The sequence below is a fragment of the Euleptes europaea genome, chromosome 18 (genome assembly GCF_029931775.1).
Source record: "Euleptes europaea isolate rEulEur1 chromosome 18, rEulEur1.hap1, whole genome shotgun sequence".
In the NCBI taxonomy this organism is placed as follows: Eukaryota; Metazoa; Chordata; class Lepidosauria; order Squamata; family Sphaerodactylidae; genus Euleptes; species Euleptes europaea.
The window spans coordinates 8,484,125-8,554,469 of NC_079329.1; the positions used below are offsets into that span (position 1 = coordinate 8,484,125).

Here is a 70,345-nt window from a genome sequence, read left to right on the forward strand (position 1 = left end):
AGGTAGAGAAAAGCGGGGTGTAATAACCAACTCTTCTTCTGAGCTGCTTTTCCCACCCACCCTCACCAAGGTCCTACACTGTATTCAAGTTTCTACTAACCAGCTGTTTTCTCCCCAGGGACCTCCCAGAACCAGGATCCATGCTTCCCTGGAGTCTATTTCCGGCAGTACCTCCCAGTGTCGCCCAAGGTAAAAACAACACTCCTCTCGCAGGAGCCGTGGTCAGAACAGCCCGGGTCCGTTGGGATCTTTCTAATTGCCGTTGGCGCTCTGGAGCTCTTGATTGTTCAGCTGACCTGGGAGTTGTTAACAGCCTGGAAAAAAAGAGGGCAGCTGTGATCTATGCAAAACCCAAGTGGTAATTATGCGTTAGGGTTTCAGGCTTTCCGTGCTTGCCAAATTTCAGGAGCAAACCATTGTTCTGACCACTTTTTTTCCCCTAGAAGAGGAGATCTTATCCGCATTTGGACCAGCATTTTGTCCTATAGAATGCTCTAATTGTAGATCTAGGAAGCTGCCAAGTATGACTGTTGATCTGTCTGGCTCACTGCTGCTTTGATAGTGTCTGCCTGGAGTCTCAGGCAGGAAAGAGGGTCTTCCATAATGGCATCACGGTGCTCTGCAGCTAATAACGTGCCTGTTCTCTGGTGCAGGTGAAGTTTGACCTCGTGGTATCGGCTTTCTCCCTCAACGAACTGCCGAGCTATTCACAGAGAGTGGAGACCGTGCAAACCCTCTGGAGAAAGACCGATAGCTTCTTGGTGAGTGGTGCCTCCAGCCGGGATCGACTCAACTTCTTCTTCCGTGTGCGATCCCAGGTGGATTCTGTTTCCATCTGCCCTGCCTTGTAGACACACCCAAGGTCAAAGTTACAATGGCCCCTCAGGCTTTGCCACCCTTTTTTGCAGATTGCAAAGAAGAGCTTCCTTAGTTGTTGTTGATTTTGGGGGTGGGGGGCGTGCAGAGAGGGGTGAATATAACATAAGGCCATCCTGGATCAGACCAAGGTCCATCAAGTCCAGCAGTCTGTTCAGACAGCGGCCAACCAGGTGCCTCTAGGAAGCCACAAACAAGGCGACTGCAGCAGCATTATCCTGCCTGTGTTCCAAAGCATCTCATATAATAGGCATGCTCCTCTGAGACTGGAGAGAATAGGTCTGCATCATGACTAGTATTCATTTTTACTAGTAGCCATGGATCCTCCATAAGAACACAAGAAAAGCCCTGCTGGATCAGACCAAGGCCCGTCAAGTCCAGCAGTCTGTTCACACAGTGGCCAACCAGGTGCCTTTAGGAAGCCCACAAACAAGACAACTGCAGCAGCATTATCCTGCCTGTGTTCCATGGTACCTAATACAATAGGCATGCTCCTCTGGTACTGGAGAGAATATGTATGCATCATGACTGGTATTCATTTTTATTATACCTATTTTATATACCTATATACCTGGGGTCGCGTAAAAATTTCTCAGGCGAAAAGGGGTCGCGAGTGGAAAAAGTTTAAGAAGCCCTGCTATAGACCATAATACCCTTCTGCTGCCTCATCAGTGTGGCAGCCTTCGCTGCTCGCCATGGATGCCCTCCTCTCTTAAAGCCTTCTAAGGTGAAGTGTTCCTCCCGTTCACCAGTGGCAGCAGCGACATTCCCTTCTGTTACTCGCTGTTTGCCCCTCTTCCCCACTTTACATGCCAGAGTGAGGGTTTGGAGGGTTTACACAAGGGCTCAGCTCTTGTGCAAGCAGAAGTGCGGGTGCAAGAAGAAGCAGGCTTCACAGCGGAAGGGGTGTGTCCAATGCATGTGGAACTTGTTCATAGGATCCAAGCCCAAGTCTGATTGGCTTTGCAGTGTGAGATTGTGTGTGAAACCAACTGTGAGCGTGAGCGATACTAACTGCCCTCACTGTGACTTTGCATCATGCAAAATAAAGGTGAAGACTCACAAACACACAGCTGCCACTTCTGGGATCACAAAGGCAGCGCTTTCCATGAAACTTTCCCACTTTTGTTTTAGGGGAGGGGCCGTGGCTCAGTGGTAGAGCCTCTGCTTAGCATGCAGAAGGTCCCAGGTTCAACCCCCGGTATCTCCAGTCAAAGGGACTAGGCAAGTAGGTAAAGTGAAAGACCTCTGCCTGAGACTCTGGAGAGCCGCTGCCAGTCAGAGTAGACAATATTGACTTTGATGAACCAAGGGTCTGATCCAGTATAAAGCAGCTTCATGTGTTCATGTGTCCCAGGTTCAATCCCCGGCATCTCCAGTTAAATAGACTAAGCAAGTAAGTGATGTGAAAGACCCCTGCCTGAGACCCTTAAGAGCCACTGCCAGACTTAGACAATACTGACAGTGGCCATTTATGCCTGGAAGGTTTGGCCTTGGATTTGCTGCTCTCTAGATGCCCATTTTCCCCATCCAAATTCTCAAAACTCTGCATGTGGTCTTATTTTTGAGAATTTGGATGGGGAAAATGTGCTTCCAGAGAGCAGCAAAATCTCCCATGCCTTTGATGGACCAAGGGTCTGATTCGATATAAGGCAGCTGCATGCGTTCATACGATTCATCCCTACTTATATATTCACGCAGTACTTTCTTCCCTCTCCTCCAAAGTCTATGATGACTTCTGGGTTCACTGGGTGGGGGAAATCCAGTGGGAAGGTGGGGCAGGGAGAGGCAGTATAACTCAAAATTGGGCATATGGTGAACTTCAGTGAGATTCCTTCCTTTCGGGCCAGCCTCGCACCAGCTAAAATTTAGTTGGATGGGTCCACCGCTCGTTGGGTGCCTTCACCCAGCTGATCAGCATTGTGTCTCTGTGTACTCGGGGAAGGCAGAAGCCATCTTGGGTGAGAGTTGCTCACCGGGCGCCCAACGCTTCCTTCCCCACATCCTTTTCTCTTTCAGATTCTAATAGAAAATGGAACCAAGGAAGGCCATCAGATGCTCATGGAGGCTCGAGATGTCATATTACAGGTGAGGCGCCTAAACCTGCCGGTATCCTGCTTCAGGCATCCAATTTTCCTTTTATTTCTTGACCTGCAGGGTGTCTTGGAGCCATTCACTTTCAGGACAGTTCACTGGAGGCAAGGGCCAAGTTAAAGAAACACAAAGTGTGTGTGTGGGGGGGGAATTACGCTACTGTTCCCCAAGCCGTGCCTTTTGCCCGAGAGATGTTAAGCTGTAGGGTTTCTGCTAACAACTGTAATCCCTCAAAATTATTTCTCAACACAGGTTCTTAAAAAATAATTGCTTGATCCGCCTCCGCTGATTAAGAACAGGGAGGATTTTCCCCCACGCACCCCTAACATTAGTTGGTTTTCTTTTGCTTTGTGTCCCACTTTCTCTCTGGTGGGGACCCACAGTGACTTAGAAGGTTCTCTCCCCACCCTCGTTTTATCTTTACAACAACCCAGTGTGGTAGGTGAGACTGAGAGCATTTGACAGGCCCATGATCACCTAGCAAGTGCCCGTGCCAGAATAGAGATTCAAAGCTGGGTCTCATAGTCCAGGGTGCTAACTGCCGCACCACACTGGTTGTCACGTTTTGCAGGAGATGTATGGTGCACCATGCCAGGTTTTTGTTGTTTGGGGGTGGGGAATCTTTCTTTTCCGCAGAGCCATTAATTTGCCCTGAAAGAAGGGGGAAAGCTCCTGGCACTGGTGTTTTGCCGGCTTCACCTTGTTTGCCCTGACCCAAACAGCTGTTGTAACATTTATCCTGGGGAGGGGCAATGGCTCAGAGGTAGAGCCTCTGCTTGGCATGCAGAAGGTTCCCAGGTTCAATCCCCGGCATCTCCAGTTAAAGGGACGAGGCGAGAAGGTGATGGGAAAGACCTCTGCCTGAGACTCTGGAGAGCCTTTGCCTGTCTGAGTAGACAATACTGACTTTGATGGACCAAAGGTCTGATTCAGTATAAGGCAGCTTCATGTGTTCGTGTGTTCAACTACTCTCACTGTAAAAATTTTAGGGGAGGGGCTGTGGCTCAGTTGTAGAGCATCTGCTTGGCATGCAGAAGGTCCCAGGTTCAATCTCCAGCATCTCCAGTTAAAGCAGGGGTGGGGAACCTTTTTCCTGCCAAGGGCCATTTGCACATTTATAACATCCTCCAGGGGCCATACCAGGTGTAGATCTCTCGGTGTGGGGGGGAGAGGCTAGGGTTGCCAGGTCTCCAGCCACTACCTGGAGGTTGGCAACCCCAGGGGAGGCCACACAGAGAAGGCCTGCAGGGCACCTTCCTCCCCCCCTCCCAGGTGGGAGGGCAGCCAGCGGTGGGCCCGAGCAAATGAGGCCCCAGGGGGGCGCAGCCCACAGTCAATTGGCAAGGGAGGAAGGAAAACAGAGAAAGAGGAAAAGGGAGGGAGGGAGAAAGAGAGAGAAATGGAGAGAGGGGGGAAAAGAAAGAAAAGGACGGAGGGAGACAAAGAAAGAGACAGAAAAAGAGGGAGAAAGAGGGAGAGAAAGGAGAGTGACAGAAAAAGAGGAAGAAAAGAGAGAAAAGCCTTTCCCTCCCACACACACACACCCGCATGCCGGCCCCGCGCAACTGGGCCCCAGCCTCCCCTCCTCCCCCCCCCACACACACACACCCGGCAGCGCACGGAGCCCCACGCGACTGGGCCCCAGTCTCCATGCCGTCCCCCCCCCCCCCCGAGTCCACAAAAGGCCCCTTCCCGAAGCCCGATCGGCTCCCGCATGCATGCTCTGCTGCCGGGAGCCGCCAGCCTCTTTCCCCCGCTCCCTCTCGCTGCTCAACAGCTGACAGGCCTCTGCGGCCGGGCCCCAGAACTTCCGAGGGCCCGGGCCTGAGGTTCCCCATCCCTGAGTTAAAGGGACCAGGCAAGTCAGTGATGTGAAAGACCCCAGCCTGAGACCCTGGAGAGCCGCTGCCAGTCTGAGTAGGCAATACTGACTTTGACGGACCAAGGGTCTGATTCAGTGGAAGGCAGCTTCGTGCGTTCATGTGAGGTTACTCTGTCCGGAAGTTTTGGCATAGGGTATGCCAGGGACAGAAAGAGTGGGAGTGACATTGGTGCGATGTTGTGGTTACGCTGTTGGACTCGGACTGGGCAGAGCCTGTTACGAATCCCCACTCATCTGCGAGGCGCGCTGGGTGGGCTTCAGGTCTCTCGGCCGAGCCCACCTCACAGGGCGGTCAGGAGGATAAAAGGGAGGAGAGGGTGATGAAATGGAGGAGACAGAAGACCCACCTGAGATCTTTGGAGGAAGCGATCGGGAGAGCTGTCCTCATGACTCTTTACCTTTCCTTTGCTTCTCATCCAGGGCATGGATAAAGTAATTCGTGACCCCCGAGAACCTCACATTTTTGCCCCGGTAAGTGTTAAAACCGCCTCAGAGATGCTCATATTTGGAAAATTATTTTGATTGTGTTTAGGTTTAGTAGTGCTAAAGTTTTCTTTTTCAAGCTGAGAAGCCATTTTGATTGTATAACTGCGTTGAATAAGCATGGCAATGTACCATATTTTTCCGTGTATAAGACGCCCCCATATATAAGACGACACCTACATTTTTTAACCCCAAATTAAGAAATCAGGGGTCGTCTTATACATGGGGGTGTATGGAAAAATACGGGCAGGGAAGAGAGCGCCGGACCCTGGGAAGGCCGGTTGCCAGCCGGCCAGGGCAACCGGGCTCTTCCCGGTCCGCTCTTTTCTCCGCCCATCAGCTGAAGGGCAGGGAAGAGAGCGGGGACCCTGGGAAGGCTGGTCACCAGCCTGCTAGGGCGACCGGGCTTGCTGTCTTCCCCGCCCGTCAGGTGACAAACGGGGAAGAGAGCGACCTTCCGTGTATAAGATGACCCCCAATTCTTTTCTAAATATTTTTAGAAAAAAGGATTGTCTTATACTCGGGGAAATACGGTAATCTGTTTGATTTGTTTCTCATTTTTTGTCCTATTTAGTTGTACTGCTGAAACCCTCATTTCCCTCTTTTCCTTCTGTATGGAAAAAAATAAAACTAATTAAAAAAACCTACTTCGGAGAAAGGGGAGGTGGTGCCAAGCTGGGAGACTCAACTAGAGTGTGGGAGGGTCATGGTTGGAAGACGTGTGTCCACTTAGACTGGTGGGGACGTGGGTGGGTTCAAACCTGTCAACTTGTGAACCCCAGTGCCCGGGAACTCAGAAAGATTCACCGTGATTAAACGCGAATCCCCCCCTCCCCTTCTCTTTCAGTGTCCGCACCATTTGCCTTGTCCCCGCTTATCGGGCGACTGTCCTCTGCCGTGTAACTTCATCCAGGCCTATCACCCCTTTCCTTTCAAATGGGTAAGTGCCCTCCTTTGGCCTGCAATGATTGTTCTTTGATCTTGCCGCCGACTGTTAGGATTATATTCGAGAGCCTGTGTACTGCAGTGGCACAGAGCAGATAACTAAGATAGTTTCCTGGTGGCCTGGAGTGAGCTAATTCTGTCTGTGCTGTCACACTGCCGTTTTAAGTGCCGTCAAGTCACTTCCGACTCATGGCGACCCTATGAATCAATGTCCTCCAGAATGTCCTATCTAACAGCCTTGCTCAGGTCTTGCAAACTGAGGGCCATGGCTTCCTTAGTTTATTGGGTCAATCCGTCTCTTGTTGGGCCTTCGTCTTTTCCTGCTGCTATTTCTAGTTAGTGGGCTCAAATCTAGCTCTTCAGAGCCAGTGTGGTATAGTGGTTAAGAGCAGTGGTTTGGAGTGGTGAACTCTGATCTGGAGAACCGGGTTTGATTTCCCCACTCCTCCACATGAGCGGCGGAGGCTAATCTGGTGAACCGGGTTGGTTTCCCCTCTCCTACACATGAAACCAGTTGGGTGACCTTGGGCTAGTCACAGCTCTCTTAGAGCTCTCTCAGCCTCAACTACCTCACAGGGTGTCTGTTGTGGGATGGGCAGGGGAAGGGAAGGTGATTGTAAGCCAGTTTGATTCTCCATAAAAGGTAGAGAATGTCGGCATATAAAAACCGACTCTCCCTCCTCTTCCCCCTCCTCTTCCTCTTCCCCAACATGGTTACCCTCATGGAGAGAAATAGGCACTGGATGGACTTATGATCTGACTTGTTATATTAGTTTAATATATAGGGAGGTTGCTTGGACAGAAGTGGGGGATATCTTTGAATATAATCGAGTGCTAGTTTTCAGTCTTTCCTTCTGCGAGGGCTCCAGGAAATACTCAGGGGCTGTTCACGTCTGGTAGGGTTTGCCTCCAACTTGAGCCCAGTTTGCAGGGGCAATCACTTGTAACAAAATAAGTGTGTAATTGCCTTTTATCCTGTTCATTCATGTCTGCGATCTTGGCTGCGTTCCCAGCTGTGGATGGAAACTGACTTGGGTCTTCTTGAGCAGTTCTCATTCCCACAGCTTGCTCTGTGGACACAGGTGTTTTACTCAGGATGAGTTCGATGCCTTATAAAAAACCGTTCTCGCTTTTACTGTGGGGCGCAGCGTTCGGTAAAGACCATTAATGTGTGTTCTTTGCCCTGCATTCTTCACACACAAGGAAAAAAGCCCTGCTCTTCTAGCACCACCTCTGCTATCCTGGAGGCATGCAGAGGTGGGGATAGGCTGGCCTGCTGAATTGTGTTTCGCATTCTGTGCACTAATTTGGGCTGTGTGTAGAAGCAAGGCAAATTATGAGGGTTATGGGCTAGGTGAGCACACCTTTCTGTTGAGATCAGGAAGTGGATTAGTAAGTCAGGGTGGAATAGGGCCAGCGTGGTGTAGTGGTTAAGAGCGGTGGTTTGGAGCAATGGGGAACCGGGTTTGATTCCTCTCTCATCCACAAGAGCAGCGGAGTCTAATTTGGTGAACCAGGTTGGTTTCCCCAATCCTACACACTAAGCCAGCTGGGTGAACTTGGGCTAGTCACAGTTCTATTAAGAGCTCTTCAGCCCCACCTACCTCACAGGGTGCCTTTTGTGGGGAGGGGAAGGTAAGGTGATTGTAAGCCTGTTTGAGTCTCCCTTAGGTGGTAGAGAAAGTTGGCATATAAAAGCCAACTCTTCTTCTTCTTCATAGAGAAGTATGGCTAAGGTCCTTTCCCCTCCCCTCTTGTATGTTCTTCCAGAACCCGCAGCAGAAGGAGGAGAGATTCTCCTTCCTGATCCTGCAGAGAGGGTCAGGGGAAGCAAATGAACCCTGGCCTCGCATTACCCAGCCTGTCCTCTGCCGGTCCCACCATGTCCACGTCCACCTCTGCTGCCCTGACGGCACCCTACAGCATGCATGCATTACCACTGGAAAACATGGCAGGTACTGGGTTTCTTTATCCCCTTTGGGCCGCTGGCTCGTGCGTCTGATTTTCAAAGGCGTAATGAGCGATAGCTGCTTCAAGCACGCAGGATGAGAATCTTCACCCCTAACTTCTCCCTACAGGGACCTTTACCGATGCGCAAGGGCGAGTAACTGTGGAGACCGTTTGCCGGTTTTGCACCTCGATGGCGAGCCGGCTTTGGATGAAGAGGTAGACCTTGCGGACGAAGAGCAGAGTTGATGGAGTTCTGTGCAGAACGGACCTCAGCTTCTTGTGGGGCGTCTGCATCCCGCTAGCACGTGCTGGCCGACACTCCTGGCTCGACTGGCGGGGCGGACTACATGGAGCTCATCAGTCTAGTTGAAAAACTCCCAGCTTGGCCTAGCAATGGCATCTAGAGCGCTGAAATTGATCAGGTTCCAGGCCGCACTGCCGAGTTGATAAACTTTTTGATGTGGTATCTCTTCCTTTCAGATGTCCTGTGTATGTGTGTTTATTTTTTTTTCTCTCCCCATATTGTGGTGCATCTGAGCTATTTAGCCTCCCACCTCTGGAGGGAACTACAGTTTGTTTCCACCCTGCCTGTTGATGGGTGGAAAGGACTTGGAGCAGGAGATCTCTGTGATATGTCTGTTGCTGGCCTGTAACATTTCCCATGAGGGATTGAACGTTTGAATCCTCAATCCTACATCTATGTAGTATTTATTTATTCTGCCTTCCCTGCCAAAAGATCAGGGCCACTTCCTTCATCGTTCTCTTAATAAAGTACTACCAATACGTCGCGTTACCGATGTATGGGGCCAAAGGTTAGCCTGGATCCTTTTCCTTGGTTGGTTTTGTGAGCGTTTTATGTGAGCGAGCATTCAAGCCCCCTCCACTTGCAATGTGAAGCGATACAAGTCAGCAATGGGTGCACCTTGCCGTTCTTCAGTTCCTCGTCGTTCTAGGTCATGTCTTTCGCCCTGAGGGGCTGAGAATTCCTCCCGTTGTAAGGAAGACTCACAAACAAGCTTGTTAGTAGAGACTGGGAATGAGGGAAGAAGGCTGAGAGGTAACCACTTCTGAGTCTTGGGCTGTGGATCGTTGAATGCAGATGATTCCTTTGTATTCGATGATCAAGCCGGATAAAGAATCAAGCCGGATAAAAAAAGACTTTTACGGGAGGCACCCAGTTTGAAATTGGGTTAGTGGAGATGAGTCTGGAACCAGATGGAAGGAGGAAGCCAGATTTATTTTGAGAGTGATCTCCTGGACGCCACGCTGGGTTCTGTTCCCGGCTCTGGAAGGACGGCGGTGTGGTTTTCAAGCAGGGCTACCAGGAACTTGGTTTTGGTTTCTATCTTTGGAACTGGGGCAGTGAGCTGAGAAGGAGGTTGGGAAAGCTGGGATTCCTGGGTTGCGTAACTTGCCTTCAGGAGAAGTGTTAGCATGATTAAGTTGGTGGTACAATGCAGGGGCGTCGAGGGGGAGATTATTCTGTTTGTGGAACCCCGGGTGTCCATAAATGAATCCAGAAAGAGTCACATGGGGTAACTGAAAGGACTAAAGTAGGGACTAAAGTAGGGGTGGGGAACGTCAGGCCCAAGGGCCGTTTAAGGCCCACGAAATCATTTGGTCTGGCCCTTCGTGGGTCCTGGCAGATCTCTAGCTCAGAAGGATCTACGGCTGGCGATCCGCCCCCTCCCGCAGACAGGAATAGCCTCTATTCAAGGCAGATGTGAGTTTGTTTTGCCGAGAAAAGGAACCTTCCCCCCCCTTGCAGACAAGTTGTTAGCTATGGAGCTACTAGGACTGCCCAAGAAACTGCGTTAACCCTTTCCCACCTGGGCCATGGAGAAACGTATTCGCTCTGTACTACAAGAGGGTTGGGGGTGGAAGTGGCGACAGTGGAGGGGTTAAAGGGGGCAGGGCCAGAATGTGCGTTGTAGGGGGTGAGTTCTTAGCCAACGTGTCCTCATTTCACCCCTGCAGGCGGAGGTAGCAGGAGCCGGCTGTAGAATCCGGCCCCGACCATGCGGAGCAGGAGCAACTCTGCCGTGCAGCTGCACGGCTACGCCCAGCTGGCGCCACAGACCATCCTGTGCCAGCAGGTGGGCAAGTGCACTACCGGTTGGATGACTGTCTGCTTGCCCGCGCCCGGGGGGGTCATCTGGGGCAGCTGCCTGCTTGGGGCTTGGTCGGCTAATTTTTAAGTTGATAATTTTGTACAGCCTGCAAATGATGTTATAAATATCCAAATGGCCCTTGGCGGAAAAAAGGTTCCCCACCCCTGGACTAAAGAAACAACAACCTTGGAAGAGTTGCTAGTGTTCTGAGATTGCCGTCGCCCACCTTCTCAATATATCTCATGCTGTCCTAGATGGACCTTCGGCACCTAGCAATGCGCCTCCACCCCCTGGATCACTTTGCGAATTGGCCTGAAGCCAAGTAGGGGAGAGAGAACTGCCTAAACGGGAGCAGCCACTCCCTTGGGTTTCTCTGCCACCCACTGGCCCCATTCCCGACTGCCACTCGCTGAAACGGGGCGGGGCCAAGAAGCTGTTTGCAGCAGCATTACAATGCAGCAGCTCCATCCTGCCTGGGTTCCACAGCACCTAATACAGTAGGCTTGCTCCTCTGATCCTGGAGAAAATCATGACTGGTATTCATTTTGCCTAGTAGCATCATGACTGGTATTCATTTTGCCTAGTAGCCATTGATAGCCCTGTCTTCCTTATGAACATAAGGAAAGTCATGCAGGATCAAAACATGGTCCATCAAATCCAGCAGTCTGTTCACACAGTGGCCAACCACGTGCCTCTAGGAAGCCCACAAGCAAGACGACTACAGTAGCATTCTCCTGCCTGGGTTCCACAGCACCTCATATAATAGGCATGCTCCTGTGATCCTGGAGAGAATAGGTATGCATCATAAGAACATAAGGAAAGCCCTGCTGGATCAGACCCAGGCCCATCAAGTCCAGCCGTCTGTTCACACAGGGGCCAACCAGGTGCCTCCAGGAAGCCCACAAACAAGACGACTGCAGCAGCGTTATCCTGCCTGTGCTCCAGAGCACCTAATATAATAGGCCTGCTCCTCTGACTGCCCTCAGTGTGTGAGGTGGGACACCGGACTAGATGGACCCTTACTGGTCTGATCCTGCAGGACCGTTCTGACGTTTTGTTTTCCCAAGGATGGGAAGAAGATTGCCTGGCTCTGTAAACTTGGAGAGGAGCTGCCAGGGCTGGTTTGTTTGCTCTATAAAATGCAATGCCGAGGTTGCGAGAACAGCCGGCCGCCTCCGAGTGAGCGTTCTCAGGCGTGGCTCCCCTGAGCCTGTTGGACCCGTCTTGGGGCTCGACGGCAAAGAAGGCCAGGCTGGGCCTCGGATTTGCCAGGTTCGGCGACGGGAGGGGTGCGTGTGGGCAAATCACGTGTTGACGCCTCGCATTGTGGTTTTGGAAACCTGAAATGCCTTTTGTGTGGCTTTCTACTTGTCACTGTATCAATCGTTAAGGGCCGACTTGTCTCAACCATGTCAATCTGTTTGCCATCTTTAGTTGGAGACTTCCTTGATCACTAGAGAAGACAATTATGGAGCATCGGATGTGCTGCTGTTATTATTCCATGGCTTCTCTGCTATACAGACGTTGTGGTTTGTTGGCTGGCAAATGCAGCCCTTCTACCTCTGTTCAGGGTGCTGTCATTTGCAATCATGAGTGCTGCCTAGAATGTGGTTGAGAGTATTTCGCAGGTCTTGTTAGCTGCTGCCCACTTTGTTTTCAGTGAAGTAACTCAACTTCCACATGCCTCCGATCTCTTTCATAGAAGTCAAACGTCAAAGGTTGGGTCTCTTCAGGAGCCCCGTGAAACCCTTCCTTCTATTCCAAGGGGCAGTAGCAACATGGTTGTCAGTTTTTCCTCTCTATGGGGTGTGGGAGTATAACACTGAGCTAGCTGTCGGCTGCTATGAAAACAACAATAAAGGAAATGGTTACATTTTTTCATCCGCTGGAAAGTAGAAGAGGAGTTGGTTTTTATATGCCAACTTTCTCTACCATTTAAGGGAGACTCAAACCAGCTTACAATCACCTCCCCTTCCCCTCCCCACAACAGACACCCTGTGAGGTAGGTGGGGCTAAGACAGCTCTTAATAGAACTGTAACTTGCCCAAGGCCACCCAGCTGGCTTCACGTGTAGGACTGGGGAAACAAATCCAGTTCACCAGATTAGCCTCCGCTGCTCATGTGGAAGAGTGGGGGAATCGAACCCGGTTCTCCAGATCAGGGCCCACCGCTGCAAACCACCGCTCTTAACCACTACACCACGCTTTTTTGAGCTGCACAAAACATCTCCCAGGGGTTATTTATTCATTCATTCATTTATATTATTTAGACCTCCAAACATAACATTCTGGCCTCTTGGTTGCCCATTATCTATTATTTCTAGGCTGCAGTTACAGAACTCGTGCCACTATTGACGTAGTGGTTGACAGGACTAGAGGTTCTGGCATAGCAGTTGCTTTTTGGACGGGCAATCAGGTGCAAAATGCTAAGTGGTCATTAAGCTAACGTCGTCTGTTGTGTACGCCAAACCTGCGTTCGGATTTAAAATATCTCATGTTGCAAGCTGGGATTATTATTTTTTTGCTGTTGTTTTTCTCTCCCCTGTTAGTCATGCATTCGGTTTCTCCCTCTCCGTCTTAAAAGCCCCTGAACAAAAGAGGGGCTGGTAGAGTCCTTGGATGAGGGCATGAACCCATAGAATCATAGAGTTGGAAAGGGTCACCCAGGTCATCTAGTCCAACCCCCTGCACAACGTAGGAAATTCACAACTACCTCCCCCACACCTCCAGTGACCTAGATTCTTTTCGCGCACACTATTGCCAAGACAAGTTTCCCCCATCCTATAATTACGCATTTGATTTTTCCTACCTAAATGCAGAACTTTACGTTTATTTCTGTTGAAATGCATTTTATTCGTTCCGACAGCAGGCACAACCTTCAAACAGTCTCATTTTAACAGATGTTTTCAGCTGGCAATTTGAGGCGGGGCCCTCCCATGTGGCCGTGTTGGCCATGACTCAAGTCTCTCCTATGGAATGTTTACGGAATGGAATTAATGTATTTACATAATGACAGGAATGGAGTGGGCTGGGCTGGGAGTCCTTTCTTTTCCTCCTTCGGAGTATCGGAACGATTGCTCAAACTCTGAAGAAAGGTGGCCAGGACTAGAGAGCGTGGATGGAAGCGAGGGAGGAACCTGGAGAGCGGAAGGTAGAAAAGAGAGAGGAAGGTGGAATGGAAGAGAGCACAGTCGTGGGGAGGGCTAGACCAATGGAGGGAACGGCGAAGTGGAGGAGGGACAAAATCACGGGAGGAGAAGAAACGATCAGGAGGTGTAACTAGAGGTGATGGAGGTGGAAGGAGGAAGGCATTCGGCCGCAACAGGGATCTTTGGATGCTCCTGATCTTGCCATGTGTGTTACATGAGTGTTCTTCCACCTGATCTTTGCCCCTCCGGTATCTCCAAAGGGGGAAGTGTATCGGTTCAAGTGAAGGTGAAGGGGCCTTCTGGGCTCTTCTTGAGACCATTTACTGAGAGGACGTAGAAGTTTCCTGGCCAGATTTGACCGAGAGGAGCCAGGGTCTCAAGGACCCAAGGGCTGCATCCCCTCCACCCTCCTTTCTATTTGCTGGTGGACCTTTCGCTGCTGAGATGGATCCGTTGCTGGGTGTGAAAATTGGCTGCCTGGTGGGCCTGCTGGTAGTCCCTCTGCTTTGCGGACTCATCCCAGCGCAAGTCCAGTGGTTCCAGATCAACATGGCCAGAGGTGAGTTGGCAGCAGAGTGGGCAGGAAACGGTCCTTCCTTTGGAGGGGTGGCTGTAATGTGCTGCCAAGAGTAGCATAGAGCATTAGCGTAAGTAGGATGGTGTAGTGGTTAAGAGTGGTGGTTTGGAGCGGTGGACTCTAATCTGAAGAACTCCACATTAGCGGCGGGTGCTAATCTGGTGAACTAGATTTGTTTCCCCTCTCCTACACATGAAGCCAGCTGGGTGACCTTGGGCTAGTCACAGCTCTCTTTGAGCTCTCTCAGCCCCACCTACCTCACAGGGTGTCTGTTGTGGGGAGGGAAAGGGAAGGTGATTGTAAGCCGGTTTGATTCTTCCTTAAGTGGAAGAGAAAGTCGGCATATAAAAACCAACTCTTCTTCTTCACTAGAGTTCATCACATGGAGATGAAGAGGTTGAGCTGGCCTTGTTTTTCTTGCAGGCTAAGCAGCTGTAGGTTGCAGTTTGGGTCCTTTATCAGGGACACTCATCTGGCACATGACCCCAGGGAATCACTGTCTCTGTTGGCGTTTTGGTGGGTGCATTTATCGAAATGTCACGGAAAGTTGCCATTTCCCTCCCACTTCCATTCTTGTGAAAGTTAAAGCACTGGGAGCTAACACATGCACTTGCTTTCATTAATGCCCATGTGTGTAAACGCATGTGCATGAAATCATAATAGGTAAAGGTAGGCCCCTGTGCAAGCACTGGGTCATTACTGACCCATGGCGTGATGTCACATCCCGACGCTTACTAGGCAGACTATGTTTACAGGGGTGGTTTGCCAGTGCCTTCCCCAGTCATCTTCACTTTACCCCCAGCAAGCCGGGTACTCATTTTACCGACCTCGGATGGAAGGCTGAGTCAACCTTGAGCCGGCTACCTGAAACCGACTTCTGTCGGGATCGAACTCAGGTCGTGAGCAGAGCTTTTGACTCCAGTACTGCAGCTTACCACTCTGCTCCACGGGGCTCTTATGAAATCATAGTAACTATCATAATAAATTCATTGCACTCACAGACCAGAAAATATCAAGGTACAAATTATATGCTACAAATCTAACAACCGAAAACCTTATGTTTTCAAAAAAGGCTAGCAAATAGATAAAATTCTATATAAAACAATATAAAAATACTATATAAAACAATATAAAACATAGATCTGTAGTTGCCACAATTCTTTATCATTAACAGCAACCCTTCTCTAGCTTGAAATCATGTTTTGCTCAGCCTTTCCCTTCAGCATCAGTCGATGCACATAGTGGCTTGGATCCAACCAACTCTTCTGCTGATGAAAGGAAAGGTTCCTTTGATAAACCAAAAAGCTCTCTGCTTAAGGATCGGGAGGGGCTGTGGCTCAGTGGTAGAAAACCTGCTTTGCAGAAGGTTCCAGATTCAATCCCCGGCACCTCCAGTTAAAGGGACCAGGCAAGTAGATGATGTGAAAGATCCTCTGCCTGAGACCCTGGAGAGTCGCTGCCAGTTTGATAGACCAAGGGTCTGATTCAGTAGAAGGCAGCTTCATGTATTCATTGTGGGGCCTGCATTGATAAGACACGTGGGACAGAGGTAGAAAAGAGCAAGAGCCCAGTAGCACCTTAAAGACTAACATAATTTCTGGTAGGGTATGAGCTTTCGTGAGCCACAGTGCACTTCATACTATTTTTGCTAGTCTTGGAGGTGCTACTGGACTCTTGCTCTTTTCTGCTGCTACAGACAGACTAACATGGCTACCCACCGTGATCTATCTCCAAGGGACAGAGGTGATAGTGAAGAGGGGAATGGGGCAACACAGAACAAAAAGTTGGCTGGACCCAACTGGTAACTGTGATGTCTTGATAACCATTAGCGTAAGCCATTTTTCCCCCTCCTATGTTTGAATCTGCAGAATAAACATTTGCCTATGTTTACTTTGCAGTTTCCTGGCTAGCATTGATTTTAAAGCAAAATCTATAGAACAGGGGTGTGAAACATACAGCCTGGGGGCCAGCTCGGCCCCTTGAGAGCCCTTATCCAGCCAGCTGAAGCCGCCACATACCCTCTTGATCTGGATAGCCAAGGCAGCCAATCTCCCGCTCCCAATCTGGGCTGGCGAGGCATGGCCCGGCTCAATCACGTGACATTTATGTCATATCTGGCCCTCGTAATAAATGAGTTCGACACCCCTGGTATAGAAGTTGGAGAAAAATCTCTGCTTGTGAGTGTAGATAGCGGGGGATACTCAAGCCAAAGTGACCTTTGGTTCAAGAACTGCAAGAAGGAGTCCCTCTTTTCTATTAAACAGTTGTAAGTCCTATTGCCCCAACTCAGCTTCTTTTCCTCCCCTTTCCCTCCAGAAACTCTGCAGTGCTGCTATAATTATTAGGGCTGACTGTATTAATGCGCAACACTGGTGATTATTACCCCATCGATAGGCATGACACAACATAATATAAGGAGCTTACCATCTGAAATTTGATGCAGGCAAGACGGAGGCGGGAATAATTTGGGGGGAAACGTGTCCGTTCCAGTCACGTGTGTAGGCTTCGTTGCATTCGAGAAAGGGGAAGGTGTAACACAAAGGCACCATGACATCCTAGCATGCACGGTGAGAGGTGGGGGCTTGAATGCTGCTCTTTAAGGTCCCCGCCCCTGATGGACATGCCATAATTTAATTTTTTTTAATGTGCTTCCTAATAGATTGGAAAGGTATCCTTGATTACATCAAGACTGTTACGAATCAGTTCAGTCCTCTGAATGTCGAGGCTCTATTGAAACTGGCCCGCCTTACATAGTTAGAATCATAGTCAGAAGGGACCACCAGGGTCATCTAGCCCAACCCTCTGCACGATGCAGGACATTCACAATTACCTCCCCCCTCACACACACCCAGTGACTCCCTACTCCATGCTCAGAAGATGGCCAAGATGCCCTCCCTCTCATGATCTGCCTAAGGTCATAGAATCAGCATTGCTGACAGATGGCCATCTAGCCTCTGCTGGAAAAGCTCCAGGGAAGGAGAGCTCACCACCTCCTGAGGAAGCCTGTTCCACTGAGGAACCGCTCTAACTGTTAGAAAGTTCTTCCTAATGTTTTGACAAAAACTCTTTTGTTATGTGGCTTGCCGAGTGTGAAACGTTTGGGCAACCACCTATAATGTAAACAGTACTTTTTCTCGAAACAGTTTGGTCATCTCAGCTTCATTGGCTTGTATACACACAGCATGATAACACTGAGCGAAAGCAAACATTCACAACTTCATGCGCTTTGCCTTATGCACGGGGATTTCACCCGGGCTGAGGTCAGGGGAGAGGGAAGAATCGGGTTAACAGAGTAATGGGAAGTCCCGGGATTTGCGAGGGCTGGCAGCGAGGTCATCTCTAATGGAGGGGAAAACTCATGCATAACTCCAAGCAACAACCGGGACAGATCGGGGGCAAATATGAGTGAAAGTACCCATTCATAAACGACCCGAGTGACCTGAATGTGTGAATAGCCTTACTGCAAAGGTTGTGTTGTAGGGCGATAGGAAAGCTCTGTCCATGGTACTGAAACTGAGGTCACCATTTCACACGTGAAGGTTATTTCTTGACATTAGTAGTTTAATATGCCTGTATGTTCATTAGCCTTTAGAATGACCCTCCGGCTTCAATTGCTTACCTGTGAATTCGGACCCTTCCTTTCACTTGCCCCTTCTCCTTTTAGGGAAGCATCGGCGCATCCTTAGCTTTATAGGCTGTTTTGCAGCTGGGGTCTTCCTTGGGGCCTGCATTATGCACATGGTGGCTGACGCATTGGGTGACATCAAAGAGGAAATTGAAAAGCGACAGCAGCAGGTGAGTGACGTCACTCTGCCTTAATCTGAATTTTTTTTTCACCCTTCTCAATTTACAGATGAAGCTGGATTAAATTTGGATGGGCTGGGGCTAGAATTTGGAGGAAAAAAAACAGCAACGAATAGTTGCTTTCAAATTACTCTTCACTCTTAAAAACAAATTTCAGCAGCAACATGCAAAACCAACTTCATTTTTCAGAGTCCTGAATTCAGTTTATGGAGCTTTCCAAACTAGTTCAAAATGGAATTAAATTGGTTTTGCTACCTCCACAGGAGCCATTTATCTATTTAGAGGGGTACGCTCTGTTTTCCTTCCCCAGTGGAGAATCAGAGTAGCTTATAACATCACACTCTCATCCTCCAAATTATCCTCACAACAACCTTACAAGGTAGATTAAGCTTGGAGAGTGGCTGACCCAAGGCCACCCAACAAACTTGCATGACAGACCGGGGATCCGAACCTGAGTCTCCCAGATCCTAGCACAACTCCCTAACCACTACACCATTCTCATTGTTGCATATCCCTCTACACCTTTCTGACTGATGCATATGATTCCCTATTCCTCCATATGAGCGGCGGACTCTAATCTGGTGAACTGGGTTGGTGTCTCCACTCTTACGCACGAAGCCAGCTGGGTGACCTTGGGCTAGTCACAGCTCTCTTGAGAGCTGTCTCAACCCCACCCACCTCACCGGGTGTCTGTTGTGGGGAGGGGAAAGGAAGGAGATTGTAAGCCAGTTTGATTCTTTCTTAAGTGGCAGAGAAAGTCAGCATATAAAAACCAACTCTTCTTCTTCTTCTCCTCCTCCTCCTCCTTTCTCTCCTTCCTCTCCTCCTCCTCCTTCTCCTCCCCAAAGTATAACTTCCTGTGGTGTTATTTACAAACAGGATACTCTCGTCCTGAAGCAGAACGTGACTTCTGGAGGTGACGATTCCGAGGTGAGTACCCTGTGCTTTGACATTGCCCCCATCACAAATATATTAATAGAGAAGGTAAGATACCTCTGAAGAAGAGAGCTGTGGCTCATGAAAGCTCAGACCCTGCCAGAAATTTTGTTGGTCATTAAGGTACTACTAGACTCTTGCTCTTTTCTACTAACACAGACTAACACAGCTGCCCATCATGATCTATCTTCATAGAGATGTGTATGGTTTCTTCCCCCCCTCCCAATATGGAGCTGACATCAGCATAGGAAATTCATTTGTGAAAAAGCCAGAAAATGGGGGGGGGGGAACCTGCAGTCCAACAGGGGTTTGTGACTGGCAAAAAGTCCTACGTATCTTCTGTTGTGTGGTACCCTCTGGTGCAGCTGTAGCATTGCCACAGATGTGTCTTTTGCAACTGTCGGAACCTGTGAAAAGCTCTTTAACAGTTGTGGCTCTTCTAGCTTTTATTATCCTTATAAATGAATGAATAAAGGCTTTGAAGTTTTATAAGCATGCACATGGATACCATATCATAAAACAGGTCCTGAAACACAGGTAGCTAAGGCCGCTTGTCGTGGGAATGTTGTCATTTGAGAAAGACCTCTCCAAAGACTGGCAGGTATGCAGAGGCTGTTTTCTGAATCAGAAAGGGAGAAAGTGGTTGGAGGCCGACGTTTTGGTCTTGGAGCCCATGGTCTGGACTAGCGGGTGTGGAACACAGCCGCATCCCTCTGCCTTACCGTATTTCCCCTTTTCTCTTCATCGCCCTCGGCGGCAGGGATACCCGTTTGGAGAGCTCATCATCTCGTTCGGCTTCTTCCTGGTGTTTTTCATGGAGAGTGTGGTGCTGTCCTGCTGCCCTCGGGCCGTCCATTCACACGGTGACCCCGAAGCCCATGATGACCCCAAGGGAGTGCCCGAGTCGCACAGCTCCTTCCGGGCATTCATACTCTTCCTCTCCCTCTCCTTCCACTCCGTCTTCGAGGGCCTGGCCATCGGCGTGCAGAAGGAGCAGACGGGGGCCGTGCAACTCTGCCTGGCCGTGCTGATCCACAAGGCCATCGTGGCCTTCAGCCTGGCCTTGAAGCTGGTGCAGAGCGCCACCAAGGCCCGGTGGAGGCTTCTGTACCTAGTGGTCTTCGCCCTCATGTCCCCCGCTGGCATCGCGATAGGCATCGGGGTGTCGCTTTCGAAAGGCGACGGGACTGGTCTGGCTCAGGCTGTGCTGGAAGGGGTGGCTGCCGGGACGTTCCTTTACGTCACCTTCCTGGAGATCCTGCCCTACGAGCTGCGCTCGCAAGAGAGCCCTCTTGTCAAGTTCTCCTTCATTGGTTTTGGCTTCTTCGTCATGGCTGTCATCGCCATTTGGGCCTGAAAGATCTGTTGAACTGGGGACACTGCAGACACTCAATCGCTAATTCTGGGACAGAAAACTTCCCTTAAGATAGCCCAAGAATCAAAAATTCAAGGGAGAACTAAGACCTCCAAGACAACACAGTAGATTGAGAGACAAAAGATATCATGTTAGCCAATAAGTCCTTCCCTGGGTTGGTTTCCCCGCTCTTACACATGAAGCCAGTGTGGTGTAGTGGTTAAGAGCGGTGGTTTGGAGCTGTGGACTCTGATTTGGAGAACCAGATTTCATTCCCCACTTCTCCAGGTGAGCAGTGGAGGTTAATCAGATGAACTGGACTTGTTTCCCCACTCCTACACATGAAGCCAGCTGGGTGACCTTGGGCAAGTTACAGCTCTTAGAGCTCTCTCACCCCCACCCACTTCACAAGGTGACTGTTGTGGGGAGGGGAAAGTGATTGTAAGCCGGTTTGAGTCTTCCTTAAGTGGTAGAGGAAGTCGGCATATAAAAACCAACTCTTCTTCTGGGTGACCTTGGGCTAGTCATAGTTCTCTTAGATCTCTCTCAGCCCCACCTACCTCACAGAGTGTCTGTTGTGGGGAGGGGAAGGGAAAATGCTCGTAAGCCAGTTTGATTCTTCCGTAAATGGTAAAGAAAGTCAGCATGTATAAAAAAACCCAACCAACTTCATGGAAGTCTACAACAGCTAATTTAATCCATCAGTACCACACCGTTGTCAACAGACTGGATCAAGAGACCTACAGGAGCAATCATGTGCCCTAAGAAGTCCTTGTGCGAGTGCATGTACAACAGGGAGAGTTCTGTTTGAAAGGAACTCTTTGTCCAGTATGGGATTGGCTAATAGTCGAAAGAATAAAGACAATTTGCAGCTGCTTCGTGTGTGGACGAAAACTGGAGACCCGGCATGGTGTTTTATCTGGCTTTGAGCGGGCAAAGGAGGTAGAGCTGGTGTGGAATGGGGGAATTTAGGAAAAATCCAGCAGAAAAAGCTAGTAAGACCCAATCCATTCTGTTTTAAGACCTGGAATAGACCGGAATAGAGTTCTAAAATAGGTCAGGCTAGCCCTGTTTTGAGATGTTGCTATTGTAATATTAGATTTTAATATAATTTTGTGAGAATCCAGAATAGAAGGAATCTTGGTACAAGCTTGAATATACTTCCTGGAAAGAAATTGGTTCCATAGCACTAATTGCAAGTAGAGTTATGTACAATCATTACTTGCTTGCTGCAAACATTTTATGGCATAAGTAATTCTCTTCTTTACTGCTGGGCACTAATGAAACAATACCCAATGTGCCGATTCTTATCTTGGGTGACTTGGTTCCTAAAAATTGGTCTATCCTCATCAAATCAAAGAATTTAAAAAGCATCCAGTTTAACTTACTTTTAAAACAAGGACAACAATAAGAGACTGGATACTGGTGTACGGTTTTCCAAATCTGCATCAGCATTAAAATGTAATCTATCTTGCCCTCTTTTGGCAGAATTGTGAATTGCATCTTCACATTCTTGTGCCAAGGCTGGACCTGAAGGCCAGAGAGCAGCTGACTAAAAACAAAACAAAAAATCACAAATGTCCTTAGATCAGAAACATCTCCCCCCTTCTCTTTATCCCTCCCCTGTCCCTAGTTTGTCTTGCCATTTCTACAATAAAAAGATGGGCATGCATTGTGCTGTTACAGTCACAAAGTGCTTAGCTGGTAAGTACTAAGATTTCAGTGGCGATTTCAGTCTGTGTGCTTTTCTTATTGAGTCATAACCCTCCGGTGTGGAATAGCAGCAAAAGGAACCTGTGTGTAAATATTTGCCAATGTTGCTTTGTCTTTACTGAATATATTGCATGTAGATAGTTTACAATAAAAACGGACAACACCAGGCTAAAGATTCTAAAGATTCAGAAATCTCATACCTTGCCAGAAATTTTGTTAGTCTTTAAAATGCTACTGGACTCTTGCTCTTTTCTACAGTACTTATGAAGTTTTGGAGGGACATAATTAGGGAAATTAAATGAATGTTAGGAATAACCCTAGTGTGCGACTCATGGTAACCCTATGAATCAATCTGAAGAAGTGAGCTGTGACGCATGAAAGCTCATACCCTGCCAGAAATTTTGTTAGTCTTGCAGGTGCTACTGGACTCTTGCTCTTTTCTACTGCTACAGACTAACATGGCTACCCATCATGATCTATCCCTATGAATCAATGTCCTCCAAAATGTCCTGTCGTCAACAGCCTTGCTCAGGTCTTGCAAACTGAGGGTCGTGGCTTCCTTTACAGAGTCAATCCATCTCCTATTCAGTCTTCCTCTTTTCCTGCTGGCTTTGACTTTTCCCAGCATTATTGTCTTTTCCAGCGACTCTTGTCTTCTCATAATGTAACCAAAGTACAATAGCCTCAATTTAGTCATTTTAGCTTCTAGGGACAGTTCAGGCTTCATTTGATCTAGAACTCACTGATTTGTCTTTTTGGCAGTCCACAGTATCCATAACACTGTCCTCCTAGTATATAATCCTAAATTTTTATTATTGGGAATTTTGCCTAGAGATGTACCTGTAAAATCTGGAAGTATGGTTCCTGATTTATGAATAGCCACCAAAATGCTGCTGGCTAAAAACTGGGGAAAGGCAATAGTAAATATAAATGTGAAGGCTAGGATAAGTAAAGCATGGGAGTTAGCTGAGTTATCTATATTTGCTGAACTGATTAAGCTGAGAGATAGGAGAGCTAAATGTTCTTACTTCTCTGATTCTTGGAAGCCTTTTTCTGATTTTTGGAATAAATCCCTAGTTATTCAATTAGATGTTTTGAACTGGATTGTTTGTGAAGTAGCAAGTGCTTAGGAAAAGAAAATAATCTTATATGATAAATCTTAGGTATGCAAGGTATCTTAAAGGTTGGTAGGCAAAATGATTTAATTTAGCTGTGACACAGTTTAGATATAGGTATTTATGACCTGTGAATTTATTGTTTACAGGTTGCTTTATCTCACTAACTCTAGGAAAAATATAAGAGATGTATTTTATTTATAATCTGCCTGACTCATTAAGATCTAGCTTGTACAATTGTGTGTTCTATCATGCATTGTATTGTGGGTATGAAAAACTAATTAAAACATTTAAAAGACTAAGGGTGCTTTCACACACGCTGAATAATGCACTTTCAATCCACTTTCAATGCATTTTGCAACTGGATTTTACTGTCTGAAACGGCAAAACCCACTTGCAAATGATCACTGCATTGAAAGTGGATTAAAAGTGCCTTATTCAGCTCATGTGAAAGAGCCTTAAGGGAAATAGATTCAGACAGAATGTCTTCAGAGTAAAAAGAGATGAAGAACTGAGCGAGATTGTTCTTTATCCTAACTAGTTGCTCCCTGGTGTTCAGCTGAGGGCTCACTAAAATAACGTAGCATTTTGGAAGGAAGATGCAACCCAGCAAGCCAGCTCTAGAGATCAAGATGGAGAAGATCTCCACAGCCACCATGTATTTCCCCTTGGCGCTCAAATAGGTTGGGACAAAGGACACCCAAACGGTGCAGAACAACAACATGCTGAAGGTGATCAGCTTGGCTTCGTTGAAACTGTCAGGCAGCCTTCTGGCCAGGTATGCCAGAACGAAGCTCATGGTAGCCAGAAGGCCCAGATAGCCCAGGACAGCATAGAACATGATATTTGAGCCTTCGTTGCATTGCATGGGGATCTGACTGGTCTGGGAGTACATGTCACATTCTAGAAAAGGGGGAGAGGTGGCTAGCCACGCAGTGCAGATGGACATTTGAACGACAGTTTGAACTCATGAAATATATGCAAGGACAAAAAGCCCCATGTTTGTGTGATAACACCTTAGCCAATTCTGTTCCTCATTTCAAGCAGTGGTGGTAGGGTTGCCAACCTCCAGGTACTAGCTGGAGATCTGCTGCTATTGCAATTGATCTCCAGCCAATAGAGATCAGTTCACCTGGAGAAAATGGCCGCTTTGGCAATTGGACTCTAGGGCATTGATGTCCCTCCCCAAACCCCACCCTCCTAAGTCTGCCTCAAAAACCTCCCGCTGGTGGTGAAGAGGGACTTGGCAATCCTATCTGTTGCTGCCAAACTAGATATAGCCTAACCTGTGCATAGACCAGGCCTATGTATCCCATACTCTCCCATGATAATATGGAACAAGCAGGAAAACACAAACACATGAAGCTGCCTTATATTGAATCCATCGAAGTCAGTATTGTCAGACTGGCAGCGGCTCTCCTGGGCCTCAGGTCTTTAATATCAACCACTTGCCTAGTCTCTTTAACTGGAGATGCCGGGGATTGAACCTGGGACCCTTCTGCATGCCAAGCAGACGCTCTACCACTGAGCCACAGCCCCTCTCCATGGCTCTCCAGGGTCTCAGGCAGAGGTCTTTCCCATCCCTTCATTGCCCAGTCCCTTTAACTGGGGATGCTGGGGATTGAACCTGGGACCTTCTGCATGCCAAGCAGATGCTCTACCACTGAGCCACAGCCCGTCCCAGCAAGCTAATCCTAGAGACCCCCCCCAACATTCCTGCTTGGCCACAAAATGATAAGCCAAGTCCAATTCTTCTCCTAGAGAAGGTGGGTAAGTCAGCAGCACCCAGAAAAGGCTTTTGTGGGAAGTTATGGGAAGCTTCTTTTGTAGCCTTTCCATGGCCATTACCCACTGGCTGATCAATAGGGTTGCGTGTGATAACACCTTAGCCAATTCTGTTCCTCATTTCAAGCAGTGGTGGTAGGGTTGCCAACCTCCAGGTACTAGCTGGAGATCTCCTGCTATTACAACTGATCTCCAGGAGATAGGGATCAGTTCCCCTGGAGAAAATGGCCGCTTTGGCCATTGGACTCTGTGGCATTGAAGCCCCTCCCCTCCCCAAACCCCGCCCTCTTCTTGCTCAGCCCCCGAAACCTCTCACTGGTGGCGAAGAGGGACCTGGCAACCCTACTGATCAATTACTGCCCCAGTCAATAAGAGCCCATGCCTCATTTAAATCATATAAGAAGCTGGTAAACAGCATTCCTAGTCCCAATGACCATGAATGAAACTCTGTGAGTATCTAGGGTTGCCTGGACACTCTTTGTCACCGGCGGGAGGTTTTTGGGGTGGAGCCTGAGGAGGGCGTGGTTTGGGAAGGGGCGGGACTTCACTGCCATAGAGTCCAATTGTCAACACGTCCATTTTCTCCTGGTGAACTGACAACCTTGTTAGAAATGCTCAACTGCAGCAATTCTATGTTACTGTGTAGACACCCCGTGTTTTGATTTTATGCCAATAAAGGAGATTGTGTTGTTGTTCCTGGTGAACTGATCTCTATCAGCTGGAGATCCGTTGAAATAGCAGGAGATCTCCAGCTAGTACCTGGAGGTTTAGAAAATGAACAGCGCGCAAGGCTCTCTTAGAAAATACATACATGAAATACAAACTCATAAACTACCGGTATATCTCAATTTTTATCTAATTTTCAACCAAAGTGTTCTATATTCACACACAACAACCCTAGTCTAACCTAAATAACTGTTCATGAAAATTACAAAGAACAAAACAATATAGTTGATAATGTCTCAACTTTACATCAACTCATTGTCCCAAAGGGTTTCTGAAGTCAATTTCTGTTGTGCTGCATACAGCAGCAATCAGTCAAAGCGACTAGATGGTGCAAATAAAGTCCGGAGATCATGTATCTTAGTCTGTTTGCCACTCTGAAGATCTTCCCCAGACTTTGGTTGAAAACTTGATAAAAATTGAGATATAGTTTATGAGTTTGTATTTCATGTATGTATTTTCTAAGACAGCCTTGCGCGCTGTTCATTTTCTAAGTCTGAGCTATTTCAGCGTAGGTACTTGTCAGTACCTGGAGGTTGGCAACCCTATGAGTACCACATAGTGTTTGCGACAAGGTGTCTTACATTTGCATGCATTTGTGGTGGAATATGTCTTCAGCATTTGTGTGAGATTTGTGGTGATTTGTGTGTGAGAGAAAGAGGCAGAAATATCCATCTACCTGTATTGTTCCTATAACAATCACAACTGCATATGCGCTCCCACTAATGCAGCATTCGTAAAGCCAGGCCTAGACCCAGCATAACAATCCCACCATTTAGGGTTGCCAGGTCCCTCTTCGCCACCAGCAAGAGGTTTTTAGGGCGTAGCCTGAGGTGGGTGGGGTTTGGAGAGGGGAGGGACTTCAAAGCCACACAGTCCAACTGCCAAAGCAGCCATTTCCTCCAGGTGAACTGATCTCTATTGGCTGGAGATCAGTTGTAATAGCAGGAGATCTCCACCTAGTACCTGGAGGTTGGCAACCCTACCACCACTGGTTGAAATGAGGAGCAGACATTGGCTAAAGTGTTATCACACAAACATGGTTTTTTTTTGGCCTTGCAGAGATTTCTCTGCAAGAGTTTGGGAAAGTTGACGACCAGCCCTGTAATTATAAAAATTATTGTAATTTCACTCAATTTCTTGTAGAAGGCTCCAAGTGGCAGTAGCCACCTGGAAAACAATTTGTAACTGAAACTCCTTAATACACCAGGATAACTAGATACAATCCATAAAGGCTCCTGTGAGAAGACATCTCAGAGCTGAGGTGGGCAGAGCTTTGCCAATCTCGGTTCTGATCTTCTGATCGAAAACACTCCAGATTGGGACTTGAGTCCCTGTGAAGCCTCCTTGATCTTCATGAGCCTTGTGGATGGTTGCGTGTGGTCTCTTTTGAGACAGATGTTGCCAGTAGCAGTGCTGGGGTCCTTGTTGGTGACAATGCAGGTGTGCAGGTGGTGTTTCACTCCAGAGGCGCAAGCACTTAAGCCTCTGTTGTTGCTGGTTTTCTTTTTAGAGCTCCCTCCCTTGTTCGGTTCGCCTTTGTATTCGTCCTCGGACCCCTTCCCAGGAATGGATAAACTGCAGTCTGATAGAACTGCCGATGATATTATCCTCGGGGGATTTGTATCCATTATGTTCATTGAAATGCCTTCACCCACCTTTGCAGAACATCCACCTTCTTTCCAAATTAATGGGTAAGAGGATTTTAAACAGGTTTGCGTGGCTGGGCCACCAGCCATTCGCAATGCATTATAAAGAAAATCCACATCATTTTTTTTTTACAATTTTGCACTACTGTTGTGGTAAAAATGGATATAGACTGAGTTAATGTAGGGCAGGACTAATTTGTGAAATTGCAGAGTTCACACAACAAACTCTCTGTAGGTCTCTATGAAGGAAAATGTTTCTGAAAGTTGCTAAATTTATTCTCGTGAGCTAAGTGACTACTTCATAGAACTCCAGCACTGAATTTTAGTTCAGGCTCTCCACTCCATCTTTGCCACAGAAGCCATTTTGTATGTGAGAGATGGGGAAAGAATTTGTGCTTTTGTATCATGGAGTACCTATCGAGTGATACCTATGACATGAGACTTGCAGACTAAAACAATGATTACACCTATCGGACTGTACATCATAATCAGTCCCTTACCTTGGCAAAAAATAAGATGACTGCAATAACTCATTTCTACTACAAGAAGGGTAACCATTTTGTCCCGGCTGCCTTACAGATTTTCCAAGCTACAGTGATCCCGCAACTCTTGTATGGAATCCCAGTATGGATCCAAGGTTGGCGTCACAAACTCAGTTTGTTATTTTTCTCTGTGCGCTGAGCTAGGACTGCACATGATGGAATATGGTGCATGGATCACTACTATTAAATACTGGTTACGCTTTTATTTTAGATGCCCTCCAAGTAGTTTATTGGCAGCTTTACATACTGACCCAACTGTTTCTAGATGGTCTCGGCTAACTTTAAATAGGATTGGATCACTTGGGATCGATCTTGACTCCTTGTCCAATTCCAGTGAATTTTATATTTTTAGGACAATCCAAAAAAGGATATGGGACATTGATTCCCAAATAATAAAAGCCGGTGCAGAAGGTATCTGCTCCCCACGTTTTTTAGGCCTTACTTATCAAATAAATTCTATGGCCCAGTATTTTCCTAACTTAACTATTCCCTCTCACCGTAGAGCATTTTTGTTGGCCAGATTTAATATATTTCCTTCAGCTGTTGTTAGCGGTAGATACAAGGGAATTCCATGTGAAGCAAGATGTTGTAGGTGTCAATGCAAAGAACCTGACACAATACATCATATTCTCTTGTACTGGCCACTTTTCACACAGCTTCGATGCAGCTTAATTAATTCTCTTCCACAATTTACTACTGTGGTGACTACTGGAAACATAGCCCATTTAATGGATGATAAAAGCCCCGAAGTTACCAATCAGGTAGCCGAGTTCCTGGCCAAGGTCCTAAAGGAGGAAGAAGGAAGGAGGGGAGCCCACATTTAATTGTTTATTATGAAATTACTGATGAACTGTGTATTCCTACGTTTTTAGATTTATATCTAGCTGCTTTTGCCCTGTTTGTTCTGTTATTGTAAATGCCAATAAAGGTACTGTTTACTGATTACACCTATCATTTTGTGATCATAAATACTATCTGTAAAAGAAACTCTAACCTCTTCAGTGATTTTGTGCCCTCTGCACCTTTAAGAACATAAGAAAGGCCCTGCTTGATCAGACCAAGGTCCATCAAGTCCAGCAGTCTGTTCACACAGTGGCCAGCCAGGTGCCTCTATGAAGCCCACAATAATATTTATTGGTACAGTCAATCAGACCAGTAAAAACTATACAACAATATAAAAGAGATTATTTTAAAAAAATGAGACATATTTATATAAATTTTAAGAATACATAAAAGTGGATGGAGTAGAAAAAAGTGAAATAAGTACCAATAACATCTTTCTAGCAGGAGTCTACGGAGCTTCATAGAGACAGCACAGAATTTGGCAACCTGAGTTGTAACCTGAGGGTTCTCGCCGTTTAACAATTTAGTGACCCTATCTACTGAGTCCCAGCCTGGGAATCTTACCAACAATGGATAAATCATTTCAGCACGAGCATTTTCATGACGAGGGCAGAATAGTAAGATGTTTTCCGTGGTATCAACTTGCCCACTGCCACACAGACAAAATCTTTGAGCCCTGGGGATTTTTTTATAACGACCCTCTAGTAAGGCTGAGGGCAATGTTGAGCATCTGGCAAGCCCACAAAGAAGACGACTGCAGCAGCACCATCCTGCCTATCTTCTAAAGCACCTAATGTAATAAGCACCTAATGTAATAATTATCTGATCCTGGAGATCAGATGAGCATGTCTCTGTATGTCTCCGTATAAGAACAAACGCCACCCTTCCTGTTTTAGTAATCACTGTTCCCATTATCTTTTTTTAAAAAAAACTTACTGCAGCCCACGACTTAAAAACTATCAACATGCACTCGCTTTTGTGTTTGCCATTGATGAGATTAACAAGAATTCCAAGATACTGCCTAATACTACACTGCAGTCAGAGATCTATGACAACCTTTTTGAAGAAAGTATAACCAGTAGGAACACTCTTGATCTACTCTTCACTCAACCCGGGAAAGTCCCCAATTACAATTGTGTGAGGAAAGAGAAAGTGTTGGTCACCGTTGGTGGACTCACTTCCCAAAACTCCATCCAGATGTCCAACGTATTAAATACCTTCAAGATTCCACAGGTAGGTTTGTTATGGTTCTTCAGAATGTACCTGTAGAGTGCTGGTCTTCAAACAAGCCATTTAATAATGTTTCTCCATCTGGTTAGAAATTATCTCTGATACAAATCTCAACTATAGAAGCTCACTTATGTTGGATAACATTTCTTAAAAACATATTAAGCCTGAATACACTTGTCTAAAAGTGTTTGGTGTTTCCTCCTAGCTCGGTTATGGATCCTTTGATCCACTGTTGAGTGACCGAATTCAGTTCCCATCCTTCTATCGAATGGTGCCAAATGAAAATGTTCAATATATTGGGATTGTCCGCCTCCTGAAGCATTTCAGATGGACTTGGATTGGCCTTCTTGTGGTAGATAATGACAGTGGAGAAACGTTTCTGAGGACCCTCATTCCTCTGCTCACCCAGAACAACATTTGCATTGCATTCCTGGAAAAGACTCCAGTACTGGCTTTATCCAAGGATTCGGAACCCTTTAAGAAAGCATTTAAACCAATAGTTACTGCTTTCTGCTTAACCAAGGCCAAAGTGATTCTTGACTATGGAGATAGCAACTTTATTATGATTTTACAACAGCTTGTAGAAAATAACCATGGGTATCAAATGTATTGTGGAGAAAAAGTTTGGATCAAAACACTTCAGTGGGTTTTTAGTAATGTTGTTTTTGACCAGAAGGCCTCCTTAAAATCCTTGAATGGCACCTTGTCCTTCATGCTCCGCACAAATGTGGTGCCAGGGTTCCAAGACTTTCTTCGGAAAATAAATCCCTACAAGCCCGTGTTTTCTTTCCTCTATGTATTCTGGCAGTTGATATTTAAGTGTAACTTGCAGAGTCACCATCAGTACAGAGAAGAATGCACTGGGGAGGAGAAACTGGACAGCCTCCCTGGATATGTATTTGAAATGGGGATGTCTGGCCAGAGCTACAGTATCTACAATGCTGTCAATGCCGTCGCACGAGCTCTCCATGTCATACATTCCTTGAGATCCAGTCAGAAGGCAATGGGGAATGGGGGCGCAGTGGAGCTCCGGAATATCCACCCGTGGCAGGTAGGATCTTCCACTAACATCAGCCTAAAATATTGCTTAGCATGTAAACAGAACGAGTCCACTGGCTGGCTTCAGATTTCCTCTTCATGTCCACTAAGGAAAACATCTGTAAGAAAGCATCTTCAGTTTAACCCAAGAGTAATATTTCTGTGTTTGCTCCTCAGAAACCTCCCCAACAGGCTTGATTAAAGTGTTCTTTAAACTAATCTTCTACATGCAGTGGCATCGTTTACAAATATAAACACACTTGAAGCTGCCTTATGCTGACTCAGACCCTTGGTCCATCGAAGTCAGTATTGTCTACTCAGAGTGGCAGTGGCTCTTCAGGGTCTCAGGCGGAGGTCTTTCCCATCACCTACCTGCCTAGTCCCTTTAACTGGAGATGCCAGGGATTGAACCTGGGACCTTCTGCATGCCAAGCAGAGGCTCTACCACTGAGCCACAGCCTCTCTCCATGGCTCTCCAGGGTCTCAGGTGGAGGTCTTTCACATCACCTACTTGCCTAGTCCCTTTAACTGGAGATGCCGGGGATTGAACCTGGGACCATCTGCAGATGCTCTACCACTGAGCCACAGCCTCTCTCAGGGTCTCAGGTGGAGGTCTTTCACATCACCTACTTGCCTAGTCCCTTTAACTGGAGATGCCGGGGATTGAACCTGGGACCTTCTGCGTGCCAAGCAGATGCTCTACCACTGAGCTATGGCCCTTCCCCAATACGTTTGTGTGTTTGAAAGGGGGATTGCTAATGGCCTAGGCTGGGGAGGGAGGGGTAGAATTTCAATAAAAAATAAATAATAAATAACTTCTGAACCTGCAGAAGCATCTCTGTACTCCTGATAGTCTTCCAGTGCTTTGAAAGAAATTAGGCTCTTGGACCCTGGGTTAGATCTAACCAGCTTTTCTGCTCGTGAAAAAAGGGAGGAGCGTTCCGTTTTGACAACCTGTAAACCTGATGCTGGGGAACTGCGTTAAAAAAAGTCATGTTGGACGCAGACTGTAAGAAGACGAAAAATTGGGTGTGAATGAGTCAAAAAGCCAGTTGGCTAGCTACGATTCAGTCAGACATCATTATGGTGAAATTGTGGAGAAATGTCATGGAATGTTGGGTTTAATTCCCTCCCCAATACAGTATTTCAGGTTTCAGCCGAGCAGAAGTTACACAAAGTTACACAGACTCATCAAACAAAAAACATTTGGAGGCACTGCAATTCTGTTGGGAAGAGAGAAAAATTCAACCTACATAAATTTTCAAAAAATTATAATCCAGTTTTCAATGCTTTGTCGCCTCCTTCGTGTATCAGCCGCACAACTCAGAATTCCCTGTCTTTGGCAATTAAAAGCCAATGCAGATATTAATCAGAGCATTAGATACTTGGGGTGGGGGATTCTTAACGTCAGGATCAAGACATGACGGTGAGTTATGATGGTCTGCCAGATGGAAATCGACAGCAAAGAGGAAACGGAAACTGTTTTCAGAGCTAAAGCTTTGTTAACTATATATAAATTAAGAAAACCACAACAGGATCTTGGTGACTCCAAGGAAAGTCATGGTTCCAACCCTAATTGAAACCTATACAACACTTCCATTTGTGCTATTTACAGAACAAAACAAATTAAACATAAGTATGCAGAGAGCCAGCGTGGTGTAGTGGTTAAGAGTGGTGGTTTGGAGCAGTGGACTCTGATCTGGAGAACCGGGTTTGATTCCCCACTCCTACAAATGAGCAGCAGACTCTAATCTGGCGAACTGGGTTGGTTTCCCCACTCCTACACATGAAGCCAGCAGGGTGACTTTAGGCTAGTCACAGCCCTCTTAGAGCTCTCTCAACCCCGCCCACCTCACAGGGTGTCTGTTGTGGGGAGAGGAAGGCAAGGTAGTTGTAAGCCAGTTTGATTCTTCCTTAAGTGGTAGAGAAAGTCGGCATATAAAAAATAACTCTTCTCTCTCTTCTAGTTCCCGTCAGCCTAGCTAGGTTTCTTTTTCTATGCAGTTATTATTTGAGTAATATTCTAGGAGGCATTATGAAATGGTCTAATCTGTTCGTTATGGTGGTAAGAATGTTGTTATCTTATGGTGTCGCCGTAACATAGGAAAAAGAAGCATCATATTATACCTGCTATGTATTATTATTATTGACCTGCTCTCCCTGCACTGTTTTCTACTCGTGTATTTTCTGCGCTGCTTAATGTTTCATGGGCCTTGTTTAAGATTTCTGTACCATGAGTTCTATTACCCTGCCTGTTAGATGCCTCATCCTATCGATGGCATTGATGTGCCATTTACATTGGGCAGACCACCTTGAGTGTCAGTGAGAAAGGTGGACCATAAATAAAGCAAATAAAATAATCAGAAGCTGGAGACTTATGGTGAAAGGTCATCTCAGCAAACACAAGAAGGGAGAGATTGTTCATTCCCTTACTGGCCATAGCCTGTAATCATTTTTTCCCCTCCAACCTAGCTTCACTCCTTTTTGAAAAACGTTCGTTTCAACAATAGCGCTGGGGAAGAAATATTTTTCGATGAGAATGGGGAGTTGGCAGCTGGTTGCGATATCATCAGTTGGGTCACCTTTCCAAATCGGTCCTTCCAGAGAGTTCAGGTTGGACGAGTGGACCTCCAGGCTCCTGAAGGTGAAGAGTTCTCCATTGACGAGGACGTGATTGTGTGGAAGCAAAGGCTACACCAGGTGGGAATAGTCATTTTCCTGATCAGCAGTACTATGAAGCATCTTGACTCCTCGATCAGGGTATACACATCAGAGGCCTGCCTTTTGGTCAGTGCCTGGAGAACACCTCTGCACGTTCTCCCTGTTGTCCTTCAGACTGAAGTCCTTTCAGCTGTTTAGACTTTGTGCCTCACAAATTAATTTGTTAATTTATTTTATTTTCTTATGTGTGAGGGAAGTAACTAAATCTCCCACGGTGCTTTCTAAAACTGAGGATGTGTGAGAGCTAATGTAGTGTAGTGGTTAAGAGCGGTGGTTTAGAGCGGTGGACTCTGATCTGGAGAAACGGGTTTGATTCCCCACTCCTCCACATGAGTGGTGGAGGCTAATCTGGTGAACCAGGTTGATTTCCCCACTCCTCCACACGAAGCCAGCTGGGTGACCTTGGGCTAGTCACAGCTCTCTTCAAGCTCTCTCAGCCCCACCTACCTCACAGAGTGTCTGTTGTGGGGAGGGGAAGGAGGGGAAACTCTCTTCTTCTTCTTCCTCTTCTTCCTCCTCCTCCTCCTCCATATCCAAACTTATTGGCAGCCATTATCTTTTCTCAAAGGAACAGCAAATCATGCAATTATTGTTTTTTAAGTTTGGCCAGCAACCAGAATGCTTGATGAATAATTTTACTCTCTGTTTTGGATCTGAAGTGAAGCAGTAGACAATAACAACTAAGACAGAATGGGGGAGAGACCTCTGCCTCCATAGGACTGTGTGACAGTGCACATGCATGAAAGCCAGTCATGTCGTATACTGGTCATTCATTGGTGTTGGTCATTCATTATTCATTTATTCATTCATTTTATTTGTACCCCACCCACCCTGGCACAGCCAGGCTCAAGGTGGCTTCCAACAACAATAAATTCAATGTAATATTAATATTAAAATACATAACTTAAAACTGTAAACCTATTCTAAAAACACAGATGGCACCTCAGACTACATCACTTGCTCATATAGATAAGCTGTCCTCAACAGATGAGGTTGGCCTAGGGGAGGGGCTGTGGCTCAGTTTGTAGAGCATCCGCTTGGCATGCAGAAGGTCCCAGGTTCAATCCCTGGCATCTCCAGTTAAAGGGACCAGGCAAGTAGATGATGTGAAAGGCCTGAGGCCCTGGAGAGCCGCTGCCGGTCTGAGTAGATAATACTGACTTTGATGGACCAAGGGACTGATTCAGTATAAGGCAGCTTCATGTGTTCATGTGATGACAATCTCGTCACAGGAAGGCCAACAGCCAACGACAGGCCCACAGACCCAAGGGAGGAAGGGGCAAGGGGTGCGGGTGGGAAAAGGGACTAAAGGAAACTGGTGATCAGGACATGATCCAAACCAGCTGGAATATGAGCATCACTGCTGGCAGTGGGGGTGAGAACTTGGATGGGAGATAGGGTTGCCAACCTCCAGGTACTAGCTGGAGATCTCCTGCCATTACAATGGATCTCCATCCGATAGACATCAGTTCACCTGGAGAAAATGGCCACTTTGGCAATTGGACTCTATGGCATTGAAGCCCCTCCCCTCCCCAAACCCCGCCCTCCTCAGGCTCTGCCCCAAAACTCTCCAGGTATTTCCCAACCTAGAGCTGGCAACTCTAATGGGGGGCCACCAAGGAAAAGCAGGGTTGCTATACAGAGACAGGCATTGTCAAGCCATCTCTGGTCATCTCTTGCCTGGAAACCCCTACTGGGTCACCATAAGTCTGCTGTGATCTGAGAGCTCCTTCCACTACCACCACTGTCTGCCCAGGATCCCTAGAAAAGAAATCTTTCCATCATCTGACACTTGATTTCTCTTGATCCTAGAACCTTCTCCATGTAAAGTGTGGGCTCTCCCATTCAAATACTTTAATTTACTTTAATGATTCTAATCGAATGACCAATAAGTCTTAAGCAGGACCACACTAAAGCACAACGGCCAAAATATTTAATATATTCCTTTTATCCTTTAGAGCAGGCAGCCAAACTATATAAAACTTTTGCATCTCCGATTTATTTGTTATTTTTAAAATGTCAAGAAGGGTGAGTGCCTTCTTTCCATTCTCAAAGGACTCAACCAGCCTCTGTCTATCAGCCTCAAATAATGGGCAATGAAAAAACAAGTGACTTATTGTACCTAAACTGCCAGACCCAGAAGGGCAGATCCTATTGGAAGATGCAACTTTATTAAATCTGCCCTTCAGCTCAAGGGACAGGAGATAAAATTCAGCATTAAGACTCAGTAAAAATAAAACAACCTTTTCCTACCTTTAACTCCCTTCCTTCTGCCTGCAATAGACTCCACCCCATTCCACATGCGTTGACAGCTGCCAGCCCGGGTACAGCAAAACCGTTCGGGAAGGGGAACAGATTTGCTGCTATGATTGTTCTCCGTGCCCGGAAAGCATGATATCAGCCCGGAAGGGTAAGATACATCATCTGACCTGTGCTGGTTATGACGGCATGTCAGCTGTCAAATTTATTTTGTTTGTTTGCTTACATTCTTTGACTGACATTTTAAAATTATTTCATTTAATAATCTACTTATGAGAAATGTGAATTAAATATATGCAGATAGTGAAAGCACAAAACAAGAGATGGCAGGGCACTTTAAAACAAGCCTGGTCTTTTAAATAGGTCCCATTACTCCAGAACAGTTAAGGAAAGCAAAATCCAAGTCCACCCATTCCTTTGCTGGCACCTTCATGTTGTACCCAAGGAACTGAGAGCTGGTGCGGTATAGTGGTTAAGACCAGTGGTTTGGAGTGGTGGAGTCTGATCTGGAGAACCGGGTTTGATTCCCGACTCCTCCACATGAGCGGCAGACGCTAATCTCGTGAATTGGCTAGCTGGGTGACCTTGGGCTACTCAGAGCTCTTTCAGCCCCACCTACCTCACAGGGTGTCTGTTGTGGAGAGGGGAAGGGAAGGTGATTGTAAGCCGGTTTGATTCTTCCTTAAGTGGTAGAGAAAGTCAGCATATAAAAACCAACTCTTCTTCTTCTCTTTGTATTTTTATTTCATATGTGTTGTTTTCTCTTGCAAGCCATCATATTTAGAGAAGACATGATTGGTTGCTGCAATGAGGACGAAAGAGTCAGGTTTGGATCAGTAGAACCACGGTGTTGTTGTTTTTCCAGACGCAGATCACTGCAACAGCTGCCCAGAAGATCAGCATCCAAACATGAACCAGGACCGATGTGTCCCCAAAGCCACGACCTACCTATCTTACAGAGAACCCTTGGGAATGCTTTTGGCTTCTTTGGCCGCATTCTTCTCTATAATCACCGGTGTGGTGATGTGGAGCTTCATCCAGAACCATAATACTCCCATTGTCAGAGCCAACAACTGGACCATCACCTGTATTTTGCTCTGTTCGCTGCTGCTTTGTTTTCTCTGCTCCTTGCTATTTATCGGCCAGCCAGGGAAGGTGACCTGCCTCGTCCGGCAAGTAATGTTTGGCATCATCTTCTCCGTCGCTGTTTCTTCTGTCTTGGCCAAAACCATCACTGTGGTTCTGGCTTTCATGGCCACAAAGCCAGGAAACAGGATGAGGAAATGGTTAGGGAAGAAATTGTCGGTCTTGGTCATCATTCTGTGTTTACTTATTCAAACTGGCATCTGTTCTTTGTGGTTGACTACCTCTCCCCCCTTCCCAGAGTTTGATATGCACTCCCAGAGTCATCAGATCATCATACAATGCAACGAAGGGTCTGAGATCATGTTTTATCTTGTGCTGGGCTACATGGGCCTTCTGGCCATCATCAGCTTCACCGTGGCGTTCCTTGCCAGAAAGTTGCCGGATACTTTTAATGAGGCCAAGCTGATCACCTTCAGCATGTTGCTGTTCTGCAGTGTTTGGGTGTCCTTTATACCGACCTACCTGAGCACCAAGGGGAAATACATGGTGGCCGTGGAGGTCTTCTCCATCTTGACCTCCAGTGCTGGACTGTTGGGTTTCATCTTCCTTCCGAAATTTTATGTAATTATACTGCAACCTGAGCTGAACACCCGGGAACAGATAGTCAGGAGAACGAATTGTGACACTTAAAACTTGATGGGTTTTTTTCTCTTGCATTAAGCCCATCTTCCAAAAGGTGTCATTTATTAGTATTTCCTTTAAGGTTCATTTACAATTTTCTTTTTGTAGTTGCAGAAGTAGACAATTATAAAGTAGAAAATTATAAAAGTTGCTGCAGACCTATTGCACAGAGGTCATCTGGGCTAAAAACTGGCCAGTGTGAAGGGTTATCAAAACCTGGGGGGAGAAAAGGGCAGATGAGGTCATGGGAAAAGAGGGCTAGCTAGGGTGCTTGAACAGGAGGAGGAATTGTAGCCAGGTCCCAACGCCTTTGAAATTCCTCTTCTGAACGCAACAGACTGAGTGTTGAGTCAGTAAGAACTTTGTATTTTAAAATATATTTTCACTTGTTTTAGAACCAAACAATAAGTTTTTGAAAAATAAAAAACTGATTAAAGCCACATAATCTAATATAAAATATAAGATATGATTTAGGTTGTCATCAATAAACTTCCTATACCATATATACCTTTTTCTTGTTCAACAAATATTTATTAAGTGCATTTTTGCTGAAACCATTTGGCAACCCAAGTTTATTCCATAATTAGAGGTGGCAAGAATGAGTGTAGAAAGCTACATCATCAATTAGGGCTGTTCATATCGATAAACCCAAACCAAAACTAAACCCGAAATTAGTTGTTTCGGCAGTTTTTGGATTAATTTTTGGCCAAGTTCCAACACATGGCAATCTGCCCAAAGCCTAATAGGCCATTCCCAAAAAGCCAAATACATATTCAGCATTTTCGGGTTTCGGTTATTCAAATTTTCTCAGTTCCATGGTTTTGTGCCTTCTCCCGTTTGACTATCTTTGACTGGCTTTGTGAGGAGCCCATAGTGGGGCCATTTTGAGGTAGGGTTGTGTTATTGGAGCCAACTTGGTCCAAGCAACCTTCCAGGTACAACACCCAACAGAGGTCTAGTCTGCATAGCAGAAGAGTAATTTAAAAGAAAGGGCTCAACCAGTCACATCCGGAGGGATATACCCTCCAACTAAAAGCACCATTTTTAATAGCTGCTGACCAGACTTCTGAAAAAGACTCCCTCATCTGTGCAGATGAGCAATCTCCTTCAGAACAGCAGCCTTGGTCGAGACTTCGGATGGCTCCTATTTCACCCCACCCACACATCCCATGAAAACCTGCTTTCAAATTGAAGGTCACCCTGAGTAGTGGCTTCGTTTCCCCACACTGTGACCTTCTCTTGAAATCAGATCTTTTATGACTATATTAAAGGACTGTTCACAGGAAGTCATTTGCCACCAAACGAAATGTCTTCCATTCCTTGTTTTTCTTGCATTTATGCTGTTTTTCTCAGTTTGGAAGCTAATTTGCATGGACGTCACGCAAAGCAACTCAGATACAAATGGAGTGCCCAGACTCTGAGGCGCCAGCCTGCTAATCGGCTCTTCCTACCAGTCCTCAACAACACTGACCTTCTGAACCTGAAAACTGATTGACAGCTCAGCTGGAAAAGGGAGGTGATGCCCATAAAATTGGACCCCCTTTTCCAAACTTCACCAAACTTCAGTGTCCATCTAAGGAGAGTTCCTTGCAGCTATGCTGCAAATTTAGAGACTCTACCTCAAAAAACACCCTGTCTGAAGCCTCGAAAATAAAATCCATAGCCTATAATGAAACTGATTTTTTGGAGGGGGAAACCAGAAAATAAAGCCTAATACCCATTTACCGGTATGGGTATTCAGCTTATTTTGGGTTTACCGAAAAAAACTTGGCCCAATGAACCTGAAATTTACCGCAATAATTTTTTTTTTTTGCCCAGCCCTATCATCGATAGAATTATTAGGCAAGTACTCTGAGGCATATGAACACATGAAGGTGCCTTATACTGAAGCAGACCCTCGGTCCATCAAAGTCAGTATTGTCTACTCAGACGGCAGCCTCTCCAGGGTCTCAGGCAGGGGTCTTTCACTTCACCTACCTGCCTTTTCCCTTTAACTGGAGATGCCAGGGATTGAACCTGGGACCTTCTGCATGCCAAGCAGGTGCTCTACCACTGAGCCACAGACCCTCTCATAGGTACCTATGGACAAAAGACCATTCCTAAGCACATCATGGGCTGGAGTAGTGGATGTATTAAACTTGTGACCTTTTAGCAGAATGACAGAGGACACTCATGAATTTTGTTCACCCACTATCATTTGTGATTGTTCTTTAAAACAAAATGATTTTTTTTTAAATCAAAGAGCAGAAGGATCTCATTCATGCCTTCAAAACAGAAGTCCATCCATGTTGGATTGCCAGTCCAAAAACTGAATAGTTGCTGACAACACAGAGAATAATAGGTGTATCAGGTTGATATCAAGTAGCTGGGTGATTTCTCTTCAGTTGGGTCCAATCTTGGTCTCTTTCTTATATACTTCTGCAGCTCACCCCCTTCTTCCATGAGATGGCATTTTAGCAGAATTTGGTTGAAACCAGTCAATCTGCCAACCTGAAAGTCTGACAGTTGTTGCAGACCCATAAGAAACTAACTTCTGCTGCTCCGTTTTTTTACACAGGGGTTTGTTACGAGGGCCAGATATGACATAAATGTCACTTGGTTGGGCTGGGCCATGTGTATCATTAAATTTAATGCCAGGCACCAGAGATACAAAAGAGCCCCGTGGCGCAGAGTGGTAAGGTACAGTACTGCAGTCCAAGCTCTGCTCACAACCTGAGCTCAATCCCAACGGAAGTTGGTTTCAGGTTTTCAAGGTCGACTCAGCATTCCATCCTTCCGAGGTCAGTAAATGAGTATCCAGCGTGCTGGGGGTAAAGGGAAGATGACTGGGGAAGACACTGGCAAACCACCCCGTAAACAAAGTCTGTCTGGTAAATGTTGTCACGGCCCTGGGTGACCATGAAGGATAATATGCTCATTGAATTCCATATCAGACTCTTAGATGTATAAATGAAGCAGAATAATGCTGTAATGGTTATACAATACTTATTCTCAGAAGGAGGGGTTTTCAGTACTCATAGGCATACAGCTGCAAGGTTATGGGCTGTGTATAGTTGCCTGCCATGTGGATATGAAGAGACATCAGTACTGATAATCAGAAGTAAAGGGATTCTCTTTCTCATATGAGTTATTTTGCTGTCTTGGAGCAAGGTCATTAACTAAGGGTCTTTTTCCCTAGACTAAAGGGTCTTTCTCCTCTAGGAGTGAGAGGTCCTCTCAAGGTCAGATAAGCAGAGGGAATGTTTAAATATCCTGTGAACATGCTGACTGTGAACTGTATGATGTAATGGTGTGTTAGGTTAGCTTCCTTGCAGCTGCTAACCTAGAGGATTAAACTATTCTCCTTATGATATCCTTGCCAAAGATGCAGTGCTAATGCATTGTCAAGGACAAACCCTATATTCTACAGGTGCAGAAGACAGGCACTTCAAGGCCACTGGTGCTTTATCCTATACTCCACAGGTGTAGGAGCAGCAACACCACTGTCATGTGTGCAGTACATGCAGAATCTATATGCCATACTTGATTACTGGATTCTTTCTCTGCCAGCACAAAACATTTCTTTGGAGGTTTTGATTTCTCATATGAGAAATTCCCCTTTTCTTTTCCTTCTTTCTTGGAGAAATGATTTCCTTGTTTAAAGAAAGGACAATGTCGTTTAATATGTCCATGCTTCCCACACTGATGGCATATGATTTCAGTTGTCTTATTTAACTTTACAGCACTCATTGCATTCTCACAATCCCTCAGTTCACACCCCCTGTCTGAGTTCTTAAACTCCTTATATCTATTATCCTCTTCCAGCATACTTATTGCTTGACTCAAGGTTAAGTCTTTCTTAGTTTCAACTTCGTTTTTAAAATTTTCATACTCTGGGCACAGACTTATCAACAACAGTATTATCAAATCCTCATCAAGAAAGTCTTTTCCAGCTGAGCGGAGCTGCTGCACTAAATTCAGAAAATTGTCCAAACGTGCACGCAAGCTCTGATCATTTCTCATTCTGATGGAGAATAACTTTCTTTGCAAAAACATTCTACTTTTCAGAGAGGTATCTATATAAAGTTTCTGAACTTCTTCCCAGATTTCTTTAGCTTTGTCAAAATGAATCACCCTCAAAATGTCCCTGTCTTCCAAACCTTTGAACAGGACTCCTTTTGCTTTGTCATTATGCTCGTCCCATTTGCGTTGCTTTTCTCCCTCGGCATCTGCTGGTCTTGGATCGTTTATCGCACTCCAGTTTCCCAGCTCCATGAGGTGAGTCTGCATACGGGCTTTCCAGATTAAGTAGTTCTGTTCATTCAGTCTTTCTATCACAGCAGCATGCTGATTATTGTAAGCGGCCATCTTGCCTCTCGTGAGCCCTTTCCTTTACTCAGAGATCAGTCCACAACCATCCTCTGCTACCATGAAGGAAATGGAGTTTTTCTTAAGAATGATCCTGAGTCTGATTAAGGACCAAACAAAGTGAGTTTATTCAGAAATCACAAACTTGGTAAACGACTGAGAGACAGGCTTATTTCTAACTAGGGTCCATAACTAACAGTGCAACATGTGGCCTGTTGCTCCTCTCTTTCACGGTAACTAGAAGGAAGAGGAGGGTTGCAATATGGGAACAAACAAGAACACATGAAGAGAAGGGAGAAGGATCACAACCTTTCTATCTATCTAACTCTTACACTTGCTGCCCCTTGCTGATCTTCCTTTCTTTAATCAATCTTTGTGCACTAGACATTGTATTTCCAACATGTTTAACACCCATGCTAAGTTTCCTCAGACAGGAACCATCCAGTCTCACGCCCTTTATCAAATCATCTACTCTTGTAGCCTGCTTACACTCAAAGCCGGGCTCTGCCAGGATCCCTACAATGTCCCTCACTGAAAATTCGGGCCCTGTTTGAACGGAGCTGACAGAGCAACAGATGTTTTTCTTCCACTCTTCCTTCCAATCTGGAACCTGTTAGCTCCTCTGCACACACACACCAAGCAGGAATAAAGAGTATTGATGATTGAGAGAAAGGGGCAGGACCTTTGCCCATCAGTCACACCCTCCCAACCCATCATGGGTCAAAAAGTGTGTTGTCCAGGAATGACCCTCACTCATCCCTGATGCCTTAGGGAGCTCACCAATTCATCCTTCCTGCCTTGGAGCCTGCCTTGTTGCTGACCAACTAGTTGTGGCCTAACCTGTGCATAGACCAGGCCTTTGTATCATATACTCTCCCATGATCATATGGAGCAAGCAGGAAAACAGAGAATCCTCCAGCAAGCCAGTCCTAGAGACCCCCCAAAATTCCTTCCAACTCTATGATTCCTGCTTGGCCACAAAGTGATAAGCAAGTCCCATGCTGCTCCTAGAGAGGGTAGGTAACTCAGCAGGACACAGAAACGGCCTGTCTGGGAAGCCTTCTTGGTAGCTTTTCCATGGCCATTACCCACTGGCTAATCAATTACTGCTCCAGTCAATAAGAGCCCATGTCTCATTGGAATCACAGAGGAAGCTGGGAAACATCATTCCCAGGCCCAATGACCATAAATGAAACACAGTGAGTACCGCAGAGAGTTTGGGACAAAGTGTCTCGCATTTGCATGGATAGGGTTGCCGGGTCCCTATTCACCACTGTCGGGAGGTTTTTGGGGCGGAATCTGAGGAGGGCGGGGTTGGGAAGGGGAAGGACTTCAATGCCATAGAGTCCAATTGCCAGAGTGGTCATTTTTTCCAGGGGAACTGAACTCTAATGGCTGTAGATCAGTTTTAATAGCAGGAGCTCTCCAGCTAGTACCCGGAGGTTGGCAACTAGGGTTGCCAGGACCCTCTTTGCCACCAGTGGGAGATTTTTGGGGCGGAGCCTGAGGAGGTCAGGGTTTGGGAAGGGGAGGGACTTCAATGCCATAGAGTTCAATTGTCAAAGCGGCCATTTTTCTCCCGGTGATCTGATCTCTATCGGCTGGAGATCAGTTGAATTAGCAGGATCTCCTGCTACTACCTGGCAGTTGGCAACCCTATTGGCAACCCTATGCATGCATGTGTGGTAGAATGTGTCTTTTGCCTTTGCTGATTTGTGTGAGAGAGAGAAAGAAGTAAAATAGACAGAATTTTCCATAAAAATGTATTGTTTCTATAACGATCACAACTGCATATGCGCTCCCACTAATGCATCATTTATAAAGTCAGGCCCAGACCCAGCATAAGAATCCCACCACTGCTTGAAATGTGGAGCAGACATTGGCTAAGGTCTCATCACACAAGCATGGATTTTTTTGGCCTTGCAGAGATTTCATGAGTTTGGAAAAGTTGACGACCAGCCCTGTAATTATAAAAATTACTGTAATTTCACTCCGTTTCTTGTCGAAGCCTCCCAGTGGCAGTAGCCAACTGGAAAACAATTTGTAACTGAAACTCCTTAATATACGTGGATAACATGATACAATCTATAAAGGCTCCCGTGAAAGGACATCCCACAGCTGAGGTGGGCAGAGCTTTGCCACTCTCGGTTCTGATTGAAAACACTCCAGATAGGGACTTGAGTCACTGTGAAGCCTCCTTGATCTTCATGAGCCTTGTGGATGGTTGCGTGTGGTCTCTTTTGAGACAGATGTTGCCAGTAACAGTGCTGGGGTCCGTGTTGGTGACAATGCAGGTGTGCAGGTGGAGGGGAGCTGCCGAGGGGCAAGCACTGAAGCCGCTGTTGTTGCTGGTTTTCTTTCTAGTACTCCCTCCCTTGTTTGGTTCGCCTTTGTATTCGTCCTCGGACACCTTCCCAGGAATGGATAAACTGCACTCCGATAGAACTGCCGATAATATTATCCTCGGGGGATTTGCATCCATTATATTCCTTGAAATGCCTTCACCTACTTTTGCAGAACATCCACCATCTTTCAATATAAGCGGGTAAGAAGATTTTAAACAGGTTTGCATGGCTGCACATGCAACCATTCGCAATGCATTATAAAGAAAATCCACAGAATATTTTTTTTAACAATTTTGCATTACTGTTGTGGTAAAAATGGACATGCAATGAGTGAAAGTAGGGCAGGACTGAAAGTTGCTATATTTATTATCTTGGGCAAAGTGACTATTTCATTGAACAACACTGAATTTCAGTTCAAGTTCTCTGCTCCATCTTTTCCAGAGATGCCATTTTATTTGTGAGTAATGTGCAGGGGAAAGAATTTCTGCTTTGGTATCATGGAGTTCCTATGAAGTGATACCTATGGCATAAGACTTGCAAACTAAAACTATTATTACTCCTATCATTTTGTGATCATAAATAATATCTTTAAAAGAAATTCCAACCTCTTCAGTGATTTTGTGCTCTCTGCAGCTCTACAATGTTTCCATACAAAACAAACACCATCCTTCTTCCTGTTTTAGTAATCCCATTATCTTCTTTAAAAAATCTTATTGCAGCCCACAACTTAAAAACTATCAACATGTACTCGCTTTTCTGTTTGCCATTGATGAGATTAACAAGAATTCCAAGATAATACCTAATACTACACTGCAGTCAGAGATCTATGACAACCATTTTGAAGAAATTATAACCAGTAGGAACACTCTTGATCTACTCTTCACTCAACCCGGGAAAGTCCCCAATTACAATTGCGTGAGGAAAGAGAAGGTGTTGGTCACCATTGGTGGACTCACTTCCCAAAACTCCATCCAGATGTCCAACATATTAAATACCTTCAAGATTCCACAGGTAGGTTTGTTATGGATATTTCGAATGTAAATGAGGAGTGCCTTTCTTCAAACAATCCATTTAATAATGTTTCTCCATCTGGTTAGAAATTGCCTCTGATACGAATCTCGACTACAGAAGCTCACTTATGTTGGATAACATTTATTAAAAACATATTTTAGCCTGAAAACAAATGAATATTTTTTCACTTGTCTAAAAGTGTTTGGTGTTTCCTCCTAGCTCGGTTATGGGTCCTTTGACCCACTGTTGAGTGACCGAATTCAGTTCCCATCCTTCTATCGAATGGTGCCAAATGAAAATGTTCAATATATTGGGATTGTCCGCCTCCTGAAGCATTTCAGATGGACTTGGATTGGCCTTCTTGTGGTAGATAATGACAGTGGAGAAACGTTTCTGAGGACCCTCATTCCTCTGCTCACCCAGAACAACATTTGTATTGCATTCCTGGAAAAGACTCCGGTACTAGCTTTATCCATGGCTTTGAAACCCATGCAGAAAACATTTAAACCAATACTTACTGCTTTCTGCTTAACCAAGGCCAAAGTGGTTCTTGACTATGGAGATAGCAACTTTATGATGCTTTTACAACGGATTGTAGAAAATAACCATCAGTATCAAATGTATTGTGGAGAAAAAGTTTGGATCAGAACACTTCAGTGGGATTTTAGTGATGTTGCTTTTGACCAGAAGGCCCCCTTAAAATCCTTGAATGGCACCTTGTCCTTCATGCTCCACACGAATGTGGTGCCAGGGTTCCAAGACTTTCTTCGGAAAATAAATCCCTACAAGCCCATGTTTTCCTTCCTCTATGGATTCTGGCAGTTGATATTTAAGTGTGACTTGCCGAGTCACCATCTGTACAGAGAAAAATGCACTGGGGAGGAGAAACTGGTCAGCCTCCCTGGATATGTATTTGAAATGGGGATGTCTGGCCAGAGCTACAGTATCTACAATGCTGTCTATGCGGTCGCACATGCTCTCCATGTCTCCTTGAGATCCAATCAAAAGGCAATGGGGAATGGGGGCACAGTAGAGCTCCAGAATGTCCACCCGTGGCAGGTAGGATCTTCTACTAGCATCAGCCTAAAATATTGTCTAGCATGTAAACAGTAGGAGTCCACTGGCTGACTTCAGATTTAAGACAATGGTGACAATGTCATGGGGGGGGGCATCAGGATTTTAGAGATACTTAGCTGGGGCATGGCCAAAAAAAGGTTAAGAACCACAGGTCTAATCTGTTCGTTATGGTGGTAAGAATGTTGTTATCTTATGGTATAGCCGAAACATAGGGGAAAGAAGCTTCCTACTATACCTGCTATGATTCAGCTGAGCTGAGCTGGGGACTACAGGCAGGAGTGAGTTTAAACTTTGCCTTTTTAAAAACGCTGGTAAGCCTAACTAAACTGAGAATTTAATTGAGGTTTGCTGGGAGAGGGTTGTGAGTGTTGTGCCAGGGGGAGTGATTAAGGTTGATTGCTGCCTGAAAGCTTGATTGTTCCCTTGTTAAGTGGGGTTGTTGTGATTGGAGAGGTGTCTGAGAGGTGGGGGCTGTGTGCATTTAAATTTCAAGGCTCCTGCTCGCCAGAGGCTCTTGCCCTGTGGCTCTTAGCCTGTGGATCGTGACTGGGATCTGTAGGTGAGTTTAAAATATTTTTATCTTAGCAGAGTAACTCTCTCCATCCGGTTGGAGTACTGAGCAACTTGAATATCTATGTGAATTAGCAGCAGATAGCTGCAGGGCAAGGAACTTCGGCACTCAGTTCTTATTTGGTATAGGAAGAGTGCAAGAGAGTAAAGGGCAGGGTTACAACATCAAAGAATAATATAATAATAAATTAATTAATAAAATACCAATTATGAAGGTAGAAAGCCAGCAGGGGTCGGGGGGCTATCCAGTGTGCTGCATGGAGTGTCACATGTATGATTATCTGCCTGCTGGACAGAAGTCGTGGGTGTGCGCTCGGTGCAGGGAGCTCCTGGCTCTCAGGAAGCGAGTTCACTTCCTCGAGGTCAAGGGAGCTCAATTGGAGGAGCTGAGGCAGGCAGAGAGAGAGGTGACTAAGGACTCTGGGGATGAAATAGTCACATCCCAGTCCCAAGGTGACGGCAACCTGCCAGTCACGGATGATGGAGCCCTTGGGGAAGGAGGCCATCTCACTGAGGTAGGGGACCTCTTTTTTGGTGGATGAACAGATATCCTCTTGTACCAAGGATATGCCTCAGAGGGGAGGGGGGCTTCTTGTAGTGGGGGATTCAATCCTTAGGAATGTAGATAGCTGGGTTTCTGGTGGAATCATGGACCACATGGTGACTTGCCTGCCTAGTGCGAAGGTTGCTGACATTACCCATCATATAGGTAGTCTGGTAGGCAGTGCTGGGGAGGAGCCAGTGGTTGTGGTGCATGTTGGCACCAACGACTTGGGGAAATGTAGTCCGGAGGTCTTGGAATCCAAATTTAGGTTGCTAGGCAGGAGACTAAAAGCCAGGACCTTCAAGGTAGCTTTCTCAGAAATGCTACCTGTTCCACGTGCAGGAGCAGCTAGGCAGGCACAGTTGGTGAGTCTCAATGCGTGGATGAGATGGTGGTGCAGGGATTTGTAAGGAACTGGGCAACATTTTGGGACAAGCCGGGCCTATACAAAAGGGATGGGCTCCACTTGAACCAGGAATGGACCAGACTGCTGGCGCGTAATATAAAAAAGGTGGAAGCAGCTTTTAAACTGAACCTGGGGGGAAAGCTGACAGGAGCTGAGAAGCATCCAGGCAAACTCAGTTTACATGGACAAAGGGAAAATTGCTTCAGATTACCCACATGGGAATTACTTGGACATGAAAGGGAATGGGGGAAAAATGATGGATAGCCACTTAAAGATGCCCAAAGACACATGCCAGGCAAGTCGAAAGAGAGAAACATTGTGGAGGGGTTTCTATGCTAATGCTAGAAGCCTCCAAGCAAAAATGGGGGAATTAGAGTGCATGGTTTTAAGGGAAAACATAGATATAGTGAGCATTACAGAAACCTGGTGGAGGGGAGTAGGGCTGTCAAAAAAAAAATTCGGTACAGTTCGGATTCGGCCGAATTTGGCCCTTGTGGGTTCGGTACGTGCCGAAGTCCGAACTCCCCCACTTCGGATCCGTTCAATTCGGCGGGAATTCAAAGTTCGGAAACAAATTCGGCCGAATAAAGCCATTAAAAACACAACCGCGCCTTTCCGCGGCTCTGGGGGGGCATTTTTGGGCTTAGAGGTCCCAAACTTTTGGCAGAGCTTCAAAGGACGTTTATTGAAAGACTCCCCAAGTTTTGTAAAGATTGGGTCAGGGGGGGCTGAGATATGGGCCCTGAAAGGGGTCCCCCACCCTTAATGTTGTGCATCTCTCAGCAGAGCTTGCCGCCCACGCACAAAGCTCCCAGCCCGACAACAGCGGAGAAATTAGCAAAACAACTGCAAACACAACCTTGTTAAACAACACCTTTGCAACACACAACTGAAACCTCCCCCCTCAAACCAGGGAGCGAGAGACTCGAGGGGGAACACACACCCCAGGCAGAACCGACGAAAGCCCCCTTTGGCTTCCCCCCCACCCACAGAAACTGCTCCCTCCCCACACACACACAGACTCTGCTTTCCCCCACACACACACACATACACAGGAGAAAAATTATAGATTAAAGCCCCCAAAGGGGTCTTACTGTGGCTGTCTTCTGTTCCATCAAGAGGGGCTGTAATCCAAAGATGATTCCAATTAGGCACGGAACGTTTTGCTCTGGAGAGGAGATGCACACAGGATAGGATCGGCTGCCCCATTCATCCCAATAGGGGAAAGGGGAAAGGGGAAAGCCCATATCTCGGGACCCCCTGACCCAATGTTCACAAAACTTGGGGGGTTCCTTAAGAAGCTTAATCTAAAGTTCCAGTGAAAGTTTTGTGTCTGCACCCCCAAAAATGCGCCCCCTGCAGCCATGGAAAGAGAAAAGGGGGGGAGGCGATATTTCTGCCCCCACTGAACCCATCTTTACAAAACTTGGGTAGTATCTTAAGAATAATTCACTGAAGCTATGCTAAAAGTTTGGGGGCTATTTCCCCAAAAAAGCGCCCCCTGCAGCCACATAAATGGAAAAGGGGGGAGGGAAAAGAGGGAGAGCCCATATCTCGAGACCCCCTGACCCAATGTTTACAAAACTTGGGGGGTATCTAAAGAACACTGGTCTGAAACTCCGCTCAAAGTTTGGGATTTGTACCCCCAAAAATGCGTCCCCTGCAGCCATGGAAAGAAAAAAGGGGGGAGCCCATATCTCGGGACCCCCTGACCCAATGTTTACAAAACTTGGGGGGTACCTTAAGAAGCTTCATCTGAAGTTCCAGTGAAAGTTTTGTGTGTGCACCCCAAAAAATGCGCCCCCTGCAGCCACAGAAAGGAGCGAATGTGCACAAGCACCCCCCCACACACACACGAGGATTTCGCTCTCTCACTCTCTCTCCCTGGCCGGGCCGCACATCAGCTGATTCCTCCAGTACTCAATCCTGACGATTGGCCAGAAGAAGACCCAGCTTGCCCACCGATTGGCCGGGGGAGGAGAATGCTGCTTACTGACGGTTATGCTGCTTACTGACGGCCGAATTGGCCGAATTTATTTGCGAACTCCCGAACTCGCTGAATTCGGCCCCCCCTGTTGCCCGCCAGTTTTGAGTTCGGATCCGTCCGAACAGAAAAGCACCGAATCAGGGGAAATTCGGTTGATTTTCAGTTCGGACCGAACCGAATTGACAGCCCTAGAGGGGAGAGAACCAATGGGATACAGTCCTCCCTGGTTACAAACTGAATAGAAATGACAGGGAAGGGCGTATTGGAGAGGGTGTTGCTATGTATATCAAGGAGGCATAGTGTCTAATAAGCTAGAGACCATAAAAAGGGCAGACTCGTCCACAGAATCCTTATGGGTGACGATTCTGGGCCCCAAAGGAGACTTAGTACGGGGGATGTTCTATAGGCCCCCTGACCAAATGGCTCAGGGTGATCTTGAGATGGAGAATGAAATTAGGGAAGCATGTAAAGGTAATGAAGTAGTAATAATGGGAGACTTCAACTTCCCTCATATTGATTGGATAAATGTATGCTCCAGACAAGCCAAAGAGATAAATTTTTTAGACATCCTTAATGACTGTGCCCTTGAACAGTTGGTCATAGACCCAACCAGAGGGGAGGCGATCCTGGATTTAATACTCTGTGGTGCTGCCAGTGATTTAGTGCGGGATGTAGATGTAGTTGAGCCAGTTGGCAATAGTGATCCCAATGGCATCAAATTTAATTTATATGCAAGTGGGAAAGTGACTGGGAAATCTCACACAATTTCCTTTGACTTTAAAAGAGGGAACTTCTCTAAAATGAGAAAACTGGTAAAGAGGAAGTTGAAAGGAACAGTTAGGAGGGTTAAATCTCTTGAAAAGGCTTGGGGGTTACTCAAGTCCACATTACTAGAGGCTCAGCTAGCTTGTATACCGCAGGTCAGGAAAGGTAGTAATAAGTCCAGGAGGTCACCACCATGGCTAACGGGTAAGGTGAAGGAAGCAATTAGAGAAAAAAGTCTTCCTTCAGAGACTGGAAGGTTTGCCCAAACGAGGCGAACAGAAGCAAACACAAACTTGCACAAAAGAAATGCAAGCAGATAATTAGAGATGCAAAAAAAGATTTTGAGGGGCATATTGCTAAACACATCAAAACAAACAATAAGAAATTCTTTAGGTATATTAGGAGTAGGAAACCAGCTAGGGAAGTGGTTGGACCATTGGATGACAATGGGAGTAAAGGAACTCTAAGGGAGGATAAAGCGATTGCTGAAAAACTAAATGAATTCTTCTCATCTGTCTTCACTGTTGAAGATACAGGGCAGATTCCTTCTCCTGAACAGAGATTTTGGAGAGGGGAAAATGAGGAACTCAGGCAAATAGTGGTAACAAGGCAGGAAGTCCTAGAACGTCTAGACAAACTGCAAACTAACAAGTCACAGGGACCAGACGGTATTCATCCTAGAGTTCTTCAAGAACTCAAATGGGAAATTGCTGAACTTCTAATAAAAATATGTAATATGTCCCTTCGATCAGCCTCTGTAGCAGAGGACTGGAGAATGGCCAATGTAACACCCATGTATAACAAAAGGTTCCAGGGGGGACCCAGGAAATTACAGGCCAGTTAGCTTAATGTCTGTTCCGGGTAAATTAGTGGAAAGCATTATTAAAGATAGAATTGTCAAGCACATAGAAGGGCAAGGTCTGCTGGGCAAAACCCAACATGGCTTCTGTAAGGGTAGGTCCTGTCTCACTAACTTATTAGAGTTTTTTGAAAGCGTCAATAAGCATGTGGACAGGAATGAGCCTGTAGATATTGTGTATTTGGATTTACAAAAAGCTTTTGACAAAGTCCCCCACCAAAGACTGCTAAGCAAACTTCATAGTCATGGGATAAGAGGACAAGTCCTCTTATGGATTGAGAGCTGGCTGAAAAATAGGAAGCAGAGAGTAGGAATCAATGGTCAGTTCTCACAATGGCGGGATGTGAGCAGTGGGATGCCTCAGGGATCTGTGTTGGGACCATTGCTTTTCAACCTGTTTGTCAATGACCTGGAGTTGGGGTTAAACAGTGAAGTAGCCAAGTTTGCAGATGACACCAAATTATTTAGGGTGGTTAAAACAAAATTGGACTGTGAAGAGCTCCAGCAGGATCTCTGCATACTGGAAGAATGGGCATTAAAATGGCAAATGAGATTCAATGTGAGTAAGTGTAAAGTGATGCATATTGGGACAAAAAATCCCAACTTCACATATACACTGATGGGATCTGTGGTGGCAGCGACAAACCAAGAAAGGGATCTTTGGGTGGTAGTGGATAGCTCAATAAAGATGTCAACCCAGTGTGCGGCTGCTGTAAAAAAGGAAAATTCCATGCTGGCCATAATTAGACGAAGAATAGAGAATAAAACTGCTGATATCATACTGCCCTTTTACAAATCTATGGTGAGACCACACTTGGAATACTGTGTACAGTTCTGGTCACCACACCTAAAAAAGGATATTACAGAGCTTGAGAAGGTGCAGAAAAGAGCAACCAAAATGATTAGGGGACTAGAGCAACTGTTCTATGGGGAGCGGTTAAGACGCTTAGGGCTGTTTAACTCGGAAAGAAGGCGGCTGAGGGGAGACATGATAGAGGTCTATAAAATTATGCATGGTTTGGAGAGAGTGGACAGGGAGAAGTTTTTCTCCCTCTCCCATAATACTAGAACACGGGGTCATCTGCTAAAGCTGGAGGGTGAGAGATTCAAAACAGATAAAAGGAAGTATTTTTTCACACAACACATAGTTAAATTGTGGAACTCCCTGCCTCAGGATGTGGTGATGGCTGCCAGCTTGGAGGGCTTTAAAAGGGGAGTGGACATATTCATGGAGGAGAGGGGTATTCATGGCTGTTAGTTAGAATGGATATTAGTCATGCTGCATACCTATTCTCTCTAGTATCAGAGTAGCATGCCTATTATTTTGGGTGCGGTGGAACACAGGCAGGATGGTGCTGCTGCACTCGTCTTGTTAGTGGCTTCCTAGAGGCACCTGGTTGGCCACTGTGTGAACAGACTGCTGGACTTGATGGGCCTTGGTCTGATCCAGCAGGGCCTTTCTTATGTTCATATGTTCTTATGTATTATTATTATTATTGACCTGCTCTAACTGCACTGTTTTCTACTAGTGTATTTTCTGCATTGCTTAACATATCATGTGCCTAGTTTAAGACTGCTGTACCATGAGTTCTATTACCTTGCCTGTTAGATTACTCATCCTATTGATGGCATCGATTTACCACTTACATTGGGCAGTCCACTTTGAGTCTCCGTGAGAAAGGTGGACCATACATAAAGTAAAGAAATAAAATAATTAGAAGCTGGAGATTTATGGTAAAATGTCATTTCAATAAACTCAAGAAAGGGGAGATTTTTCATTCAATTACCGGCCATATCCTATAATCATTTCCCCCCCTCCAACCTAGCTTCACTCCTTTTTGAAAAACGTTCGGTTCAACAATAGCGCTGGGGAAGAAATATTTTTCGATGAGAATGGGGAGTTGGCAGCTGGTTGCGATATCATCAATTGGGTCACCTTTCCAAATCGGTCCTTCCAGAGAGTCCAGGTTGGACGAGTGGCCCTCTGGGCTCCGGACGGTGAAGAGTTCTCCATTGACAAGGACGTGATTGTGTGGAAGCAAAGGCTACACCAGGTGGGAATCGTCGTTGCTTTCCTGATAAGCAGTTGTATGAAGCATCTTGACTCCTCGAGCAGGGTATACATATCAGAGGTCTGCCCTTTGGTCAGTGCCTGGAGAACACCTCTGTACGTTCTCCCTGTTGTTTTTCAGACTGAAGTCCTTTCTGCTGTTTAGACTTTGTGCCTCACAAATTCATTGGTAATTTATTTTATTATGTGTGAAAAACAGATGTGAGGGAGGTAACTAAATCTCCCATGGTGCTTTGTAAAACTGAGGACATGTGAAAGCCCAACAATGAAAAAGCAAGTGACTTATTGTACCTTAACTGCCAGACCCACAAGGGCAGATCTTTTTGGAAGATGGAACTTTACCAAATCTGCCCTTCAACTCAGGTGACGAGAATTCAGCATTGAGACTCAGTAAAAATAAAACATTTTTTTCTGCCTTTAACTCCCTTCCTTCTGGCTGCATTAGACTCCGCCCCATTCCACATGCGTTGCCAGCTGCCAGCCCGGGTACAGCAAAACCATTCGGGAAGGGGAACAGATTTGCTGCTATGATTGTTCTCCGTGCCCGGAAAGCATGATATCAGTCCAGAAGGGTAAGATACATCATCTGACGTACGCTGGTTATGACGGCATGTCAGTTGTCAAATGTATTTTGTTTGCTCGCTTACATTCTTTGTAGTTTGCCCTTCTCACTGGGACTGAAGGCTGACTACTCAGAGCAGGTCAGTACAAATCAGTAGGATGGACTATTCAGTAGGCAATGCAATAAGATTAGGACTGTAGAAATCAGGAACCAACAAGAAACCTGAAAACAGAACTGAAGCCAAGCATAAATATTAACACGACACTTTAAATGATGCCAAATTACATAGCAGGATCCTACTTACAACTGCGATACACAGCAGTATAAACCACAGACCCTAATAGTTTATCCAAGTAACTTTGTGAACCATTTTGTTGAAGGGCAACCCTATTGCCTGCCTACAGATTCCTCATGAATGGTTCAGTTTTGCATAGTTTGTGGGAAGCCAGGAGAGTGGTTGTCCTTGACGAGAGCCGGGGCTTTTTCAGCCTTGGCTCAAGCCTAGTGGAATACTTTGCCTGGTACCATCAGGGCCATGAGGGAGCTTACAGAGTTCAGCAGGGCCTGCCAAACAGAGCTTTTCCGCCAGGCCATGGGTACCATCATTACTGGCCTCCCTCCCCTTCCCATAAGTATATTGTACGGTTTTGGAGGGGTGGCTGCCTGCCCTAAAATCAGCACAAGGGTCACTGCATGCCATCTTTGATTTTGATTTTTGATTTAATGATTTTATGCCTAAGGTTGCCAGGTCCCTCTTCGCCACTGGTGGGAAGTTTGTGGGGTGGGGTCTAAGGAGGGCAGGGTCTGGGGGGAGGCTGGAGCCTTCCAAGTCCCACCGTGTACAAGCTCCGAGCGCGCACACAGCGGGGCTGGGACTCGGAGGAAGGCTACAGCCTTCCTTTCCATGTTACAAGCCCTATGGGGCTTGTAGCATGTGTGGGGGAGGCTGGAGCCTTCCAAGCCCTGCTGTGCACTGCACACGCTTGGAGCGCGCGCGCGCAGCAGGGCTGGGAGGAACGCTGCATCCTTCCTTTCCATGCTACAAGCCCAATCAGGCTTGCAGCATGGAACAGGAGGCTGGAGCCTTCTCGGGAGCATGCAGGGGATTGTTCCCCCCTTTCTGCTCCTCCTGCCCGCCATCAGCTGGTCAATGGGCAGCCCGGTTGATTGGCGGGCAATTGCCCGCCACAACCGGGCAGTTGGAAACCCTATTTATGCCTTAGAGTTTTATATAACTGTTCTATGGATGTTTTATAGATGTTATGAATGTTTGCATAGTTTAAAAGGTTGTTACCATCCCTGAGCCGGCTGCAGCCAGAGAGAGCGGGTTAGAAATGTGACAAATGAATAAATAAATGATTTTTTATTTCATATGTGTTGTTCTCTCTTGCAATCCATCATGCCATATTTAGAGAATACATGATTGGTTGCTGCAATGAGGATGAATGAGTCAGGTTTGGATCAGGAGAACCTCAGTGTCGTCTTTGTTTCCAGACGCAGATCACTGCAACAGCTGCCCAGAAGATCAGCATCCAAACACGAACCAGGATCGATGTGTCCCCAAAACCATGACCTACCTGTCTTACAGAGAACCCTTGGGAATGCTTTTGGCTTCTTTGGCCGCATTCTTCTCTATAGTCACCGGTGTGGTGATGTGGAGCTTCATCCAGAACCATAATACTCCCATTGTCAGAGCCAACAACTGGACCATCACCTGTATTTTGCTCTGTTCGCTGCTGCTTTGTTTTCTCTGCTCCTTGCTATTTATCGGCAAGCCAGGGAAGGTGACCTGCCTCGTCCGGCAAGTAATGTTTGGCATCATCTTCTCCGTCGCTGTTTCTTCTGTCTTGGCCAAAACCATCACTGTGGTTCTGGCTTTCATGGCCACAAAGCCAGGAAACAGGATGAGGAAATGGTTAGGGAAGAAATTGTCAGTCTTGGTCATCATTCTGTGTTTACTTATTCAAACTGGCATCTGTTCTTTGTGGTTGACTACCTCTCCCCCCTTCCCAGAGTTTGATATGCACTCCCAGAGTCATCAGATCATCATACAATGCAACGAAGGGTCTGAGATCATGTTTTATCTTGTGCTGGGCTATATGGGCCTTCTGGCCATCATCAGCTTCACCGTGGCGTTCCTTGCCAGAAAGTTGCCGGATACTTTTAACGAGGCCAAGCTGATCACCTTCAGCATGTTGCTGTTCTGCAGTGTTTGGGTGTCCTTTGTCCCAACCTACCTGAGCACCAAGGGGAAATACATGGTGGCCGTGGAGGTCTTCTCCATCTTGACCTCCAGTGCTGGATTGTTGGGCCTCATCTTCCTTCCGAAATTCTACATAATTACCCTGCAACCTGAGCTGAACACTCGGGTACAGTTAGCCAGGAGAAAGAATTGTGACGCTTAATACCTGAAGTTTTTTTTTCCTCTTGCATTAAGTCCGTCTTCCAAAAGGTGTAATTTATTAGTATTTCCTTCAAGGTACATTTGCAGTTTTCCTTTTGTGGTTGCAAAAAAGTAGACATTATACAAAGGCTGATCTTTAACAGAAATTGCAGACGATTTACCTTTTTGCTCCTGCATGACCGACTGTTCCAGCCAAAATCTCGTCTCCAAAATTATTAAAGTTGCTGCAGACCTATTGCACAGAGGACATCTGGGCTAAAGACTGGCCAGTGTGAAGGGTTATCAAAACCTGGGGGAAGAAAGGGGCAGATGAGGACGTGGGAAAAGAGGGGTAGGGAGCTTGAACAGGAGGGGGAATTGTAGCCAGGTCCCAATGCCTTTGAAATTCCTATTCTAAACGCAACCGACTGTTGAGTCAGTAAGAACTTTGTATTTTAAAATATACTTTTCACTTGTTTTAGAAGCAAACGGTAAGTTTTTGAAAAATAAAAACCCACATAATCTAATAAAAAATATGAGATTAGGTTGTCGTCAATAAACGTCCTACACCATATATACCTTTTTCTTGTTCAACAAATATTTATCAAGTGCATTTTTGCTGAAACCATCTGGCAACTCTAGTTTCGTCCATAATTAGGGATGACAAGAATGAGTGTAGGATGCTACATCATCGAATTAGGGCTGTGCAGATCGATAAACCTGAACCAAAAATAAACCCAAATTAGCCATTTTGGCAACATTCCGGTTAATGTTTGGCAGAATACCAACACATGGGAATCTGCACGAAGCCGAATAGGCGATTCCCGAAAACCCGAATAGATATTCGGCATTTTCGGGTTTCAGCTATTCCCTTTGCTCAGCTGCACGGATGAGAAAGTTAGCATATAAAAATCAACTCCTACTACTACTCCTCCTCCTCGTTGTGACGAGAATTTTATATTAAACATTAGTTTGGGCTAAGAAGAACCAGTTTTATTAACCTATAGCTTATATTAGCTGAGAGCCTAGAAGCCATATGAAGACTTCACTTTTAGTTGACCCTAGTTCCAATTAGGATCCTGACCCTAAAGGGCATAGGAGATTACATTACTTGGAGTTAATCACCCAAAACACATCGGATGCCCTAAACTATGTTCGTGATAACAAGGCCATTTGAGCAGGCAACAAATTGTTTGCTTACGTAGGAGTGGGGATTGTTTTCCATACACTGGTTGACGGATGGAACAAGATTTATCAGAGACTCTCCTTGATTGTTTCCAGCTCACATCCCCCCTCCTTAGCTTCATTCAAAAGCTGGTCACTACTGTCTGCTCCTTTTACTCCCCCTCCCCTTTTTGCCATCAAGTCACAGCTGACTTAGGGCGACCCCTGGTTGTGTTTTCAAGGCAAGAGACATTCAGAGGTGGTTTGCCCTTGGCTGCCTCTGCTTCACAGCCCTGGTATTAGGGTTGCCAGGTCCTTCTTCGTCACCTGTGGGAGGTTTTTGGGGCCGAGATTGAGGAGGGTGGGGTTTGGGAAGGGGAGGGACTTCAATGCCATACAGTCCAATGGGCAAAACAGCCATTTCCTCAAGGTGAACTGATCTCTATCAGCTAAAGATCAGTTGTAATAGCAGGAGATCTCCAGCTAGTACCTGGAGGTTGGCAACCCTACCTGGTATTCCTTGGAGTTCTTCCATCCAGATACTCACCAGGGTCGAGGCTAAGTGTGTGTGATTGGACCAAGGCCACTCAGCAAGTTTCCATGGCAGAGTGGGGATTTGAACCTGAGTTTCCCAGATCCTAGTCCGACACCTTAACCTCTACACCACACTGGCTCTGGTAAATGTGGCCAGATTCTGGACATGTGTCATTAATTGTATCACATTAATTTTTTACACAGGTTTCCACATACCTTCTTTGGCCCTCCTCCCACTTCCTGACAAGTGTGGGTTTAGTTAGTCAAGATGGGTTTAATTTTGTGATGTCCAGCACTCCTGATTTTGTCTTAGGGAATGTAGAACTCAGTGATACAGGGGAGATACCAACCCTTTTGTTCACATTAGGTTCACTAATTCGCAAGCGTTACTTTCCTTAGTAGGTGCATGGTGGAATTTCCAAATAAATTGGAAGGCAAGAGATATGAAATTTGGAGTAAGAATCGCCCTCTCTAAACATGCACAAACACATTACATTGTTGATTGACACAGAATCTGATCATTTATTTGTCTTGTCTATCATTAAGTGCTGACATTTCTTTTCCTTTCTTATTGCTGCCGTATGGGATCTCTTGCTGGGAGCTATGCTGTACAAGTATGCCTCTGCTAATAGATCCCCAAAGGACTCATTAGTTTTACAACCAAGTTCATTGCATCTCTTTGATTCATTGATTCCTCTAGAGCTTAATCAGAGCTTCTGGTTCCCCCCACAAGGAGAACACTTGATTGATCACTTTGGCCCTCATTACTGTAACGTAAAGATAAATTTAATTGGGAAATGATTAGCGGGTGAGGAATCGTTCTGCAACCAACCTCAACAGACTCCCATCTCATTAACTGTTACACATCGATCCCTCCTCGCAACTAATTGTAAAAACTTTCATTTTTTTTCGAAAGTGTTGCTATTGATAATGAACACATAATGAGAAGAGTAGTTAAACTTTTTAAGCACAGTTTTATCTTAAGTCATGTATTATGATTACTCATTTGTATGTTCATGGCTAATAAAGAACAAGGGCCATCTGACATTAATGGCTGTCCTATTGTCAGAATGAGCCAAAGGACACAAGATGCTACTATTAGTTTGGTGGCAACGATGTCACAGTAAAGCCAGACTGCCTTGGACAGCTGGTGTAGCGGTTAAGAGCAGTGGTTTGGAGCTGTGGACTCTGATCTGGAGAACCGGGTTTGATTCCCCGCTCCTCCACATGAGTGGCGGAGGCTAATCTGGTGAACTGGATATGTTTTCCCACTCTTACCCAAGAAGCCAGCTGGGTGACCTTGGGCTAGTCACACTCTCTCAGCCTCACCTACCTCACAGGGTGTCTGTTGTGGGGAGGGGAAGGGAAGGTGATTGTAAGCCAGTTTGATTCTCCTTTAAGTGGTAGAGAAAGTTGGCATCTAAAAACCGACTCTTCTTCTTCTACAAGGACATTGAGAGCCACAGGAAACTCTGAAAACATCTACATTTTAAGTCTGAGCCCATGAACAACTTTTGCTAAATCAGAACTATATCTGGGTGGCCTACATGTCATGAACTATTGAAGGATGCCTTGTTGAGTGCAAATCAGCTCCACAGTTAGAGCCTGTTAGTGAAAAGCCACGCGTAGCCGTGCTGCTTGTATGTGGGATTTATATACAAGACTGTACGTACGCCAGGAATGCAGAAAAAAAATAAAATTCAGTAGTGTGGCTAGAATTCAACAAGTGATAACATTCTCCCCACTTCCTCTCTTCCCTTCGTTCAGTCCTCACCCCACCTCCAGCTACAGAATGTAATTGTTCCATTGCAATATGACTACTGGAACAACTCTTTACACACCCTTAAGACTACAAAAGCTATGATGCAGTGCGCTGCTGCATGAAAAGCACATCCACAGAAACAGTGACCAACTGACATGACTGAAGAAACAGCAATACAAATGCAATTGGCCAAAATTCTAATAAGCAAATAATTTTTAAAAAGGTTCTGAGTAAGGAAATAGATTGTAAAAATGGAATTCAGCTTTTGCACATGTCAGCATGATGTAGTGTTTAAGAGCGGCAAACTCTAATCTGGACAATCGGGTTCAATTCCCCACTCCTCCACATGAAGCCTGCTGGGTGACCTTGAGACACACACGCAGTTGTCTCAGTCAGAACTCTCCCAGAAGGAGGAGGAGGAGGTGGTGGTGGTGGTGGTGGTCACCCAGCTGGGTTCATGTGAAGGAGTGGGGTAACAAACCCAGTTCACCAGATTAGCCTCCGCCGCTCATGTGAAGGAGTGGGGAATCGAACCCGGTTCTCCAGATCAGAGTCCACCGCTCCAAACCACCGCTCTTAACCACCACACCACACTGGCTCCCTACAGGGTCACAATAAGTCAGCTGTGACTTGACAGCACGCACACACGTACACGGTCATCAGCCTATCGGGAAGATTGTTCGGGAGGTAGCAGCAACGTGAATTCTTTCTCTCAGGAATCTGTTGAGTTATTTTCCCCAACCGTTCATTTAACAAACCCCATTACAGTTATTAATGGCTCTGTCATATGACTTTAGAAGGGAAAACAACCACCTTGTCTCTTTGGAATTCCTGATCCAGTGGACGTTTAAAAGCTCTTTTCCTGTCCATGCTTAATAACCTGATGTTAGCAGACAATGAATTGTCAGGAGAAAAATCTTTTCCACAGGTAGGAATAAATATATTGATATCCGCACCAGAAGGGTTGTCAGTGCTTGGATTTTCACATGAGTGTTGGAGAAACTCCCATTTTTATTTAGTGGACAGTTGTGGCCCAATTAATAGTTATCAGATAGATTAATAAAATCTCAGTTTATCATAAGCTAGCTAAGGATGTGTTTGGTTGCTTGCTTGCTTGCAAAATGAGGAGATAATTTGTTAGTTTATTTTTGAAGTGAGCTTATCTTGAAATTAGGCTTTTTGTTTCTGCTTTTGGAGGGGACTTTGACAAGGTTCAAGTTTATTGGTATGGTCTATTTGACCAGCCAGAAATAAGTATATCAGATTATCCAACTTGATAAAACTGTAAAAACTATTACAATTTACAAAAATTGATAAAATCTGGTATTAATAGAATATACAAAATTAGTGCCTGACACAAAAGTGGCTTACCAGTTTAAAATTACTAAAAATGTAGAAGTTTAAAAGAATTTAACAGTGTTTTTCCACCCTATTTTTGCGTATTTTAATTGCAATGGGGCAGAATTTGGCAGTGGGGAGCGAAAGATGGGGAATCTCCCCCATCAGAAGCTTCTTAGACAGGAACTCAGCCGACTTATCTGGGAATCCTCTGATCAGGGGATCAGTAAGTCTAATATGAGCCCCCTATGCTGGCCATTGGCCGTAACAAATAAACAACAAAACAACAATACAAGCTCCATGATAAAATGGACATCTGAACAATACATGTTCGAGGGGACTTTGACATATTTTGCTTGGAGGGGAAGTGCAGATAGTAGCTGACAATGGGCAAAAACGCATGGTCGCTTTATCCTCCTTTAATCCCTGTTTCACCCATGATTCAGCCAGGATCAAACACATGCTTTTCCCCTAATACATGTTGAGGTTGTTTGTATTGTTGTACTAAGTAACACTGAACACATGAAGCTGCCTTATACTGAATCAGACCATTGGTCTATCAAAGTCAGTATTGTCTACTCAGACCGGCAGCAGCTCTCCAGGGTCTCAGGCACAGGTCTTTCACTGTCCCTACCGCCTAGTCCTTTTAACTGGAGGTGCTGAGGACTGGACCTGGGGTGTTCTGTATGCCAAGCAGATTATCTACCACTGGTTCTTCCTTCTCCTCCTCCTCCACCACCACCACTCCCCAGAAAATGGCCTAATAGGTGAGAGACAATGTACGATGAGGCATTCTTTGCCTAACACTGAAGTGAAATGGATTCAGGAACACAACACAACTGCAGGATTGTGTTCTAAGAGAGGTTTGGATTGGGGGCAGTGAGGCCTGAAGGTATGTTGGAATGAGTGTGTGTATGTGTGTGTGTTAAGTGCCATCAAGTCGAGTACTGCCTATTTACTAGGTTTTTTTTTTACTTATTATGGATAGCATTCTTGAAATATTAATAATCTGTACAGATTAGCAATGGATGGCATTTCAGATTCAACATCTATCCAGATCTCACACGAACATACATTTTTAGACATCTAAAGGCAGGGAGGAAGGCAATGGCAAAACACCCCGTAAACCCACCAGGAAGGGTTATAAAGCCAGCGTGGTGTCGTGGTTAAGAGTGGTGGTTTGGAGCAGTGGAGTCTGATCTGGAGAACTGGGTTTGATTCTCCACTCCTCTACATGATTCCCCACTCCTCCACATGGTGGAGGCTAATCTGGTGAACCGGGTTGGTTTCCCCACTCCAACACATGAAGCCAGCTGAGTGACCTTGGGCTAGTAACAGCTCTCTCAGCCCCACCTACCTCACAGGTTGTCTGTTGTGGGGAGGGGAAGGGAAGGTGATAGTAAACCTGTTTGATTCTCCCTTGAGTTGTAGAGAAAGTCAGCATATAAAAACCAACTCTTCTTCTAAATATAAATAAATAGTCTGCTTAATAAATGTCATGATGTGACATAACCCTATGGGTCAGTAATAACCCAGTGGTGCAAAGGGGAGTATCTTTACCTGAATAGGGGGGAGAGACTCTGACAAATGAGAACAGATTCGAGATTGGTTGCCATGTTCATCCAGACAGCTACGCGGTCATGCAAATTATACAATTCCTCAATATTAAGGTTGCAGTAATATGCTTATTTACAAGTGGGTAAGTCCCACTTAACCCTGACCTGGATGGCTCAGGCTAGCCTGATCTCGTCAGAAGCTAAGCAGGGTCAGCCCGGGTTAGTATTTGGATGGGAGACCACCAAGGAATACCAGGGTTGCTGTGCAGGGGAAGGCACTGGCAAACCACCTCTGTTAGTCTCTTGCCGTGAAAACCCCAAAAGGGGTCACCATAAGTCGGCTGTGACTTGATGGCACTTTACACACACACACAAGTCCCACTTAACACAATGGAGTTTACTCATAACAGAATCAAGCGATAAGAATATGCTCTGGACAAGCGTTAAAAGAACGAACTAATCTTCACCCCTTTGCTTACAGCCTCGATTCTCTCTCCAGGGACCCATCGGGATGATAAAATGAAGGACAACCTATCCTGCGTGACTGAGATCATATTCTTAGGGTTCTCGGACTTCCAGGCTATGCAAGCCCCGCTTTTTTTGTTAATACTGATATTCTACTTGATTGCATTGATTGGGAACAGCCTGATTTTGATCCTCACCTCTACTGATCCGACCCTTCACACACCGATGTATTTCTTCCTCCGGACTTTGTCCATTTTAGAACTAGGCTACACCTTTACCATTATCCCGAAGACACTGGAGCATTTATTGTCGGAGCGTCAAACGATATCCTTCGTGGGTTGTGGGATCCAGATGCACTTTTTCATTCTTTTTGGCATCACCGAGTGTTGCCTTCTCTCGGTCATGGCGTACGACCGCTACATCGCCATATGCAAGCCCCTGCAATACTCTTGCATCATGGACCCCAGGGAATGTATTCAACTAGCCGCCATCTCATGGGCCATTGGTATCTTCGTGGCTTTTGGGCAGTCCGTTTCGATCTTCACCCTTCCTTTCTGCGGGCCTAACAGAATCAGTCACTTCTTCTGTGACATTCTGCCTGTCCTGAGATTAGCCACTGCAGACACCTTCAAGAATGAGGTAGCGGTCGCCGCGGTCACGGTAATCTTTATCACGGTCCCGTTTCTGCTCATCCTGTTGTCCTACGTCCTCATCATGGCCACGATCCTCAAGATGCCTGCGGCCGAGAACAGGCGCAAAGCCTTCTCTACCTGTTCCTCCCACCTCATTGTCGTTTCTCTCTTTTACGGAACCACCACATTTACCTACATTCGACCTAAGTCGATCTACTCCCTGAACAGCGACAGGATCCTTTCCCTCCTCTACACAGTGGCGATACCAGCTTTTAATCCAATCATTTACAGCCTAAGGAATAAGGAGATAAAAGCTGCTTTCGTGAAAGCAGTAGGAAGGAGAAAAGGCTTGCTTAGATAATTGTGTGAGACAAACAGACAGATAGATGAATGCACACATGAACGCCCATAGCCCGTATTCTCTGCTCAGACTGGCAGCAGCTCTCCAGGAACTAGGGTTGCCAACCTCCAGGTGGTCTGGAGAAAATATGCACAAGTACTACAGGGATAATTATGGAAGTATAGTACTAAGCTCAAACAAAAAGATACAATAATACTCAAGCAAACTATGCAAACATATATTGTGAAAGACGTGTAACATCTACAAACAAGTGAAAACAACTATAAATATATATACATGTGAGATCAAAGTAGAAAGTCTTTTTTTCTTTTTTCAAGGTAAGTGAATGTCTTATCTTAAGGTTGTTTTCAACACGAGGAAAGCTGGATGAGGATGGAACAGTAACACTGTCCGGATGCTCTTCAAGCGTTTTCACTGCAAAACTGCAGCTTCATCAGCTGAAGTCTTCATAAATATTGTATAATTATTCTTTGTAGATGCAATAGTAGCAATCTGATACAGAAATAGGTATTCAGTCTTGCTGCGCCAAAAGGCTGCTCAAAATGCTAAAGACTTTCTACTTTGATCTCACTTGTATATATATTTATAGTTGTTTTCACTTATTTGTAGATGTTACACGTCTTTCACAATATATGTTTGCATAGTTTGCTTGAGTATTATTGTATCTTTTTGTTTGAGCTTAATAAACCTCCAGGTGGTGGCTGGAGATCTCCCACATTTACAATGGATCTCCAGGCAACAGAGATCAGTTCCTCTGGAGAAAATGGCCACTTTGGCATTGAAGCCCAGCCACTCCCCAAACCCCACCCCCAAAACCTCCAGGTATTTCCCAACCCGGAGCTGGCAACCCTACCAGGAACTCAGGTCTTTCACATTATCTACCACCTGGTTCTTTTAACTGGAGATGCCAGGGATTGAACCTGGGACCTTCTGCATGCAAATCCAGGGGCTCTTCCACTGAGCCCCACAGCCCCAGACAGACAGACTAGGGCTGTTGAATTTAAAAAAATTCGGTATAGTTCGGATTCGGCCGAATTCGGCCCGTTTAGATTCGGGATGTGCCGAAGTCCGAACTCCCCCACTTCGGATCCGTTCAATTCGGCGGGAATTCAAAGTTCGGAAAACAAATTCGGCCGAATAAAGCCATTAAAAACACAATCGCGCCTTTCCGCGGCTCTGGGGGGGCCTTTTTGGGGTTAGAGGTCCCAAACTTTCAGCAGAGCTTCAAAGGACGTTTATTGAAAGACTCCCCAAGTTTTGTAAAGATTGGGTCAGGGGGGGCTGAGATATGGGCCCTGAAAGGGGTCCCCCCACCCTTAATGTGCATCTCTCAGCAGAGCTTGCCGCCCACGCACAAAGCTCCCAGCCCCGACAACAGTTTGCAAAGCAACTCAACCTTGTAAAACAACACCTTTGCAACAGGGAAAAACCAGAAGACACACAACTGAAACCTCCCCCCTCAAACCAGGGAGCGAGAGACTCGAGGGGGAACACACACCCCAGGCAGAACCGACGACAGCCCCCTTTGGCTTCCCCCCCACCCACAGAAACTGCTCCCTCCCTACACACACACAGACTCTGCTTTCCCCCACACACACACACATACACAGGAGAAAAGTTATAGATTAAAGCCCCCAAAGGGGTCTTACTGTGGCTGTCTTCTGTTCCATCAGGAGGGGCTGGGGAGGACTTGTAATCCAAGATGATTCCAATTAGGCACGGGACATTTTGCTCTGGAGAAGATGCACACAGGATCAGCTCGCTGATCCATTCATCCCAATAGGGAAAAGGGGAAAGGGGAAAGGGGAAAGGGGAAAGCCCATATCTCGGGACCCCCTGACCCAATGTTCACAAAACTTGGGTGGTCTCTTAAGAACACTGGTCTAAAACTCCGCTCAAAGTTTGGGATCTGCACCCCCAAAAATGCGCCCCCTGCAGCCACGGAAAGAGAAAAGGGGGGAGGTGATATTTCTGCCCCCACTGAACCCATCTTTACAAAACTTGGGTGGTATCTTAAGAATAACTGTCTGAAGCTATGCTAAAAGTTTGGGGGCTATATCCCCAAAAAAGCACCCGCTGCAGCCACATAAATGGAAAAGGGGGGGAGGGAAAAGAGGGAGAGCCCATATCTCGAGACCCCCTGACCCAATGTTTACAAAACTTGGGGGGAATCTTAAGAAGCTTCATCTGAAGCTCCACTAAAAGTTTGGGGTTTGTACCCCCCAAAATGCGCCCCCTGCAGCCATGGAAAGAAAAAGGGGGGAGCCCATATCTCGGGACCCCCTGACCCAATGTTTACAAAAATTGGGGGGTATCTTAAGAAGCTTCATCTGAAGCTCCACTAAAAGTTTTGTGTCTGTACCCCCAAAAATACGCCCCCTGTAGCCACAGAAAGGAGCAAATGTGAACAAGCACCCCACACACACACGAGGATTTCGCTCTCTCTCTCTCTCTCTCCCTGGCTGGGCCACACATCAGCTGATTCCTCCAGTACTCAATCCTGACTGATTGGCCAGAAGAAGACCCAGCTTGCCCACCGATTGGCCAGGGGAGGAGAATGCTGCTTACTAACGGTTATGCTGCTTACTGACGGCCGAATTTGCCGAATTTATTTGCGAACTCCCGAACTCGCTGAATTCGGCCCCCCCGGTTGCCCACCAGTTTTGAGTTCAGTTCCTCCCGAACTAAAAACCACCGAATCAGGGGAAATTCGGCTGATTTTCAGTTCGGGCCGAACCGAATTGACAGCCCTAAGACAGACAGACAGACAGATAGATAGATCTGTCTTTTCATTCATTCAGAAGAAGAAGAGTTGGTTTTTATACCCCAATTTTCTCTACCTTTTAAGGAGTCTCAAACTGGCTTACAATCACCTTCCTTTCCTCTCCCACAACAGGCACCTTGTGAGGTAGGTGGGGCTGAGAGAGCTCTAAGAGAACTGCGACTAGCCTAAGGTCACCTAGCAGGCTTCATGTTTAGGAGTGGGGAATCAAACCCGGTTCTCCAGATTAGAGTCCATTTGGACTTAACCACTACACCACACTGGCTCTCTTTCAGAAGAGCCCATGCGGCATTTCTTTTTTGCCCGCGGGGAGCCCCAATTTGGAAACAGCAGCCTCCATTTTGTGACTGGTCCCACCTAGCCCCTGTGGCAGCTATTGTCTTGTGGTGCCCACAGCCTTCTCCAGTTAACACATATGATAATTGCTAGATTTGATTCCGTGGACTGCCAAAAAAACAAATCAGTGGGTTCTAGATCAAATCAAGCCTGAACTGACCCTAGAAGCTAAAATGACTAAACTGAGGCTTTCGCATTTTGGTCACGTCATGAGACGACAAGACTCACTGGAAAAGACAGTCATGCTAGGAAAAGTTGAGGGCAGCAGGAAAAGAGGAAGACCCAACAAGAGATGGATTGACTCAATAAAGGAAGCCACAGCCTTCAATTTGCAAGATCTGAGCAAGGCTGCCAAAGATAGGACATTTTGGAGGACTTTCATTCATAGGGTCGCCATGAGTCGGAAGCGACTTGACGGCACTTAACACACACACACAGATTTGAGTCCAGAGGCTTCTGAAGTGCCTGGCTGTCTCATAGAGTCCAATGAACAGACAGCAAGGAGGAGGTTAAGTTCAACAGCAAACAGTTCTTTATTTAGTTAAACACAGAGCTGGGTGAGAACCACAGATAAGGCACAGGGTTACTCACAAAGGAACAAAGCATGGGATAGATCCTTTATATCTTAGGATTGGGGGAGGTACATTGCCTTACAAAGAAACATTTTGTATTACAAAAGAACCAATACACATTAGGTATCTACTAGTAGTTAATTAGCATAGCCTATTAGTGTAGCCCGAAGGTGTCACTTAGGAAAGTGCTTGATCTTGTGAGCTAGGAAACAGAAACTACATTCCTAAAGTTAGAGGTAATTCAAAGACAACTTTCTCTCTACTGGTGAGAGGCAGTACCAGGCAGAGTATGATTTATTGGCTCAAAGGCCTTTGGATGCCAACTTCCCTAAAGCTTCTATGTGTGTGCATATGAGTACTGTATATACTCGAGTATAAGCTGAGTTTTTTTAGCCATGATTTTTGGCTTAAAAAACTCACCTCGGCTTATACTCAGGTCAATACGGTAATTCGCCTGCCGGGCCCTCTTCCAGCGCACTCCCGCCGGCCAGCTGATGGGTGGGCTGTCCCGCCTTCTCCCCACCACCCCACCCGATCGCGCCTTCTGCAAGCAGATGAAAACTCAGATCAGAAAAATAACAGCGAATGCTTCCGAGATGTAATAAATCGAGTGATGTTTCCTGACTAAACCTTGTCAGCTTGAATTATTTATTGGGCAACGGTGTTAGGCAACCCATTTGACCATGTTTGTAGGTATGCAATTGGGAGGAAAGAATGGCACAACAAAATATTTTTTTCTACATCAGAGGTTCCCAGTGTGGGGCCGATTCATGCCGCGGAGCCTGTCAAAGCTCTTTAGAAAGTGAGCGGGGCCAGGTGAGGCGTTTGCCCAGCACGGCTTCTGATTAGCCATTGCAGATTTGATTGGAGATTTTTAAAAAATGTTTCTTTGGCAGCAGCTGCCACCATAGCACAAGAACCTTCCCTGCATGACTGAAGGGAAGCTGGCCACAACCATTTCGTGGCTGCACCCACCGCTCCATATCAGAATTCCAAGGGTGCCCATTAGAGTTGCCAGGTCCTTCTTTGCCACTGGCTGGAGGTTTTTGGGGCGGAGCCTGAGGAGGGTGGGGCTTGGGGAGGGGAGGGACTTCAATGCCATAGAGTCCAATTGCCAAGGCGGCCATCATCTCCAGGTGAACTGATCTCTATCGGCTGGAGATGAGTTTTAATAGCAGGAGATCTCCAGCTACTACGTAGTGGTTGGCAACCCTAGTGCCCATGGGTTCAAAAGGTTTGGCGGCCCCTGTTCTACATGCTGTCATCCTTTTCCTTTGGGCCAGGGAGGGTGGGGTAAAAGAGAAATAAATAAATAAAATAGCAACATCATCTGAATACATGCACAGAGACCCTTTGCACAATGCACTGAAGGCTCGGACAACATGTTCTGTATCAGGGGTGTTTCGAGGGCTGGATATGACATAAATGTCACTTGCTCAGGCCGGGCCATGCCTCGTCAGCCCAGATTGAAAGTGGGGAGGGGGTGGCTTCCTCGGCTGGGTCGCGGGTCGGATAAAAGCTTGCAAGGGGCTGGATCCGGCCTGCGGGCCTTATGTTTGACACCCCTGTTCTATATTGTCCTGGCCTATACGGGCTTTCTGGCCATCAGTAGCTTCACCATTGCTTTCCTTCCAAGAAAGTTGCCAGAGAGTTTGAATGAAGATTCATGGGGAGATTCATGGTGGCTGTTGGAGATCTTCTCAATCCTGACAGCCACTGCTGGCCCATTGGGTTTCATCTACCTTCCCTAATGCTATATTATTATTTTGAGAGCTCAGCTGAACACCAGAGAGAAGCTAGCAAGAAAAACGAATTGTCATGCATAACCCTTCAAGTCTTTCCCTTTCCTTCTTCTATTCCTCTTTTAGTGGTGAAGGAAAATATGTATTAGCTTAGTTGGAAGGGGAGCAAGTGAAATCTTTATGTTAAGGTATATAGGCGTGATAGGTGGGGTGCTAAAATCACCAATATATGCAGGTCATAGCAAGCAAAGATATTTATGGGGCTAAACAGCTTCTTGGAGATGCTTTATAGAAAGCAAAATGATAGGGGAGAATAGTTGCCAGTAATCCAAGTGTGAGCAATGCACAGCACCAAAACAGTCAAACAGAGTGTCTCTGTGTATATATGCTACTTATTGCAAAGAGGGACCTGGCAAGTAGCAACCCTAGCTATGTGGCTTCCCTGGATCCAGGGGATGCTGCGTGGGGTGGGTTTCGGGGGTTTCGGCACTTTTTTGATTTCAGATTTATTTACCCAATTTTTTTTTAATGGATTTTCTGAAAAATTCTGGGTATTGTGAACCTGAAGCCAAAAAATACCCCCCAAAAAACCCATGTACAGCCATAGCAAGGCCCAATGGGTTGTATCC

The 70,345-nt window shown here is 46.0% G+C and overlaps 5 protein-coding genes across 5 annotated transcripts in view; all 5 read left to right on the plus strand.

Annotated features, from left to right (window-relative positions):
- Window positions 1–8,476, plus strand: part of METTL17 (methyltransferase like 17) — a 17,286-nt gene extending 8,810 nt beyond the window's left edge. Inside the window, exons 8-14 of the mRNA XM_056864195.1 lie at window positions 119–189; window positions 654–761; window positions 2,896–2,964; window positions 5,273–5,323; window positions 6,183–6,275; window positions 8,051–8,235; window positions 8,359–8,476. Of these exons, the coding sequence (XP_056720173.1) occupies window positions 119–189; window positions 654–761; window positions 2,896–2,964; window positions 5,273–5,323; window positions 6,183–6,275; window positions 8,051–8,235; window positions 8,359–8,476 (695 nt within the window). The remainder of the gene's footprint in view (window positions 1–118; window positions 190–653; window positions 762–2,895; window positions 2,965–5,272; window positions 5,324–6,182; window positions 6,276–8,050; window positions 8,236–8,358) is intronic.
- A 5,457-nt stretch (window positions 8,477–13,933) lies between these two features.
- On the plus strand, window positions 13,934–20,163 carry SLC39A2 (solute carrier family 39 member 2). Its single transcript, XM_056863028.1, has 4 exons — window positions 13,934–14,048; window positions 17,731–17,861; window positions 18,750–18,800; window positions 19,567–20,163. Exons 1-4 carry the CDS (start codon window positions 13,934–13,936, stop codon window positions 20,161–20,163), a joined length of 894 nt encoding a protein of 297 aa, XP_056719006.1.
- A 12,055-nt stretch (window positions 20,164–32,218) lies between these two features.
- LOC130490369 (vomeronasal type-2 receptor 26-like) lies at window positions 32,219–37,554 on the plus strand. Its single transcript, XM_056864196.1, has 4 exons — window positions 32,219–32,224; window positions 33,271–33,498; window positions 35,803–35,929; window positions 36,644–37,554. Exons 1-4 carry the CDS (start codon window positions 32,219–32,221, stop codon window positions 37,552–37,554), a joined length of 1,272 nt encoding a protein of 423 aa, XP_056720174.1.
- Window positions 37,555–46,172: 8,618 nt separating this feature from the next.
- LOC130490370 (vomeronasal type-2 receptor 26-like) lies at window positions 46,173–56,494 on the plus strand. Its single transcript, XM_056864197.1, has 4 exons — window positions 46,173–46,307; window positions 53,283–53,510; window positions 53,973–54,099; window positions 55,584–56,494. The coding sequence occupies exons 1-4, from the start codon at window positions 46,173–46,175 to the stop codon at window positions 56,492–56,494; spliced, it is 1,401 nt and encodes a 466-aa protein (XP_056720175.1).
- Window positions 56,495–63,345: 6,851 nt separating this feature from the next.
- On the plus strand, window positions 63,346–64,284 carry LOC130490372 (olfactory receptor 10P1-like). The gene has a single exon (XM_056864198.1). It carries the CDS (start codon window positions 63,346–63,348, stop codon window positions 64,282–64,284), a length of 939 nt encoding a protein of 312 aa, XP_056720176.1.
- The last annotated feature ends 6,061 nt before the right edge of the window (window positions 64,285–70,345 follow it).

Coding starts and splice junctions, on each gene's coding strand:
- SLC39A2 (XM_056863028.1), top strand. CDS start 13,934: ATGGATCCGTTGCTGGGTGTGAAAATTGGCTGCCTGGTGGGCCTGCTG. Junction 14,049..17,730: donor CCAGATCAACATGGCCAGAG/GTGAGTTGGCAG, acceptor TTCTCCTTTTAG/GGAAGCATCGGCGCATCCTT. Junction 17,862..18,749: donor TTGAAAAGCGACAGCAGCAG/GTGAGTGACGTC, acceptor ATTTACAAACAG/GATACTCTCGTCCTGAAGCA.
- LOC130490369 (XM_056864196.1), top strand. Junction 33,499..35,802: donor GGAAGCAAAGGCTACACCAG/GTGGGAATAGTC, acceptor TGCCTGCAATAG/ACTCCACCCCATTCCACATG. Junction 35,930..36,643: donor CATGATATCAGCCCGGAAGG/GTAAGATACATC, acceptor TTGTTTTTCCAG/ACGCAGATCACTGCAACAGC.
- LOC130490370 (XM_056864197.1), top strand. CDS start 46,173: ATGTCTGGCCAGAGCTACAGTATCTACAATGCTGTCTATGCGGTCGCA. Junction 53,511..53,972: donor GGAAGCAAAGGCTACACCAG/GTGGGAATCGTC, acceptor TGGCTGCATTAG/ACTCCGCCCCATTCCACATG. Junction 54,100..55,583: donor CATGATATCAGTCCAGAAGG/GTAAGATACATC, acceptor CTTTGTTTCCAG/ACGCAGATCACTGCAACAGC.
- LOC130490372 (XM_056864198.1), top strand. CDS start 63,346: ATGAAGGACAACCTATCCTGCGTGACTGAGATCATATTCTTAGGGTTC.